The sequence below is a fragment of the Pinus tabuliformis genome, chromosome 8 (genome assembly GCF_031772625.1).
Source record: "Pinus tabuliformis cultivar Carrire ecotype Pingquan chromosome 8, CPIR1, whole genome shotgun sequence".
Classification (NCBI taxonomy): Eukaryota; Viridiplantae; Streptophyta; class Pinopsida; order Pinales; family Pinaceae; genus Pinus; species Pinus tabuliformis.
This window is the reverse complement of record NC_142294.1, coordinates 673,245,215-673,317,303: the sequence shown is the minus strand read 5'-3', so window position 1 is coordinate 673,317,303 and position 72,089 is coordinate 673,245,215. Positions and strand designations below refer to the sequence as shown.

Below are 72,089 nucleotides of genomic sequence, written 5' to 3'. Positions count from 1 at the left end.
TGCCACATCAAAGCTACCTACCCAGCCTACTACCCTAACATTTTTTCTTCTTTTTGTTTTGGGTGCACTTAGACTTGCAGACCCAGATTCACAATTTTTCTTTTGATTTTTCCTATCTAGATCTGCACTTATTTCTGCCAGGTCCCAAATTAAACAGTTGGGTCCCTTTGATTCTCTACCTATCTACAAATATGCCAAGATTAAACTGTTTGGACAGATGTCATTCTCTATATTCTAAAACAGAAAATTGAAACCTAGGGAGGCAAGGATTAGAATTTTTGGACCTCCCAAAATGAAGAACTCTTCAAAACTGGGACAACTCCTCAAAGATGGAATCACAACAGTGACATTTGAATTGGTACACTTTATTACTTCTTCTCTGGTTTTCTTCTCGGGAAATATGGAACCTTGCTGCAAGAAAGATGACATATTTGGCATGTAAAAATGTCAATCATTAAATATGAAACCTGTTGCAACAGGAGGCTAACACCTTGCTCTCAAAATTTTGTTCGTTTTTGACTTCCAAAAAAGATGACCTCCACACTCTCCTCCGTGGAAATCCTCCATGACTTTCTTTGCCTCCTCTTCCACCAAACAATTTAACAAAATGCCACCGGGATCTTTCCAATACAGTGCAGAATTCAAAATACAAAACTTGGCAGCCTTCAATTTGAGTGTTCTCGCTTTGTTTCTAGTCATGCCGGGTGGTGGTGATAGATTTTTCAGCACATATATTATATCTGAATACCATGGGGACAAAGCAAACATTTCGGATACCTGAATTGACGTTCCTTCCTCATTCTCCTCGGACATGGCAGCGATCAGATTTATGTCTAAGGCATGCAAGTTTGATTCGGCCATTAGCTTCGCCAGCCCCTGCCCTTTGATCAGCTTTGTAGGCTTTATCTCCACATCATATTCTAGCAAGGTTGCAATCCAGTTGCCTCTTCTCCCTTTCGGATCGGTCTGCACTAAAACATCTTTTACAGTAGTATTAGGAACATAGGCCAGAATGTGAGAATGTAGGATATACACCTAGAAATCCTTCAATGCCTTCACCAATGCCAGGGATTGCTTCTCAATGATGTTGTACTTTAAAGCTGCATCCCTTATAGCCCTGCTGAAGAATGCAATGGGTCTTTCATGATCATCTCTCTTCTGTAATAATACCGCTGCCATAGTGTGCTCAGAAGCAAATGAAAACAATATGAAATCCTGAGTGTAGTCCGGGCTGACTAGAACTGGAGCTGAAGAAAGGGCCAATTTGACCAAGTTGAAATATTTTACCGCCTTAGCCGTCCATTTCACCTGGTTGTCCTTCTTAAGCATGTTGGTCATTTCTCTTAAGTGTTCTGCAAGATTAGGCACAAAACGATGCAGAAAATTCATCTTACCATTGAATGATTGTATTTCCTTTTTGTTCCTAGGCAGATCGATTTGCTAAATTGCTTGCACATGTGCTAGGTCTATACGAATGCCATCCTTTGAAATGATGTGCCCAAGTAATTTGCCTTCCTCCATGGTGAGCAAGCTCTTCTTAGGATTCAGTGATAGACCATATTTCCTGCACTTTTGAAAGACAATTTTTAGGTGATGCATGTGCTCTTCATCGGATTTGGAAAATACCGTCAAATCATCCAAGTACACCACCAAAAACACATCTTTCTCATTTGCAAAAGCCAAGTCCATTGCCCGCTGAAATGTGGCACCTGCATTCTTTAAACCGAAGGGCATTTTAGCATAGTGAAAGGTTCCCCATGGAGTGGTGAATGCTGTCTTGTCTCTATCATCTTCATGGACGGAAATTTGGTTATATTCGAAATAACCATCAAGCAGTGACATACGAGATGCCCCCACTACTCACTGAAGTATATGGTCCATCTTGGGCAGTGGATAGTTGTCCTTCAATGAGACCTTCTTTAGATTTCTGAAATAAATGCATAGGCAGATCTCACCGGTCTTCTTGCATACAGACACTAAGTTAGATATCCAATCTGAAAATCTGATAGGCACAATGATACCTAACTTGTACAACCTATTTACCTCCTTTTTGATAGATGGCAGCAACTTTGGATTTATCCTTCTCAGCTTCTGTCTAAATGGTTTTTGGTTGGGCTTGATGGGTATTGTGTGCTGAATAATATTTGTATCATAGGTCTTTAAATCAGAATAATCCCAAGCAAATACATCTGCAAATGAAGCCATCAAATTGATGTATTTGTCCTTGATCTTTGGCAGTAATGCTTTGGACAATTTCACCAACTTTGGATTGGCTGTTGTACCGATGTTGACTTCTTCTACACCTTTCTCCATTGGCTGCAATGTTGGCTTGTGGGCTACATCATCCTGATCAAAAAGTTCCTCTATAGGTATCAAGCCTTTAGGAATGATGTTATTCTTCAGCTGTAATACGTCCATTTGATTGATCTTCACTTCATCTGTACCATTCCCTTTGCCCTCATCGTTTTCCACATCAATTGAGGTTTCTTTGAACTTTCCTTTGTTGAGCAGAAAATCCTTAATCTCCTCATCATCTTGAAACACTTACCAATATCACTGATTGTCTGGAATGGTTGGATGATGCTTGACATGGATTTCAAATTTATTGTTGGAGTTCATGGGGATCTTCAAGCTGCTCGCTGCCTTGGCAAGAGCATCAACAATAATATTTTGTATACGTGGCACACATGTCAAGGTGTATTATGGAAATAGCTTCAAGATGTCTAAAACTGCATTACGATAGGCCCGCATCCTAGGATGTTTTTCTTGATACTCACCTCTGACCTGTTTTATTACCAACTCGGAATCGCCATATACCGAAATCCTTTTTGAATTCAGCTTTCTAAGAATCTTCAGGGCAGCAATCAGAGCTTCATACTCAGATTCATTATTTGAACATTCAAAGGCCAGCTTGTAAGAGCAAACCCTCACGCTGCTAGGTACTTTGTTTGGGGCGGAGAAGGGACTGCGTACCCAAATTCCAATTCTAGCACCATCATTCCCCACTACTCCATCGAAATCCATGGTCCACAAGCCTTCTTCCTCCTCTTGTAAGTGCTGGAAATCTGTTTGTCGTGCCTTGTATGCTTGCTACCCATTATTTTCAGCTGATTTCCCAACATTTTCCTACTTTCCTTGTCATTCTTTTTCCAAAATTTCTTTGAAATTTTCTGCTATTTCCGATATGTCGTCTTCTTCTACTATCTGACTATCTATCTCATTTAAACTATCTGAAAACAAAACAAAAGATTCTAAATATGTATGTACATAGTTGATAGGCTGATTCATAGGTTTCTCCTTGCTTGTGATCATATATTTCATTTTTTGTTCCCGATATAACTTCCTCATTTGTCCAAACACCGAGATTGTTGCATAGGAGAAATCCAGCTGTAGTGTCCCTTTCAATTTCGCTACCCAAGACCTGGAAAGAAGCATGCAAAACCTTGGAGGAATATCTGCTATCACCACATCCATCAAAACATTTTTCATAGGAAGCTGATCCAAACTCACAACTAAGTCTTTGATGAGTCCTATACACCTTACTCTGCTGGAATCAAATGAATAGAGATCGTGATATTGCCGGGTGATGTCCAGAGCAAGCTTATCCATGATAGCCTTGGGCATGAGATTGTGAGAAGCTCCGAAATCGAACATGGCATTGTGTAGCACAAAACCATGCAATCGTAAACTGATATAGAAGGGTGGCACATCGCTATCGGGAGACTCACCATTCATTGCTGGTCCGAAAATCATTTCAGGCTGATCATCTTCTACATTTACCATGTCGGACATTGGGTCCAAACTCAACATTTTAGAAATCTGTCCTCTATAACTGCTGTTCTTCATTATTTCGGTCAAGGGGACGGATACCTTTAACTTATAAATCTCATTCTCTAGGCTAAAAGTGGGAGTTTTTTCTACCTCTTTGACTGGGATCTCTTTCCTTTCCTTCTCTTTTGATGTGGCTGGTTGCTGTGATTGTTCTGCTGATTTTGATTTGCTGCTCTCCGGACCAACCGCCTCCTTTCCTTTTCTTTGTGTAGCTGATGAATCATTTTTTGTTGTTTCACCCTCCTTCTTTTTCTGAATTGGTTTGGCCGACACATCTCTGTTTCTAAGAGAATATCGTTGCTGTTGTGCGGACAAAGCATTCATATACCCCCTTTAATATTCTTCTGATTCTTCTTCCAACACGGTGACACTAGCTAGAATAAAATCAGTGTCTTGGTGTTTAGCTGAATTCACTGCACATTCTTCCTCTTCGATAATGTAAGTAGGCAACTCATCTGGAGTAAAGAGATGGTTTTCTTTGCCTATTACTTTCTCGTCCTCATCTGACTCTAGTCCGTGCACAAAATTCTGCTGCAAAGGTGTTTGTACTGGCTGTTGTGTTGTCTGCTCTTGAGTTCGCTGATCTCTTTGTCTTATTCTATATTGTGGCTGCTGTTGGCCACGAAAGTTAGGATTCATAACTTGTGGCTCTGGCTTGTGAAGTTTTACCCTTTCAAGCATCTACTCTACCTTTTTGAGAAGCTGATCCATTGAAGAAGATTCTTCTTTCACAGTGGTTTTCTTCTCTACTTTCGCTCTAGCTCTTTTGGACAACAGATTTGCCTCAACGCTGACCGCAATTTTCTGCATGTCTTCCATTGTAGCTAGTTCTCTCTCTCTTAATTGGTACACCATGTCAGCATCAAAACCATTTGGAAACTTCATCATTGCTAGTCCCATAGGTGGCTTTCGATGTTCTGGAATTTCGTTGTAGACTGCATTAAATCTAACACAATAATCTTGGACCGACTCACTGACATTCCGTTTGATTTGTTCATATTCGGCCAGAATTTGAAGGGGATTCTTTTTCACTTTCCACCGGTTCAAAAAATGTCTTTGTATTTCAGCCAAGGTAGTGATACTTGCAGCCGCCAAACCTCTGAACCATTTCCTCACATCACCTGCAAATGTTTGTACAAAGAGCCTCATTGCCACGTTCTCTGCATCGATCTCATGAAGTTCATAGAAGTCTGCCATTTTGTCCACATGTTGCTGAGCAGTAATGTTGTTAGGAGTGCCATCAAAAAATGGGATTTTACTTTGATAATCATTTGGCATGTCATCTAGGACTTGGGGCAGAACAAGGGGTGCGAAACGGGCAGCCATCATTCTCGGTGGATTTGGCCTTGGAGGTGTTGGAGGAGTGTGCACAATTTGCAAGGGGCTTGCAATTGGAGTTTGGGGCTGTGTTGCAATGTAATTATCAATTAATCTATTGGCTCTTTCTGTTTCAAGGTCTACAAGAAATTGCAGATTGGGGACGGTATAATCAACAACCCTTTCGGATTTAGACTCAAACAAAGATATTTCAAATCGTTCATCAAACTCAAGCTCTTCAAGATACTCAAAAATGTCGGGACATGAATGGGATTTGAACACGGGAGTTATGGTGCTTTCTTGACGAAGGAGTCTTGGGATCAAATTGGGGTTTTCGTAAATATGAGGAGGGTCTGGGTCTGGATTTGCTCTGGTATATCATCTCGAAGCCAGCGTGCTATTGAGAGAAATTACAGGACACAACCAACTTACTCAGCCTTTCCAATCCTAAGCTCATCGTCCGGAAGCCTAGAATTTTTATGAAACAAGGGAATTTGATTTTCAACTTCTCCCCAGTATGGTCACCACTATGTTAGCACCTAAATTTGCCTTAGGCTGAAGGAAGGCAAAAATTAGGGTAACCACAAACCACGCTTAGTCTGGTAGCTAGCCGTACCAGAGCAGGAGAGGGCTCTCTCCAAGTCACGCTCAGTGAATGAATGATTGAAAATGGTCTGAGATGACTTACAATACAATGTTTACCTTAGGCTAGTAAGTGAATAGGGATTCTGGAAACAATTTTATGAAATGACCGAGCTTCTGGGATGTTATGGGACCGGCGCTCAGCAAAGAACAGAGAATTGAATATGAAGGCACAGATTATTCCGTGAGGCAAGGTAGGTGGAAAATGTAACAATTTAGTTTTAGGTATCATAGCATGAATAGATTGCTGAAGAAAGTGAAAAGGGCATAGTGACATGAATCCTTTTCAACAGAAGAAATAACACTGAAACATGAAATTTTCCCACAGGCAGAGCAATAAAAATTGGATTCTACCTAATCTCACTCAGAAAATTTCACTGGAAATGAGCGTGAAATGAATTATGAAACATAAATGAATACATATGAACACATAAGAAATACACTTGCTACACTCACAACCACAAGAATCTCATGAAAAAGAGCCGCTGCCTTTCATTAATTCTCTGTCAAAAATATACAGTGAAGAAACAGAGTTTCTTTCCCACAGTCTCCCAGAAGTTACAAGCTAGCCAACCCTTTGCAAATAACTTGCATACAATATATAGAATGTGTGAGGAAGAGATAGAATTCCCAAGGGTTGGGGAGTTATTCGAATCATTGCGAAATGGAGATGGAGAGCCAACCATCAGCTACAGGTGCAGCGTTGCAAACATGACATTTGGCTTTGAGTGACCGTTTGCCTTCCTTCGCCACTTGGATAGAAGCCCATCTGGAGAAAAAAATCTTTAAATGCCACCTTTGGTGCCAAAACACTGAAGTGTAGATGACCGGGCCCACTTGGGGAAGTCGCGACCCCGAAATTTCGCGAAACGGAAGCAAATTGGCAATTTTTTCCTCTGTGCGCCACGCCATTTTTTCTGTGCATCGCGCTACTTTGGGACCTTGTTTGGGGCACTTGCAGGTGTCCAAAATGTGCCCAAGTGGTCTTGCTGGAAAGCCTGTCATGTCTACTTCCTAACCCAACTAGAATTTTCAAATTTGGTGCTCATTTGCCCTTCCAAATCTCCATTCTCCCAAGACTGCTTTCTGTGTGTCAAAAAAGTGGCAAAGAGGCCATTTTTGGGTGTTTTTTGACCTTTAGGAGACCCAGATCTTGCCCAAATATTTTGCCTAGACACCAGTAGTCATAATTTTCAATGCTGAATCCAATTCTACAAGCTGTTTCTCAATTGGAGCCATAGAATTTTAGCATCGCGCTAGTGGCGCGACGCACAGGGAGGAAATCCCTGTTTTTTACCCAAAAAATTGCCAAGTGACCAAAATTTCCCCAATTTTTTTGAAATTTGGGCTGGATGTTCCCTATGAAGTGATATGCTATGACAAGGAAGCCTCATCCAAGATTCGAAGCCGATCTTGCTCCTTTGCCTCCTTTGCCTCCTTTGTTGCTTTGCTCAATTTTGACTTTAGGCTCCTGATTCTTGTTTGGAGCTCATGTTTCGGGCCATGTAGTGGTGAGTCATGTGCCTCAACATGTCTTTCTCCCTGTTAGCCTTATCCAACCACTGCTCCAAGTGAATGTTCACTTTCTCTAACACATACTCCCGGTCCTCATCTCTTTGCTCCATAGGTCTGCCTTGTGCTGCCATGATGTGTTGCCGGTTTTCCTTGATCATTTGCAACTCTATCTCAGCTAGTCGATCCTCAAGTTGCTTGTTCCTCTGCTCCAGATACTTCATGTTCCACTTGGCCCTCTCCAAGTCCAGGGATAAGTTCTCAATCACTAATTGCTGCTCCTGAATGATCTCTCCAAGCTCAGCATTTGTAGGTTCTGCATCTGTCTCATCATCCTGGAGGAGAACGAATTCTGTCTCTCGTTCACCTGATGGCTCACCTGAAGGCCCCTCATCATGCACTGGCCCCTTTCATCTTCCCTTCTCCTGTGATGCCGATGTCGGAAGCGAGGCCCCTTCCACCCCGGGTGGAGATAAAACTCGCTTTGTTGCTGCAAATAAGGGTCTACTACCTTTCTAATAGGTGATATATACTGGCATAGTGGCAGTCTCATGTCGCTCATACTGATGATATGGGCCCCCCACCTCATTCTCTACTTCTGAAACCACTTGTGTAGCGCTGAAGAAGTCACGGGAGATGAAGTCCTCGCAAGCAATACCCTACAATCCCAACTGATGGTCTACCAAAATCCGGATAAGGGCAAAGTGATACACACTGTTGAGCTGCTGTCGAGGGGTCTTGTGCTGCATGAAATTTCTCATCCTCTCTATGTTCTCGCAGATGAAAAATGGGAGGCTCATCATTCGTACCCTGGTAAAGTGCATGAGCAGGCTGATGTGATAGGCATAGAGGCGAGAAAACCTCCCCTCGCAATTGAAGTACTTCATGATTAATTTCATGAGCGGGGCATACTCATCTTTCATAAATCTGAACGGAAAAACTCTCGTGAGGTGGCTCAAACCGCTGTCTTTGATGTAAGGCTCATAATGCTGCCTCTCCACCTTTTTCTTTTTATGCAACTGCTCTCCAATGTTGGGTATGCCTGTCGCCACTGATATGGTCTCGGTTGTCAATGTGAAAGTGACCCCAGCCAAGATGGATTATCCTCCATGTTGGTGAAGTGCAAAAAGTCGAGCCAACTCATGATGAACTCTGACATTTTCCACCCTCTGACAAAATTCAAAACATGCTATGTGCTGGAAACAAGACATAGCAGGAGGGCATGCCTGCAACTCGGTGAGTTTGTTTGGCTCGTCTCTAAGATGTCTGCCACTTTGGTGATGTCTCCTTTGGGCCCTTTCTCCTGAAGTTGTGTCACTGTGAGTCTCCTCCTCATACTCTGATGAAACTTCTGATGCCATTACTGTTGTTTGTACCCTGAATTTTATGCTGCCCTTGAATTCCAATGAAGCTGGTAGTTGCCCTGAAAATCTACTACCAAGGGGACAATAAAACATGGAGTATTAGGAGGAGAATGATGAAATAGGGATAGGGGTTTAAAGGGAGAGATTTATCATGGATTTGGGAGTAGTTTGGGTATAGGGTTGATGGGGTAGGATTTGAAATATATTGGCAGCTTTGTCACTGTAGCATAAACCCTAGGGTCAATGATTTCTTTGTTTCCCTTTGTTTGCTTTACAATTTTTTTTTGCATTTGACTCCTACCCCTACAATCATGCTATCCCTTTCAATTTTGGTGCAAGGATGGATGTTGGTGGCCTACCCTTCAAAATTGGTGAGCATCCACAAGTTTTTAGGCAGATGTGATAGTTTCTGGGCCTTGTATTTCTGTGCGCCGCGTGCTCTTCCCAGTGCGCCGCGCCAGTGTTATGTTTACACAGTGGGCGGGCCCTGTGTGCTTTGCACACCATGAGTGCACCGCGCTCTTTGGTGTGTGTGCCGCGCACTATGAAAACACTCTAAGCCACTCCTAATAATTTGACTCTCCGACTCTTCAGCCACACACCCCTCTCCCACGGCTTTGCTTGCCCAATAAGCTGGTCCTATGGTGATTTTGCATTAACCAAATAGTGGAGGAATAGGGGGAGGGTATGGTAGTGACTTAGGGCAGGGGTTTAGGAAAATTGACAAGGGAGGATGGGAAAAATGATAGGTGAGGGGAATAAGTGATTGGAGTGAAACCTTGGCAACATCGACACAAATTTACAAACCCATCCTTCGTTTTCTTGTTTATTTTCTCATGGTTGACATTATATATTTTGGGTGACCTTCAAACCTCTTCAAAAACACCATATCCTTCACAAAACTTGATGAGCAGGCGATGTCATAAGTCTTACCTCTCAATTTGATAGCCTTCCCCAAAGTTTGAAGTGGTTTGGCACCGTTTCTTGGCTGCTGGACTGTGTGCGCCGCGCGCAATTCCCAGTGCACCGCGCGCCTTGTATGCGCTGCGCCCATGTAATCTTTCAATGGTGGGCTGGCTGCGTGTGCGTCGCGCCCGGCGAGTGTGCCGCACCCCTAGTTATATGCGTTGCGCGCTCCCAAAACCTACCTCCAATCACTCAAACTCTCCAATCTCACCTTCACACCTTTGAAATGCTTTCTCCAAGTCTTGCAAGAGCACAATTCTTTTGATTTGGGTCAAAACATGTATTTATAGCCTTGGAGGAGATGGGTTTGATTTTTGTCTCTTTGAAAATCCCCTTTTCTAATGTTGAGTTTTGCACTTTTTCATTGACCTTCAAACACACTGATTTTCACTTTCCCTTTGACATTTTGGCTCAAATGATGAAATTTTCGGCACCTCTTTGCAGGGACAGTATGACAGAGCATGTGGCCATGTAAATCATAACTGCATCTGAAAAGTCAACTGGTGATTTTTTGGAAAATTTTGTCATAATTGACCTTGTTTGACTTTTCTTCAAAATAGAGTTTTGAAGAAGAGTCGATGTCTCTCCAGGTGATGATGAAGCTTTCTGAACCATAGCTGTGTTAGGCCTCCCTCTAGCCTACATGGCTTGTTCTGGACATGTTTTCAAAGACCAAATTGATGAATTGCTAGAACCAAACATAAAAATGACTTTGTCCTGTAATAAGACCAGACCTTGACTGTCATGAACTTCAGTGATTATGGACAAAGACCTGAGCCAGCAAGGGCAAGACATGAGGGAAAATGACTAGCATGACTTTCTCCATCAGTTCATGGCATGTCCCTAGCGAAATGCAGCTGAGAGAATGGAGCGGGACACCTAAAATTGAAATGCACAAAGAGTTTTGATCTCTGACGGAGGGCTGACCAGACCGACTCTAACACTATGCATCTCAGTATCATTCCCAACTAGCTAGCCAGTTGTTTCAACCTTACGCTCTACCACAACCTTAGTGGAATACCCCACCCCAGGGGTAGAGGCGCCAATACAAAAATTCTCTAGCTCTATTGCTTCCACCACCTGCCCAACCATAGATCCTACACTCTGCTCCACCGAAGCAACCCCAGATGCCTGCCCAGCCAAATCCAAACCCGAACAATAGGCAAGGTGAGCAAGTATACAGTGGAGAGACATCATATCCAGCTTATGCTGTAGAAATGCAGGAGATTAACCTGATATCTGGGAGAGTTCTCCCACATAACCAACCTCCCCCTCCACCTAGGGAGGTTGAGGAAGAAAGAGAGGAAAGAAAACTTAAAGTAAATCCACCCTTTCCTGAGAGATTAGCCCAACCACTCCAGCTTACCCCAGAAGAGACTGAAATTCTGAAAGAATTGAAAAATCTATGTGTAAATATCCCCCTTCTATAGGAAATAAAATATGTTCCCATTTACAATAATTTGATTAAGGAGAAATGCTTCAAGCATCCAAGGAGGCGAAAAAGGGATGCCCCTACCATTAATGTCATTGGGCCGCTATCTGAATTAATGTTGGGGCACATAATCTGTTCAAAATATTTGGACTTTGGAAGCCTTGTAGTAGATGTGCATATCAATGGCACCATTGTCCGACACACTCTGATTGATCTTGGGCCTACCATTAATGTGATGACCAAGGACACCATGCTCAAGCTCAACCTTCAAGGGTCATTGAGGAAGACCACAACAGTTCTGCAACTTGCAGACCATTCCACAATAACCCCTGAGGGAATTGTGGAGGATGTGATGGTTTCCATTGACTTCTGGGAGTACCCTGCAAATTTCCTAGTTCTCCAGTTTAAGGCTAAGCATATTGGTTATCCTCTCATCCTTGGGAGGCCATGGTTTGGCACTGCTGATGCTTACATTAGCTGCAGAGCTGAGAATATGACCATCAAGAATGGGCATATGTCCAAGCAGTTAGTCCTATACCCTCCTGCTCAACCTTCTCTAGAGCATGATTTACCTTTATGGTTGGAGGAGAAGGAAGAAGATGAAGTTTATTCTGGCCAACTTTATGCTCTGGAAGAAACCATGGGAGGAGGACAACAAGATGAGGATGACTTGATTGAACACCTCCTCCAAAGTCCAACTCCTAGCTCATTACCTTTAGAAGAAGTAGTAAAGGAAACCGAAGAAGTAGTAAAGGAAACCCAGAACAACTATCCAATTGACTTATGCTTGGCTGATTCCAACCCACTCTGTGTGAAAACCATAGAATTCGGCCCAGAGAGAACCTTGAAAATCAATCCATCTCTTTCTGCTCTCGAAGAGGAGAAGCTATGCAACATGTTAAAGGAAAATCTAGAAGCCCTTGCTTGGAGTTATAAGGAAATGAAGGGAGTACACCCCTCACTGTGTACTCACCACATATGCATCAAAGAAGGTTGCAAGCCAGTTTGACAACCACAAAGGAGGATGAATCCAACTCTTAAAGATATAGTCAAAGAAGAACTACAAAAACTTCTAGATGCAGGATTCATTTATCCTATCTCCGACAGTGAGTGGGTCTCTCGTTTGGTGTTAGTTCGTAAGAAAAATGGTAAGTGCAGGATTTGTGTTGATTACAGGGAGTTGAACAAAGCCACAAAGAAGGATCATTTTCCTCTATCCTTCATTTACCAAGTGCTAGATGGCCTGGGAGGAAAAATGTTTTTCCCTTTCCTATATGGATTCATGGGTACAACCAAATCCAGATCTTCCCAGAAGACTAGGATAAGACCGCATTCACTTGTCCTTTAGGTACTTTTTCCTATAGGGTCCTTCATTTTGGCCTATGCAATGCTCCTGCCACTTTCTAGAGAGCAGTCTTGAGTATTTATGTCGAATTAGTCCATGATTCGGTAGAGATTTATATGGATGATTTTACACCTTATGGTTGTGATTTTCAAGAAGCAATGTCTAACCTAGGTAAAGTACTACACAAATGCATTGAAACAAACTTGCCTTTCAGTCCTGAAAAATGTGAATTCTTAATGACTGTAGGGACCATGGGAGGTCATTCAATATCTCAGCAAGCATTGCAGGTGGATCCAAACAGAATAGCTATCATCCAAATGGTCCCACCTCCTCAAAAGCAAAGAGATGTTAGAAGTTTCCTAAGGTTATATGGGTAGTACTGAAGGTTCATAAATGACTTCAACAAGTTGGCCTCTCCTTTATTTCATTTGTTGGCCAAAGATTATGAGTTTATATGGTCAAAACACTATCAAGAGGCCTTAGACATCCTAAAGGATAAGTTAACCACTGCACCAATTCTTCGAGACCCAAAATGGCCCCCCCCCTTTCATATTCATGCTGATGCCTCACACAAAGCCATAGGAGTAGCCCTAGGTCAGATAGATGAAAATTGCTTTATGCTATCTATTTTATTAGTAAGAGCTTATCAAAAGATGAACTACGTTATAGGGTGACCAAAAAGGAACTCCTAGTTATTTTGCATTCATTAAATAAATTCATGCATTATATTACATGCTATCAAACATTTCTTCATACTGACTGTTATAGACATTTTTGTGCCCTACAACTCCAAGAATGAAATGCACATAAACCAAGGGCTGCTAAGTCCCTAAAAGTGTTGTTCTAACCCCTAAAGGAATAAGGTCAACAGATTACAGCTTCTCCCAGAAGTTCTCCACCAGAAACTGCTCAGAATTGGTCAAAACAGGATCATTGCAGCTACTCCATTGGCTAAGTGCGTTGCATCTCACCTAAATACACTGTGAGGGTGCATTGAATTTCAAAATTCCCTTCTGTGGGGTGCGATGGGCGAGAAATGACAAATGGCAGTGTCATTCTGCGAGGTGGAGAGGCAATTGAAGCTTCCAAAATCTTCCCCTGTGACACTTGCCTCACTGAATTCGACCAAGGATGAGTAAGAGGCCCTCAGTCTCCAAGTGGAAGCAAGAGCTGACAGAGAGAAGACACTAATAAAATCACAAGCTGACTCATCCCCCTTACAGATATCTATATATGGATCCCTCATCCCAGAGATCTAGAGGCTGGAATTTTGCATATTGTAAGGAATTGTTGTTGGTTTCTAGAGACAAACATCAGATTGTTGGGTGATCTATGCTTTGTTTGAGGTGAAGAGGGGCTTCTTTGCTGGGAGGTTGATGCTGGGTCAGAACAACTGGTTGTAACTCCTCCTGGAGCTTTTCTTGTTTATCAATAAAAGCTATTTGAGTTTTCCTCCATGCTTTTGTATCATTGATGCTTGTTACATTTGTATGGTCAATTTAAATCTGATCCTAAGTTGTTTATGAATATAGATCCATGTCTTTGTATAGTGCTGTGCTTCTGTGATCTTACAGGTACTTTGTGAAGCTGGGTGTGCAAGGGAGTAGGTAGCTGAGGACTATCAAAGAAGAGAGCGATCGAATCGAAGGATTAGCGTAAGACAGAGGTTGGTCTTTCTGTTCCTCTCTATCTATAATTCATAAAGGAAAAACAAAAGTAGTTTTTCTCTGTTTGTTTCTAAGGCAGCTGTCACATCTTAGTGGGATAGAGCAGTTCTATATAGGGACTTTTCCCTGTAACAAAATGGTGACTCTGCTGGGGAACTAATTAGTTTGTTTGTTTATCATTTTTTGTTGTTTGTTTCATAAACTTACAAGTAGCATTCGAACTGCATTTGCCATAACAAATGCAAGTAGATAACTGCTGATTCAATCCATCCACTGGATCTGTTTATGATTTAAACAACTGATTCACAAACTATCTGATTGCCCTTGTGATAGCTCTTAAATCCTCTTTAGATCTACCCCTGATTGTTGCATTACTGATTGCTTTTTACTCGGCCAAAAACCAAGAACTGAACTGCAAACTGTGACCCGAAACCCGAACAGAGTCTCATTTCTGGCCCAGCGCAGGTAATGTTCAGAGATTCTGAATTTCAATGCACTTCCCGAGTGGACAACCTGCGCTGCATTTCATATTCTCTGTGTTACAGGTGCCCCGATCAGACTAGCTCTGTGCAGCTGTGGCTTCTGTGCTTCATTCTTTCCAGTTCTATTCTTGAATTTTGCTACCTATGATCAGTATATGTCTGTTTGAAACTCCTTTTCCTTGCTATTATTCCGCCTCCTTTGTACAAAAGAACTGTAGATGTTTTTGTGTGTTTTTTGAGTCATTTACAGTTCTCCTTTGCAAAAGTAGCATAGTCGTACTGTCGTCCTTTGATTTGAATTTGTCGTAAGTGTCGATTTCAATCGTAGGAAAGAGCTTGATTGCTGTTGATGGTCGATTATCCTGTTACTATTTCTTTTGGTCTGAATTTGTAATTTTCTAGTGTCAAGAACAAGTATTCATTTCAAAATCGTAAGGTGTTGTAATCGTCTCCATTTTTTGATTTCGAAAAGAAACTTATTTATGTTTGTCGCTTGAAAAGAAATTCAGATTTGTACATCAACTTTATTTTTAGCATCCATATACTAAGAAAGTCGAAAAACAAATACATGCATGTGCATTTTCATATAGACAGTCTGTTTGGCTTGATTTAGGAAAGTGCATTTACAGTGTGCTCTTTGCTCTTTGTGAAAAGATTCTGTCTTTCTTTTCCCTAGTAGCTAGGATTTTCATTGCATAAAAGAGATAAAAAGTTTGTTTATCATCTTTAGATTGAATTTTAGGAATTACATCTACATCTCGTGGTGAACCCGAAAGGAAAAATTCATAAGCAAGATCAACTTAAAATAAATTCAATGAATCTAACAACGCTTTGGAACTTAACACACAACATTTAGAGGTCTAGGCTAGAGACGTATTCCAGCGTCGTAAAGCCTAGTAACTGTTGTTCTCACTGATGGTTGGGTGATTCCTCCACTTTGAGACGATAAGTGCCAGTACGGACTTGTGTTCCCACGTACCGTCGAGTATATTTTGGGAGACCCCTATAGGCTTAAATCCTTTATCCATAGGAAGCCGTGTTTGCCGCGCTATTGATCGCAATGCACTGAACACAACATTCGGGAAGATTGACTGTCGTACCGTAAAAAGTATTCTGTAGTTTTGCGATTGGTTTGGTACTCCCTCTACCTAGATTTCCAGAGCAGTCCCTTTCGTTCCTTTTTAGACTCCTTAACGGAAAAGGTCCATCTGAGCACTTGTCACTTCAGGCTCATTAAAAATCAAAGGAGACTAGAGTCATCTTTTGTTTTTTCTCGACTCTTAAAAACTGAGAAAACAAGTTGTGTCAAAGCGTCTAAAATTTATTTTAAACAGAATATTCATTACCCCTTCCTTATGTTGATCTTGGGTTGAGAAAATGGAGTCCACCAACCAAGAAATTCCCCTTGGAGGAAATCCTAGTCCCTTCTCCTCTTGGGGAGATGTTGGTGCACCCCATATGGCCACATTGTCGCTTCTAGGACTGACAATTGGTTTGCCTGTATGGCTCTTCTCAACCTCTGTCGTTCAGAACACCACTATTCCTGAACAATCAAATCTGCAAATAGACGAGTCCAAAGTTACCCACCAACCTTCTACTTCCTCTAATTCTTCCTCTCCCCCTTCCTCTTCGCTTGATGGGGTTGGTAAAGCCAAAAGTCAAGTACCTAAGGAGAAGAAGAGAAAGAACAAGAAGGAGCCAAAAGCGAATGGGGGAAAATGAGTGTCGTCTAACGAAAATCCACACACTTCACCGACTAGGCCTAAATCGCCATGTGTCATTTGCAAGGGAGACCACTATCACAGAGATTATCCTTGCATCCCTCGGATCTTAAGGGACTGGTCTCCCCATTTGCACAACCCGGTGTCGTCAACCTCTGACGATCATGTTGAAAACACACCGTCAACTAGTGAAAGTGAAGCCCCAAGACAAAAAGGAAAATATAGATTTCCTTGTAAACTGTGCGAAGGCGATCACGCCATCCACCGTTGTCCCTTCTTAGATGAAGCTAAAAGAGTTTTGGATGATCGTCTGGTTTCACCGTTACGACTTCCTCTTGGATATAAAAAAACTCTTGCCGAGTCCGTCACCAGTTGAAAATCTGGCTGGCCTGCTCAGGTGATCGGTTGAAGCATCTATCATTGAAGATAAACCATCCGAATCCATACCAGACAAAAGTCAAAAGGTCAAGGCGGCAGTTGACCCGGTCTTGCCTTCATAGGTTCCATCTTCAGATGATACAGTCACTGAAGAGAACAAGGATGACACCGTCCAAATTCTCTTCATAATCACAGACTCCAACGAACATGGGGTCAATTTACCCGTTCCTTTACCACAGGAAGGAAGTTCGTCAGAGTCGTACCCGGTCGTCTATTCGGTCCCACCTCCATGCAACCTAGTTGTCTCCTTCGACTGGAATCAACTAGGCAGACCCCGTTTACCAGCTAGTATACCATTCCGAATTATTGTTCAAATATATAGAATGGTTATGGCTGGTACCATCATAGATGAAGGGTCTTCTCTGAGTATCCTTTCCTCAACTGCTTGGAAAGCGCTTGGTTCGCCATCGCTTTTGCCTGAAATGAGAAATCTGACAGGCTTTGATAAAGGAACCAGTCGACCGTTAGGGATCCTTCCCGATGTGCCCATAACATTGAGAAGGAAAACCGTTCACATGAACGTGATGGTAGTTCAAGGACCCCTAGATTACAATCTACTCCTTGGACGAGACTATATTTATTGCATGAGAGCCATTGTCTCATCACTCTTTAGAGTGATGTGTTTTCCGCACGAAGGAAGAGTGGTCAAGCTTGTGGACCAGCTTTCATTTCCCAGATCACGCATAGAAAATAGTCATATACCATCCCTAAATGGTATTTTCACGCAAGAAATGTCTCAACCTCCAGTCCGTCCACCCGATGAGCGCGAGTGATTCGGGGGGACATGACTGAATCCCAGGGGGCATGCACCCTGGTCTGCTTCGGCAGGAAAACTTCGGGTATAGGGTAGGTTTCCGTGAGAGAATATGACTAGTCTGTACTCCCGTCCGTGATTGGAAGAGGGGGTTATTCTAGAACAAGATCCTCTTGTCAAAGTTATGTGGGTTGGCAGGCATCGCCGCTCACCTTTGTTTATTTCGATAGACATCGCCGAAGAAGTGTTTTGTTTGCGTTGTGAATAGAACAATCTTTGGATAACCCGTAAGAGGTAGGCCTCTCTCGGTAAAACAAATGTTTTAACGGACTAAAGAAGGGGTAACCTTGAAATTCTGTTTTATACTTGGGAGCATGCAAACCTTTTGGAGTGCAAGCGAAGAGCGACTATTTATTTTTTTAAATTTGTAGGTCCTCTAACCCTTTAAACTCGTAGGATTGGTCGTTTCCTAACTTGCATAAAGAAAGGATGTGGGGAAAAAATATAAAAATTGTTGTTTTATATGAGACATTCTTATCACACGACTGGATTAATCGAGCAGTTTTAGCACATAGTTCAAGCTCGTTAAAAAATAAACATAAAAAATGAGCAAATGTTTCCACCCACGTTTAAGCTCGTTAAAAAATGAACTATTCCCCGGTAAATAACCATCCTGAATGTAGTACTTCAGCCATTAAAGCCTTGGTCGTGTTTGTACCGTCACCTCCACTTTTTCATTGGCCGATCATTCACCTCCATTTGATTGTTTACCCATTTTGAGGAACAGCTGCGAAGAGTGATTTCACTAGCCATCCTTGTGACATTGCCGTGATTGGAAAATTCCAAACCTTACCTGGAATCAGCTGCTACCCATTTTATCACTCGTTCCTCAAAAGACGAGTCTCATTTAAGCTCTTTTCAACTGACTTGTAAAATATGAAAATATTGCCGAGCCATTGGCCTCTCCAACGCGTTAAAGGGACAGGAAGTGCTATCCCTCCTCTAGATTTTAATCTTTTTGGACCTGAGGGATTATTACACAAAACGATCGAGCGCTTGTTTTGTTCGGCTCATTAAAAGTATCGAAAATTCATCCCTTCTGTATTCTTTTATACTTTTTCGGACTTAAGGGATTAGATGACGAAAAAGGAATTTTGGAGTTACCTTTACGTTCCTTTTCAGACTCTCTAAAATTGAAAAGGACCGAGTTATCTTTGTCGTTAAACTCATTAAAAAGATTAATAGCGAAAAACTTGTCTATAGACGAGAACGAGTTTCACTATCGCTAGGCTCGTTAAAACATAGCGATGGGTTTGCCCGAAGGGAAAATTATAGAACAAGCCTATGTTATCCTCCTCAAGCTTGACAAAAATAAAGAGGTAATGCTCAGCAATGACTGGGGAAAATTGGGAAGAAAACTCAAAGAAACTTTATTGGTAGCAAGTCGCTCTTGAACATGACACTTCCAATCCGTGTCCGAGTCGGGTTGGGTTGTTTCATTCACTGGTCACATCACCATGGTCACGCCATACCATCCAAATTTGGGGTTAATGCTACCAATCCATCACATCAGTGTCGCCGATATGTTCAAGAGAAGTCATTCAGAGAATTCACTTGTGTCTCACCCACTACCATACATTATACTCCATTCTTTCATGACCGACACCCTGAACCTTATATCACTAGATCCGTTTCACCTCCATTAAAATCATTTGCTCTGTTCCATGTCATTGATGTGGGATTCATTAAGGTCCTCCTGTGACGGATCAGTTCTTGTCAACATCAACTCATTATCCAAGAATTTGATCTAGGAACACCCCATTCAGTACTTTGAAGCTTGCATGCCTCAATGGCAAGTTTCTCACTTTCAGCGACAGGTTTACATCAATGGCCTTCGACCGAAAGATTTTGCGTGGTGTTTGACGCCAAGTGCTTTATTCAAAACACGTGAATTATACTGCAGTACCTTGAGGGTCATTATCATTATCGGTGATTCCTCTCGCGCTTGTTAACATTTTACATCATTGACTGGTAATCAAGCGATGTCTTTCCATGTTCGACTTCAGAACATTTCTCACATGGATCGACTTGTACTTCGAGTGAAGATCGGACGAGATTGAAGACCCCGGATCTAGTTTCATCCATCCGGGCTGCGATATATATATTCAGGGAAAATAAAGACATTAAATGTACATCATCGCTACACATATAATCATCCACTCAAAAGGATGATGGCTCTATCAGAATCATCAGTCTACACTTAGACGGTTGTCTGTCCTATGTACATGAAAATGAATTTATAAAGCTGAGCATGGGAATGCCCGCCTCAGCTAGATCATGAAAATAGTATGAAGATAATGTATTGTATTGTATCTTATTACAGGTCTCCTCCCAGCATTGAAAGAACTTCGGATCCTCATAATAAAGCATTTCACCCGACACAAAAAGGTTAACGGCCTCATACTTTAGGGGGCAACTGTTATAGAAATTTTTGTGCCCTACAACTCCAAGCATGAAATATCCATAAACCAAGGTCTCCTAAGTCCCTAAAAGTGTTGTTCTAACCCCTAAAGGAACAAGGTCAACAGATTACAGCTTCTCCCAGAAGTTCTCCACTAGAAACTGCTCAGAATTGGTCAAAACAGGATCATTGTAGCTGCTCCATTGGCTAAGTGCGTTGCATCTCACCTAAATACACTGTGAGGGTGCGTTGCATTTCAAAAGTCCCTTCTGTGGGGTGCGATGGGCGAGAAATGACAAATGGCAGTGTCATTCCGCAAGGTGGAGAGGCAATGGAAGCTTCTAGAATCTTCCCCTGTGACACTTGCCTCACTGAATTCGACCAAGGATGCGTAAGAGGCCCTCAGTCTCAAAGTGGAAGCAAGAACTGACAGAGAGAAGACACTAATCAAATCACAAGCTGACTTATCCCCCTTACAGATATCTATATATGGATCCCTCGTCCCAAAGATCCAGAGGTTGGAATTTTGCATATTGTAAGGAATTGCTGTTGGTTTCTAGAGACAAACATCAGATTGTTGGGTGATCTATGCTTTGTTTGAGGTGAAGAGGGGCTTATTTGCTGGGAGGTTGATGCTGGGTCAGAAAAACTGGTTGTAACTCCTCCTGGATCTTTTCTTGTTTATCAATAAAAGCTATTTGAGTTTTCCTCCATGCTTTTGTATCATTGATGCTTGTTACATTTGTATGGTCAATTTAAATTTGATCCTAAGTTGTTTATGAATATAGATCCATGTATTTTTATAGTGCTATGCTTCTGTGATCTTACAGGTACTTTGTGAAGCTGGGCGTGCAAGGGAGCAGGTAGCTGAGGACTATCAAAGAAGAGAGGGATCGAATCGAAGGATTAGTGCAAGACAGAGGTTGGTCTTTCTGTTCCTCTCTATCTATAATTCATAAAGGAAAAACAAAAGTATTTTTTCTCTGTTTGTTTCTAAGGCAGCTGTCACACCTTAGTGGGATAGAGCAGTTCTATATAGACACTTTTCCCTGTAACACTGACCAAGCTACAATCAAATATTTAATGAACAAACTAGATGTGAATGCTGGAATTATAAGATGGTTACTTTTATTATAGCAGTTTGATCTAACCATTGTTGATAATCCTAGTAAGGAAAATGTTGTTGCAGACTTTTCATCTAGGGTAAATTTGCCTATAGGTGAAGAAGGAATGGTGGATGACCAGTTAGCAGATGAGCACTTATTTTCTATTTCGGTTCTATATCCATGGTTTGCTGATATAGCAAACTATTTGGTATCAACACATTTCCCACCAAAGTTGTCCTCCAAAGAAAAGAGCAATATAGTTAGGAAAAGCACCCCCTTTACATGGATTAGGGTTAATATTTTCAAACTTGGCCCAGATCAAATCTTGAGAAGGTGTGTCAGGAAGAGAAAGTCTTTGACATCCTTTTGACCTTTCATGATGGTGTTATAGACATTTTTGGGCACTGCAACCCCAATCATAAATTCCCATAAACCAAGGGCTCCTAAGTCCCTAAAGGTGTTGTTCCAACCCCTAAAAGAACAAGGTCAACTGATTACAGCGTCTCCCAGAAGTTCTCCATGAAAAACCACTCAGAGCTGGTCAAAACTGGACCATTTCACCTGCTCCATAGGCAAAGTTTGTTGCATCCAACCTAAATACACACAATAGGTGCATTGCATTTCAAAAAGCCCTTCTATGGGGTGCAATGGGCGAGAAGGGAGAAATGGCAGGGTCAATCCGCAAGGTGGAGAAGCATGGAATCTTCCAGAAACTTCTCTTGTGACACTTGCCTATCTGAATTCGACCAGGGATGAGTAAGAGATCATCAATCTCCAAGTGGAATCAAGAACTATCAGAGGGAAGACACTAATAAAATCACAAGCTGACTCATCTCCCTTGGAGACATCTATATATGGATCTCTCATCCCAGAGATCCAGAGGCTGGAATTTTGCATCTTGTAAGGAATCGCTGTTGGTTTCTTGAGGAAACATCATAGTGTTGGGTGATATAAGCTTTTCATGAGGTGAAGAAGGGCTTACCTGCTGAGAGGATGATGCTGGGTCAGAATAATTGGTTGTAATTCTCTTGGCTCATTCTTGATTATCAATAAAACTATTCTAGTTTTCCTCCATACACTTATGTGATTGATGTTTTATGCATTTGTGTGGTTAATATACATCTGATCCTCTATTGCTTATGATAATAGATCCATGTTCTCATATAGTGTTATGCTGCTTTGATTCTACAGGTACTCTGTGAAGCTGGGTATACCAGAAAGCAAGTAGCAAAGGACTATCAGAAGAGAGAGGAATCGAGCAAGGAACCAAGCGCAAGACAGAGGTTGGTCTCCTTTATTCTTCTCTCATAAGGAAAACGACAATAGTTTTAGTTTGTTTGTTTCTAAGGTAGCTACCAGCCTTAGTGGGATTAGCAGTTCTGCATAAACACTATTCCCAGTAAAAAAATGGCGACTCCACTGGGGAGCAAGTAGATTGTTTGTTCATCTACATTTGTTTACTTTATAAACTTACAGACGAAGCCTGAAGTCAAGCCAGCTAGTGTCCAAACTGCATTTGCTATGCAAGTGCAAAGTAGATCAACGCTGCTTCAGTCAATCTCTGGGTTTTGTTTATGAATTAAACAATTGATTTACAAGCTTTCTAATTGCCCTCGTGGTGGCTCTAGTAACCTCCTTAGATCTACCCCTGTGATTGATTTACTGATTACCACTTGCTTGGCCTAAATCCTTGAACTAAACTGCAAACTGTGACCCGGAATCTAATCAAAGTCTCGTCCCTAGTCCAACGCACTGTCTGTTCTGTGAACTTCAAATGCAACGCACTTCTCGAGTGTAGTAGGTGTGTTGCATTTCAGTTTCACGGTGTTACAGGTGCGCTGATCAGACAAGGAATTGTTCCTAAATTTTGGTTTCTGTGTTCACTCTTTTCAGATCTATTCAGGAGTTTTGCTACTTGTAGTCAGTACACCTCTGTTTGAAACCCCTTTCCTTGCTGTTATTCCGCCTCCATTGTGCAAAGAACTGTAAATGTTTTTTATGTATTTTTTGAGTCATTTTCAGTTCTCCTTTACAAAGAAGTAACGTAATTGTACTGTCGTTTCTTGATTTGAAAGTGTCACAAGTGTCGTTTTTAGTCATAGAAGAGAGTTTGATTGCTCTTGATAGTCGATTACCCTGTTACTATTGTATTTGATCTGAATTAGTAGTTTTTCTAGTGTCGAAAGCAAGTTTTCAATTCCAAATCACAAAGTGTTGTCATTTTCCTCATTTTGTTTTGAAAAGAAACTTGTTAGTAATTGCCGCTTTGAAAAATAATTCAGATTTGCGTTAGCTTTCTTTTTACCATTTACACATTAAGAAAGCTGAAAATGAATACATGCATATGCATTTGCATTTAGACTGTTTGTTGGTTTGATTTAGGACAGTGCATATAGTGTGTGCTCTTTGCTCTTTGTTGAAAGAACGCCATCTCTCTTTCCTTAGTAGCTAGGATTTTCATTTGCAAAAAATAAGATTAAACGACTGTTTATCATCTTAGATTGCATTTTAGGAATTGTACATCTACATCACGCGGTGAACCTGAAAGGAAAATTTCTTAAGCAAGATCAACTATAAAATAAATTTAATGAATCTAACAACGCTTTGGAACCTAACACACAACATATAGAAGTCTAGGCTAGAGACGTATTCCGGCGTCGTAAAACCTGGTAACTGTTGTTTTCACTACTGGTTGGGTGATTCCTCCACTTTGAGACGATAAGTGCCAGTACGGACTTGTGCTCCCACGTACCGTCGACTATTTTTTGGGAGACCACAATAGGCTTTATCCTTTATCCATAGGAAGCCGTGTCTGCCGCCCTATCGATCGCAATGCACTGAACACAACATTCAGGATTGACTGCCATACCGTAAAAAGTATTCTGCAGTTTTGCGATTGGTTTGGTAATCCCTCTATCTAGATTTCCAGAGTAGTCCCTTTCGTTCCTTTTCAGACTCCTTAATGGAAAAGGTCCATCTGAGCACTTGTCACTTCAGTCTCATTAAAAATCGAAGGCGACTAGAGTCATCTTTTGTTTTTTCTCGACTCTTTAAAATTGAAAAACAAGTTGTGTCAAAGTGTCTAAAATTTATTTTAATCGGAATAACGTCACTGTTCCCTCGTTGGTCTTAGAAGTTAGTCTCCCTGCATCGCAAGTTCTTGTAGAATTGCTAGGAAATCTTTTGGATAGACTAGATATGTCTGAACAACCGTCGACATCCAGGACTGTGTCATCTGACGTAGCAGTGGCAGAGCCTCCTGTTGCTACTCCAACGATGTTCGACGGTATACCATCTGTCCTGGCAAGTTATCAACAACAAGTCGGAGTCCAATCAGGGACTGTTTCGACGACATGGTCAGTTCCTATTTCTTCATCTGGATTATCATCTGGTATTTCTTATGTTGAAACTCAACAAATTGATCCAATGTGTCTTCAAAGGCCAATCTACCCTTTAAGTACTGGATTGCCACCATATGGAGGGAAATATGCCTTTTCATTATTCCCTCCTGGAGAACAACCATATGGGAGTTTACAACAAAGTTCAGGTCAAATCGGAATTACATCCAGCGGTTGGGTACCAATACTGCCTCAGCAACCAAGGGTTGTATATTCAATGCAACCAGTCCACCCTGTGTCGAATATTCCCACTATACCTGCTATGGTGACTGCATCGCAAGTACAAGCGCTACTTGTTGTATGTCAACCCCAAGTTTCTCAGGTTGCAATACAATATCCTCTTGTCTCAACGACTCAATCACAACCCAGGTTAGTGCCTCCTTATCTGGAGTGACTCAAGCTCAAACAAGTACTATGACTCCTCATCTTGGTCAATCATCCAGTATTGGGCAACAACAAATGGTCCAACAACCATGGCTGATTCAATCTCAACAACCGCCATTCCAGCAATCATATCAAGGACCTGAGCAGCAAGTCTTTGTAAGTAATGGGCAACCGCATTTCCAAAGCGGTTATAAACAACCATATTATAATGGTTATGCCCATCAACCTTATCAAAGTTACCAGCATCAAATACATTATGCTGGTATGCAAAGACCCAATGCTCAGGCGATTCCACCTTATCCTGGGTATGCTTCGCCTAACCTGAATCAACAGTTGCCCTTTGTAGCAACTCTAGAATTACCAGATCTAAACCGGCTGATGAATGATCCAATTGCTTATGCCCCTTGGTGGCCAACGATTCCGCATAAACTTCCGTCAGATATTCCTAAATTTAATGGAAATCCGAGTGAAGACCCGTTGAATCATGTGATGACCTTTCATCTGTGGTGTTCATCTAACACTCTAAACGATGATTTGATTAGGATTCGCCTTTTTCAACAAACGTTAACTGGTCCAACAGCAAAATGGTATATCGAATTTCCTAGAGCTTCATTCGATAACTTCAATACCCTAGCCACAACCTTTTTAACCCATTTTCAGTTACCAATAAGGTACGAAACAGGAACAGAGCTTCTTACCAATTTCAAATAGACAACGACCACTCACATATCTGATCATATTCATGAGTGGCGACGTCGTCGCAAAATGGTAAAAACATATGTTCCTGATTAGCTACAAGATGAATGGTTTATTAAGTCATTATTACCTTCTATTACAGAAGATGTGGCAAAGGGAGGAGTCATCACCGAAGAGCAAGTTATTGCTCGTGCACAATATCTAGACTTGATCTATACTCAGTCTGGCACGCTCTACGATAAAATACCTGATGCTCCTAGACCGGAATTTTCCGTTCCTCCCCCTCCTAAATCAAACAAAGACTCTCATGCCGGTGATGGCGTGATAGGTACGACAAGCACGAAATCGACAAAGGCTACATCTAAGAAAGCCCGTAAGATTTCTGATCAAAATGCAAATGAAAAACTTCTCGCCTCGGAGGTAAATGCCATGTCGACCGACAAGGGAAACCAACTAAAGCAACCAGGGGGCAAGAAGAAAAAGAAAAGGAGGAAAAAGAAGTAGGATGAGTCATCTCCTGAAAAACCTTCTGTAAACCCTTCTGGGCAAAGGAAACCCCCTGTAGGGTGTCAGATATGCGATGAGGATCATCAGACGAGAGATCGTCCACATAAAGCTGAAGTTAAGAAACTCTTTAAGAGTTCAAAAACCTCAGTAGTATTGATTGATCCGTTTCCAAACCTAGCAACCAAACTGGTTGCTAATCAAAATGCTTCCCGATCCCAAGTGCTTATGTTGTCTATCTCAAAGCAGCAAAATGATGCTTTGACAAGGAATAAAGATTACGGGAATCCACAGTTGTCGAATGACAAGGCTAATGAACAACCTAGTAGTTCGACAACAACTTTGACCAAAGTTGTGCCACCCATCATTCCTGAACCAATGATAAAGCCGCCAAAGGGACTAGTACACAAATCGACATTTAATCCTCGTGCCAAAGTAGCACATAATTATAATATAGTAGAGGACCTGGCCCAATCACCATCCGCTATGTCGACACTTGAGGTACCACAAAATTGCCTCTCCCAAAAGCAGGATCTATTATCAGTAATAGGTTGCATTGACCCAACGGATTCCAATCTTGTATCCTTTAATCACAAAGGATATGACCCGCAGTTACCAGCTCAACTAGCTTTCCTTATTCAAGTGAAAGCCCTTAACAAAACTGTTCATCGAACAATTATTGATGAGGGGGCATCTACATGTATTATGTCAATGAGTTGCTGGAAAAATTTAGGCTCACCACCCTTGTCGAGATTGTCAATGACATTAAAAGCATTTGATGGACGATCATACACCCCATATGGGATTTTAAGTAACTTGCAAGTTGAACTAGGGGGAAAAACAGTAGAAATAGATGTTGAAGTAATCGACGGAAACCTCGATTACAACATCCTACTGGGAAGGCCCTGGATATATGCCATGGCCGCAGTTGTGTCAACCTACTTCAGGAAGATTGCATTTCCCTTCCAAGGAGGAATTACAATCGTTAACCAACAAACATTTCTCCCCAACAATTCACAAGTTACGGGAAGCATTCCAATGATCCATGGAAGCAATCATTCACTTCAAAATATTGGAGTAGGCCTCCTAAAATACCCTGCCTTAATGGGTACTTTCTCCCTACCGCCTCCGAGTAATTTGGTGGAAGTGGCCACAGTGGAAACCTGCAATATGAAATATTCTATATCTAATGGATTCAGAATATACCTAAACATTTTGTTAGCATGGATCATCGCCATTTTAGAAATAATGTAGCAATCAATTTTCTTGGCTTGGGGGAAAAACCCAAATCAACGCTCATCGAGTGTTTGGATAGATACGTCTAAGGAATATGGCACCTCTTCAGATCCTTGGTCACATGTACATTCTACAGACGAAGGAATCATTCAATCAATGATGATAGGAGAGGCACCATGGGAAGATTACCACCATCACTCCCATCTTCCGGATTACCATGAAGATTATTCCAGCAACCTTAATCATCCATCAGTTTTTGATTTTCTATCAAATACTGTAAATACGGTGGATTCCGAGGACGATTCTTATCTCCTGTCGACCTCGTTAAAAAATGAAACAAAGAATCATGAGGATAGTTATTTTACTATGTCAACCTCATTAAAAAATTAAACAAATCCCTTTCCAAATATCAAAGGTAAACCTTCATTCCAATCACTGAGTTGAATGCAATGAAGCTTGGGTGGCATGCACCTCGATTTGCGTTTTTATGCTGGGGGAATGCAAACTTATCCAGCAGTTTTATTGCAGAATTCAAGCTCGTTAAAAAATAAACATAAGCAATGAGCAAGTGTTTCCCCCTGCGTTTAAGGTCATTAAAAAATGAACTAATTTCCAGTAAATAACCATCATGAATGTAGTACTTCAGCCTTTAAACCTTGGTCGTGTTCTCATCATCACCTCCACTCTGTATTGGCCGATCATTCACCTCCACTTGATTGTTTACCCCTTTTGAGGAACAGCTGCGAAGAGTGATCTTGTGAGCCACCCTTGTGACACTGCCGTGATTGGAAAATTCCAAACCTTACCTGGAATCAACAGCTACCCGAATTTATCACTCATTCCTCAAAAACGAGTCTCCTTTAAGCTCTTTTCAACTAACTCGTAAAATATGAAAAGATTGCCAAGCCATTGCCCTCTCCAGCTCATTAAAGTGACCGGAAGTGCTATCCCTCCTTTATATTTTAATCTTTTTGGACCTGAGGGATTATTACACAAAAATATCGAGTGATTGTCTTGTTCGGCTCGTTAAAATTACTGAAAATTCATCCCTTTCGTATTATTTTATACTTTTTTCAGACTTAAGTGATTTAATGACGAAAAAGGATATTTGGACTTTCCTTTAAGTTCATTTTCAGACTCTCTAAAATTGAAAAGGACCGAGTTATCTTTGTCATTAAACTCGTTAAAACCTAATAGCGACAAACTTGTCCATAACAGACAAGAACGAGTTTCACTATCACTAGGATCGTTAAAACATAGCGATGGGTTTGCCTGAAGGGAAAATTATAGAACAAGCATATGTTATCCTCCTCAAGCTTGACAAAAATAAAGAGGTACGGTCAGCAATGAATGGGGAAAAATTGGGAAGAAAACTCGAAGAAACTTTGTTGGTAGCAAGTCGCTCTTGAACATGACACTTTCACTCCGCATCCTAGTCGGGTTGGGTTGTTCCATTCACCAGTCACATCACCATGGTTCCATCACACCATCCACATTTGGGGTTAATGCTACCAATCCATCATGTCAGTTTCGTCGATATGTTCAAGAGAAGTCACTCAGGGAGTTCACCTGTGTCTCACCCACTGCAATACATTTACGCTCCATTCTTTCATGACCGCCACCCTGAACCTTATATCACCAGATCGTTTTCACCTCCATTAAAATCATTTTCTCCGTTCCGTGTCATTGATGTGGGATTCATTTAGGCCCTCCTATGACGGATCGCTTCTTGTCGACATCAGCTCATTATCCAAGAAGTCGATCTAGGAATACCCCTTTCAGTACTTTGAAGCTTGCATGCCTCAATGGCAAGTTTCTCACTTCCGGCGACAGGTTTACATCAATGGCCTTCAACCGAAAGATTTCACGTGGTGTTTGATGCCAAGTCCCTTATTCACACCACATGAATTGTACTACAGTACCTTGAGGATCATTATCATTATCGGTGATTCCTCTCGCGCCTGTTAACAACTTACATCATTGGTTGGTAATCAGGCGATGTCTTTCTGTGTTCAACTCCATAACATCTCTCACATGGATCGGCTTGTACTTCGAGTGAAGATTGAATGAGGATGAAGACCCCGGATCTAGTTTCATCCATCCGGGCTGCGATATATATTCAGGAAAATAAAGACATCAAATGTACATCATTTCTACACAGATAATCATCCAATCTAAGGGATGATGGCTCTACTAGAATCATCAGTCTACACTTAGATGATTGTCTGTCTCATGTACATGAAAAATGAATTTATAAAGCTGAGCATGGGAATGCCTGCCTCAGCTAGATCATGAAAAAATTATGAAGATAATGTATTGTATTGTATCTTATTACAGGTCTCCTTCAAGCTTGAAAGAACTTCGGATCCTCATTATAAAGCATTTCATCCGACATCAAAAGATTAATGACCTCATGCTTTAGGGGGCAACTGTTATAGACATTTTTGGGCACTGCAACCCCAAGCATAAATGTCCATAAACCAAGGGCTCCTAAGTCCCTAAAGGTGTTGTTCCAACCCCTAAAAGAACAAGGTGAACTGATTATAGCATCTCCCAGAAGTTCTCCATGAAAAACCACTCAGAACTGGTCAAAACTGGACCATTTCACCTGCTCCATAGGCAAAGTGCGTTGCATCCCACCTAAATACACACAATAGGTGCGTTGCATTTCAAAAAGCCCTTCTATGGGGTGCGATGGGCGAGAAGGGACAAATGGCAGGGTCAATCCGCAAGGTGGAGAAGCATGGAATCTTCCAGAAACTTCTCCTGTGACACTTGCCTATCTGAATTCGACTAGGGATGAGTAAGAGATCATCAATCTCCAAGTGGAATCAAGAACTATCAGAGGGAAGACACTAATCAAATCACAAGCTGACTCATCTCCCTTGCAGACATCTATATATGGATCCCTCATCCCAGAGATCCAGAGGCTGGAATTTTGCATCTTGTAAGGAATTGTTGTTGGTTTCTTGAGGCAACATCATAATGTTGGGTGATCTAAGCTTTTCATGAGGTGAAGAAGGGCTTACTTTCTGATAGGATGATGCTGGGTCAGAACAATTGGTTGTAATTCTCTTGGCTCTTTCTTGATTATCAATAAAACTATTCTAGTTTTCCTCCATACACTTGTGTGATTGATGTTTTATGCATTTGTGTGGTTAATATACATCTGATCCTATATTGCTTATGATAATAGATCCATGTTCTTGTATAGTGTTATGTTGCTTTGATTCTACAGGTACTCTGTGAAGCTGGGTATACCAGAAAGAAAGTAGCATAGAACTATCAGAAGAGAGAGGAATCGAGCAAGGAACCAAGCGCAAGACAGAGGTTGGTCTCCTTTATTCTTCTCTCATCTATCTTTCATAAAGGAAAATGATAATAGTTTTAGTTTGTTTGTTTCTAAGGTAGCTACCAGCCTTAGTGGGATTAGCAGTTCTGCATAGACACCATTCCCGGTAACAGATGGGCCTTGTGGAGGTCACTTTGTAATAAACAGGACATCATTCAAATTGTTACAAGTAGGCTATTATTGGCCCACTCCTCATCAAGATGTGAAAAAATACACTAGTCAGTGTGATCGATGCCAGAGGATGCAAATGCCTACTCCAAGAAATGAAATGCCCCTGCAGCCTCAAGTGACTTTCGAGCCATTTGACAAGTGGGGCATGGACTTCATTGGGCCTATTTACCCTCCTTCAAAGAAAAAAAAGTACATTATTGTGTGCACTAATTATTTCACTAAGTGGGCTGAAACGAGGGCAATTAAGGCAACAATAGAAGAGAAGGTGGTTGAGTTCCTAAAGGAGAATGTATTCTACAAATTTGGGTACCCTAGAGAGATGGTCACAAACCAAGGCAACCAGTTTACCTCCAACATGATTGAAGACTTGCTTAGCCATCACAAGATCAAGCATAGGACCTCCACTTCCTATCATCCACAAGCTAATGGGAAAGTGGAGGTGACCAACAGACCATTGGAGAACATCTTAACCAAGGTGGTGAGCAAAAATAGAAAGGATTGGGTAGAAAGGCTAGTTGAGGCCACCTAGGCCTATAATACCACATGGAAGACCACCATTGGATTCACACCCTATGAGCTGGTCTACGATAAAAATGCCTTGCTGTCCATTGAATTTGAATATAACACATTAAAGATGACAGTCCAACTAAATTTGGATCTCAACAGTGCATAGAAAGAGAGATTGTTCCTATTGAATGCTTTGGATGAATTCAGAATGCAGGCCCTCCTACATATAGAGGTAGTTCAAATTCAGAGGAAGATCTTGCATGATAAAAATATTAAGGAGAAGTAATTTCAGGAAGGTGATTCAGCATTGTTATATGATTCTAGGTATAAATACTTCAAGGGCAAGTTAAGGACAAGATGGCTCGGACCTTATGTTGTGGAAAGATGCCATGATAATGGTTCAGTGAAAATCAAAACCATAGATGAAGAATCCATTCTTTTTCTTGTTAATGGACACCAATTGAAAATGTACAAGAGACCTTTATCAAAACAATAGTTCATTGATGATATCAATAAAATAGTGATGATAGTGGAGCAAGTTCCAGCTCCTCCCTCACCAAATCACTGAGAAAAAAATAAAAAAGAATAAGCACTCAGGTGAAAACCTCGATAAGGTTCCTGAGTCCCATATTTGGGTTGAAAACCTCTTGAGGTGACCCATTGATGAAAAAAAGAGAGAAAAAAAAAACAAAAAGAAAAAGAGAATACAAAGATCCTTGGGTGAAAACCTTTCTTGAGGCACCCAGGGAAAACAACTAGGGTGAAAACCTCTCTGAGGCAGCCTAGTTGTTCAAAAAAAAAAATTATTTTTTTATCATGAAATTTCCATTTGTAGGTGGGCGAGAAGGAAAGTTAAGGACAAACAGAGGATCCCAAGGAGACCCTTGCCACTCACATATTCATTTTTTCACTCCTTACCACGCATCCCTCCATAATTTTTGTCATTTTTCCACTCCATTGCTTCAATTTATACAAATACTGTGTTTTCTATAGAATCCCTTGTATTCCTACAGGATCCCTTGAAAACCTATAGGATGATCTTGTAGGAATTACAGTGACCCAGAAATCTTATAGGAAGCAATTCAAAGGAAAATGATGGACTTGTTAGGTCCCTAAAGCTCACCCTCTTCATGACCTAGCACCTCACCTTGTCCACCATCATCATCCTTGCACTCACCATTCAAAAAAGATCAGTTTCAATAGTTTTTTCCAGTCTTCAAAGAAAAAAAAAGAAACAGAGAGGAGTAAAGAGCATCACCTGAGTATCCTTTGCTCACCACACTCCCACTCCTTCTTTCCATCTATGTCACTATCCTCACAACCCGAGAAAGAAAAATGATTAAAGAATACTAAGGGAGAAGCAGCTACAAGACATCCTATAGGAAATCCTATAGCAGCCTATCCCATAGAATACCAATCACACCAAGAACAATTCTTCACCATGATGATACAGAAACTCCAAAGCAACAACATCAGATTTTCAACCATAGATACTTGCAAAAAGAGAGAAGCCATTAGCAGACAACAAGAGGAGGAAGAAGAATGGCATGAAACAAATATACAAAGTAGCACCTCTGGTCTACGACAACTGCAACATAGCATTGAAACCACCAGTAAGTGTCCTGCTTGCTCTTTCATATGCATCATGTACTCAAAAATTGTAAGTGTTATGAGGTAGTTGGTTTATAAGTGAAAAGGTGGCCAACTAACTTGGCCACCTTTGTTCAGTCAGCACATGCACAACCGGGTGTCCTCTCACACGTGGCTGCAGTTAACTCAAAAACAGAGAAAGAGTAGGACAAAAAGCAGTTAAACTACGGATCTACAAGGTGGGAGATGATTATGAGGAGTGGGAAATGATGAGGTGGTAGTGGGGACCAATGGTCTAAAAATGGAAATGTACTTTTGCTGCCAGCACACCACCTCACCCCGAATAACCATAAGAGGAAATAAAACATCGTTCCCATGCATTCATGCATTTCACCTCCTCAAAACTCCCTCCCTCAAGTCGCTCTCATAACCCAAGCAACCCATCGAAAGTAAAGATCCATCGTTCACTGAATAGGAATTCCTACAAGAGCATGCACAGGAATTCCTACATGATATAGAAACTGTCTACAAGATACATAGAGATTGTCTACAGGATTGGCAGAGAAGAGTTCAGAAGGGATATCATAGGAATTGGCCACTGCAACCAGTCTAAAGAGGTAGGCTCTAAAATTACATTCCCTGTTGCAAGTAAATGAACCGAGGATACTCTAAATTTGAGTGAATTTAGCAACTGTGTGAAGGGAATTAGATACACAGTCATCTCTGTTTTGCTTCTGCATTTTAAAAATTGTTTCAACCCTCTCATTTTCTCCTCAAGCTTCACCAACAAGATGATAGGAGGGTTTAATAGGAGAGAGCCCACAAACACTGTGAGAATCCAACAACACCTCCAAGTGCTTGAAATCTTCACAAGACATAATTGGATGGGGGGTTTTTCAAAAAATTCAGAGGGCATGATGATGAGGTGGCTCAAGAATTTTCTCTCTCCCTCAATCCACACACCATAATCCATGCCACTATTGTAATAAGGGGCCTGACTATAGATCTCACCCCTGATCTCATCAGCAGGGTCACCACACTACTCCTAGAAATCCCATGGAGAAAAGAAGACAAAGAAGATAACCAGGTTGCAAAAAGAAAATTCTTTTTAGAAGGTGAGGAACTCACTGAGGACAAAAATGGAGTAGGGAGGGAAAGTATGCCATATCCATGGAGTGAGGTAGGCTACCAACTAGTCAAATACATCTCATGTGAGGGTAGATATTGTGTTTTCTATGGCTATAATTTCAGGATCCTTGAAGAATTAAGATTTCGAGTAGAAACACCCCCTCACCAAAGGTTCAACATACCATATTTCTGGCTACAATCACTCATAGACTCAAGCATCAAAGTGAAGGAGGGGAATTCCCAACAATTAGCTCACCATGGGTTGATTAGGATCCTCATTGAAGATTCCCTCCAAAACCTCAGAACCCCTATAACATGGTCAGTTTTCAGAGACATGCCAGTAGAGGATGACATCAAAGCTCTCACTTATGATGTTAGTCCTACTGTCAGTGAAGAGGAAGTAAAACAGGAAGAGGAAGATACAAAAGGAGATGAGGATGAGATGAATGAAGGAGGAACTAACACAGAGGAACATGATGAAGATGAAGATGAAGAAGAAGAGGGAGAAGATAAGGAGGATGATGAAGAAACAGAGGAGGAAATTAAGGAGGAAACTGATAGAGATGATGAAGATCTACAAGAAGAAGAAGACAGGAAAGATAGAGAGGAAGAAGGCAATAGAACAGAGGGGATAGAACACAAGGAGGAGTCGCATATGGTGTCTCTAGAGGCCACTAAGAGAAAGGCAACAACTTCACTCATTTCTCTCAGCACCCCAATCAAGCAAAATGGAAAAAGGCAGAGGCAAAACCCACTATATTTCAGAACAAGAAAGAGCACAAGCATAAGACAGGGAAAGCCACAAACATCAGCCAAAATTCCTATTGATATTGAATATTATCCTACACAAAAATACAAAATTCCTTCCCCTAAGTCCCCTATAACCTATGTAAGGAGGCCTACTACTATATCAACTTCCTCAAACGGTAAGGCAATCCTACACGATCCACAACAAAATATACAAGGAGCAAAAACAGTCCTACAGTATACTCTTATGAATCTACAAGTGACACATAAATTGGAAAGAAAGGTATGGGAGCAACAAGAAGCTAAAGAGGAGGACCCAGAGACAAAAGAACCTAGCCCCCAACCTAACCTGGACTCCTATTACCAGTTTATTGAAGGAGGAAGGGTCATACCTCAAAAAATTTCCATCCCATTGTTCTTCGAGCTTGAGAAGGATAGGGCGAGAACTCACTGATGGATGCAGATCGCCAAATCAAAGGGGGTGGAATACATTGGGCACATGGAGGAGAAACTCAAAGAAATGGGCAAAGAGCTAAGTGGCTTAAGGGATAGAGAAGTTATAATGAGAAATCAACTAGAGACAAAAAATGCATGGCTGAGGGGACAACTGTAGGAAAGAGAGAACCAATTAGCATGTATGGTCAGCGTCTCCTTGGAGGGAATCCAGTGTAGGATGCCAGTTAAATCCTATGCTCTCTACCCCAAAGAAAAATGGTTACAGTTTCAGATTAAGACACTAGCATAGAGGGGAACCATGCCATTTCAAGACTATAGGTAGTTTATTGATCTTTGTGATCAAAGTACACTAGAAGATAGGGCCAAAATCGTTGAGTTTTATTTTCACAACATGGCCCTCACAGACATGAATGTATGGGACCCTAATTCCAAGCTAGGAGATCTACAATTAATGGCTTTGGCATCATGGATGAACCATGGGGAATCAAGGGCTACAGAGATGAAAAGGATATTGGCAAGAGAGCAAACTGAACCACTTTTGATCAGAGCTGAACAATCAAATCCCATGGCCCTCATCAGTACCCATAACTTGATTACAAATGATCATCAATTGACACCTAGATATCTTGTTGCCCAAGAGCAAGCAATTTCACATTTTGAGGACATGTTTAGGCTGCTAGGAGATGATAGTATACATGATTGCTGAAGAAGATGGAACACACTGTCATACAACTTAAAGATAAGAGAATATCACTCCCCTCAAAGGTTGAGAGAGGTGCTCAATATGACACCTATGTATAAGCAATCTATGCAAAGGTTGAAGGTCGATTGGATAGGTCTAAAACTTAGTCCACCGCTACTCTAAGGGATGCTAGAAGGGATAAAGGAAGAAGAAGAAAAGAGGGAGTGGGAAGAGGTAGAAAAGAAAGTAGGCTTATATGAACAAGAAGAGGAGACCACAGTAGAGGCATGGGATGTCAGAGAGGCTACCAAAGCCATGAAGGATATGGATATTGACTAAGTTTCTCAGAGGATGAGCAACACTTTCAGTAGGGGGTTGATGATGAGCCTCATCATTGGGTAATTATATGGGCCTTAATTCACCTCCTAGCTTAGTCAAACCAACTATTCTCATAACTTATTGCATACTTTTGATTATATTTTGTTTATGAGATGAGTTAGAGTTGGATATTTTGCTTTATGGTCTAATGTGCATTTAATGCAGTATTAAAGGAGAAAAGAAAGGAATTTTGGTAAAGACCAAGGTCAAAACTCAAATGTGACAAGGGAGAGGGATTAGAGGAGGTAAATCCTCCTCATTTACTACCCCTCCATCCGAATATTCCTCCATCAATTCGGAGTGCAAACAGCCAAATCATGAGGACTAGAAGGCAACCGAGTAAGTGAAAGAAAAAGCACCAGTTTATCTCGAGTTTTGGAGTCAAGCCTCCCTAATTTTAAAGAAGTCATTGGAGACTTCAGATGTATAATTAGAGAGGCCTAGGACCTCAGTAGGATTCAGATTTTCATTGTAAAACTCTACTCTATTTTCGAGTTGCAAGACTTGTGACAGTTCTTTTGATGTAATCCGTTGTTTTGGTAATAAGAATGAGTTTTGTTTTGAGACATCACTGAGTTAACTCAGAGGGCTAAAGCTCTTGGGTTAGGGCCCAACCCTAGCAGCTAAGGCTCCTCTTTATTGTACATGTATTCTTAGTGTAGATTCATAGCTTAATTGTTAATTTGCTTAGTAGATGCATTTCCATTACAAGAAGTGTATATTAGATTGGTTGTGTGATAATTTTGTTCCAATTGTGCCTTCTTTCAAGGAGTAGGTTAGGAAGGAGAAAAATGATCACCACAAGGTTGTTAGCAGGTGTCTTGGCCTCACTTCCTCCCTTTGGGACCATGACTTAAGGAAGGGACCCTTCAACAGCCCAAAAAACATAGATTTCTAGTTCTTTTATGAGCTTTGGAGTTTGTTCTATTTAATTCAGTAGTTGGTTAATGTTGCAAGGAAGATTTCATTGTCATCTTTCTCCATCTCCATTTCTGAAATAATATCTCACTCATGCTTTAATTCCGTTCAACAACTTTCTTCATGCAAAATATAGGCAGTTGATTCATGCTTTTCTAGTTTATGAAAATGTATCTTGTTGCATAATTCTTTTTGGAAGACACACATGTTTTATGCAAAGCAAGTACTTCAGGAGGAGATCAAGACTCCATAACCAACAGTCACCTTCCACTTCATCCACCTTAGCCATCCCTTGTTTCACCATCACCCTCACTATTTTTTCATCATTTTTTATTGAAATTATCCTAAACACATTGAGTGAATCTAGCGATCTCTTATCTTCGATATTGACTCCAGAGTGCTCCTAGACCTTCTAACACTCCATTCCACCCATCACACACCTTTCCTAAGCTTTCCAACATCTCCAACACCTCACAATTAGCTCTCAACTATATACTATAGGTTTCCTGTTGTGGAGCGATAAAAAGGTGTCTTGTGAACTCCTAATTACCTCACATTAATTATCAACCCAGGGACGACTTTTTATTTCAAGAGTGTACTCTGTCTGAGGCGGCTATTTACTTAAGAGCAATGTTGTGCAATATAGTGCTTAAAACCCAAAAATAGATGAACGCTTGAAAAATAAATCTAATTGGAACAACAAGAAACTAAATCATTCATTCAAACAACCATCAATCGAGGATATGGTAGCAATGACTCAATCCTCTAGAAATTGATGAAGGAAAAGGAATTAGAGTATGGATCATGGATCTGGGAGCATAATAGCGTCTGATGTGTCTCACAACAGCCTTGATCCTCCTCTCACACCAAAGCAATACATGCAAGTAAATAAATCAGCAGAAAGTAAAATGGGACAGCGAAATGGAAATGAGACAGCAATAAATGAAACAACAATCAAAAGAACTAAATCTCGCGAGTCAAAAGTAAACTTGAACCAAACTCACATTTTGCAATGAAATAACAATCTTCAAAAGCAATTTACTTTATGAGGTGATATTCACAAATGAATTATAGAACAACAGTTATCATATATACAAAGCACACTAATAGAACAACAATCATATATACATTCAACACACTAAGATAGTAATCTGAGATGAGAACTACGTTTCCAAATACAACATTACTTCCGGATTCCAATAATCATAACTTCAAATAAATCTTGTGATGGTAACATTTAATACAAAAGCTCAGTAATAGAAATACCCGATTTAGATTGATACCATGCAATCAATTCTGGAAAAGACTTAATAATATAATGCAGAATCGCCACTAGGAATTCGGAAAGAAACATTAATGAATTAATGATCACATAGCATTCGTGCATCAGATTACTGAACAATAAAGATAGCAAACCACGCAAATCACCGTATGATACAATACAACGGCAAGTGTCCGTTGGAGCCGGGCCCGTAGCTTCCAATGGCACCGCCGTAACTTACTTCAGATGCAGGGACGAATTGAACACCAAATCCTTTATATTGATTGCATTACAGAAGTATACAAAATCAGATCTCAGCTAGACTCCATGATCACCATTGGTTCTGAAACTTAGAATTATAAAAACAGTCGTTCTCCCCCCCCGTCTCTGATCTTGGGTTTCATTTAAATAAAGAAGATCAGAGCATAGATAATTACAATCATGATTTCTCTTACAAATTTAGGTTGATTCTAACCCATTGATCAACAAGAACAAGGCGGATTTAGGTTTGCAGCTAAGATTTGGAGGGCGGCCGCAACAACAAATCTCAGAAAATCGTGCTCAAAGAACCCTGCGTTTCTCCCTGTACAAGCCGAATTTGGGCAAACTGTTCTTCATGAAGATAATTGGGCCCGTTTTGGACAAAACCCATGTTCCGGATTTTCCAAATTCGTCTTCATTTGCTCAAAATATTAACCGCAAAACTGTCACTCCTTAAACCAGCGAATTTCTGAGTTGGCTGATTTAAAAATCAAATCTTCAATCTGGAAGTTACTTTGGAGGCTAAAAATGGTAGATAAGGTTACAACCAACTTATTAGAACTATCATTGATAAATTAATGCATAATAATCAATTTATTAAAAATAAAAGAGAATAAATAATATTCATCCATGAGAGCATAAATTATTTATAAAATGGATTTAAATGATAAATTATAATAAATGTCATGATGAAGAATGGTGGAAATGGGTGGAATAAACGTTCACAAGTGACAATAATCGTGGCATATTAACGACCCTACACACCCCCACACTCAATATGTTGCATGTCCTCATGCAACGAAAACTGAATATATTGCATGTTCTCATGCAACCCAAAGACAAAAACCATGTGTTAACCAAGCAATAAAAATTTGAGAATAACTGAATGCTTCCTTAATTAATAAATATTCAATTTTAGCAATCTCGATGAAGGCATAACAATTTTTACATTGACATTCAATTATATGAAGTTGCAGCAAAATATGATATAGATAACAACAAACTTCATTAAGCATTTTCTCAAAACTACAAACCAGATTTTGTTGAAATGTTGCAAGTAAATTTTCAATACATGAATGTCTCTATGATCCAAAAATCAAATCGTTTTGATGCACGGATCATGAGATATAAACAAAATGGCTGTAGGTGAGAGTGCATGATTTCCGAAATTTTATGAACCAATATTTCTTGAATTTATCTAGGTATGTGTATTTCAATAGTATGTCTGTGTTTCCTAGAGATCACAAGAATTGAGTTCATAGTTTTTTAAAATATTAGGGAAATCAATTTCTATACTGAAATTGTATGCCTTAAAAGAAAATAGAAAATATCCATCAAGCGTAGCAATTCCTCCCCCTCTCTGAAAAATTAGCATGTCCTCATGCGATGCTAGAAAACAAAGAGAGGTGGTTGCTACCAGCTGTTGAATTGTACGCTTGGTGTAAAACAACATGAAATAAGGGAGGTGTTGAGAATGAATAAGAAGAGCAATGGATGATAAAGAATATGAATGACATGGTCATAAGAAAAAAATGAAGGAACACTCCCCCATACTCGGAAATGATATGCTGCTGAAAAATGGGAAGTGGTAGAAATGAAGGATGGTAAATAATGCTCAAAATGGATTTTCATTAGATTCTCCTAAATTTATAATAAATTAGAAAACTATGCAATTTTACCTCAAGTTTTACCTCCAAAAATGTGGAATGACAGATAAATACTGGCAGTTGTTGAAGCTGATGTAGGCAGAGTTGGTGCTGAAAGTGATGCAAAAGGTAGAATCCAGGGAAGCACATCATGTCTGAAGAATTGTTCATGTTCGCAAGTTGCTCGAGCTGCGTCTATTAGTTGCAATAGTGCGGTCATGCTGTGAATAGAATTTTGCCCATACTTGTTGTTCTCCTGTAAACAAAGTATTGTTTTGCGTACAATGTGCTTGAATCCATAGTGTTAGCTTTGAATAGCAACAGAGAAAATGCATGCAAAATTGCAATTAGAAAAACTTATGTATACATGCAATACTACTATGTTGTCAAATCAACAAGATATGGCAAAGTGTAGTAATCATATCGCATGCAATCCCATAATGCATACATTCCCCCCTCCAATTGGAAAATGGGTTCCATAACCATAAAGCATATGAAAGGGGTGGTGCTGACGGCAAGGCAATGGAATGAACAATATATCAGTAAGGGAGGCAGAGTACACTTATCAATGATAGGACGGTGAAAGTTATGGTTATTTTGAGAGAAAAGTGTATAAAGATAGTTATGAATTAGAGATAGGACGCTTTGGAGTGATGATAGTTTATGCAAAACGGAAAAGGACAACAATATGCTAAAAAGATGCTCTGCCGACGGTATTCTAGCTGAAAATGATGTGATTGATCATAAAACAATTAAACAGGGAAAAATTTAAGGAAATAACTTCTCTGATAAAAAGAAAATAAGAAAAGGGTATTATAATAATAATTGACGAAAAGATATAACTTCAATACCATAAGCAGAGCCGCTGTTGCCAGCAGACGTCCATAGCCTCGGCAGGGTTGCTTTTTAACCCATATGAGCCAGGATCCTCCATTTATAAATGGAGAGTTTTAGTGTTGTTCTACAGAAGAGATCAGTGTGCTGGCGTGGTAACCAGATAACCACACTGCCATTCACTAGGAGGTAGCAAAAGTGATCAGGCCGGCTCATGATGAGACCTCCAGTTCCAAGGATAATTTGGCTATCCAATGGATCATAACCCTGGTGTGGTGGCCATAATGGGAATTTCACTTTGTTACAGCCTTATGAACATGGTAGGCTGGCTCGTAATGAGACCCCCTATCCTCCATCTGCGAACAAAATTTTGTTATTATTACACATTTTTATGATAAAAAGAGGGAGGCTCAGTACTCCTTAAGAGCAGGGATGGCGGAAGAAGTTGAAGATGTCAATAGAAAAAAATATACCCATAATCTCATTTATTACAGACAAAGAAGATTATAACCAGGGATGATGGAACCAACATGGTATTAAGATGATCAATCAATATCATGTTCAACAGAAAACAATGCAGTAAAGTAGTATATAAATAATTGTGTCTCTTTTGAAAAAAAAATCTATCATCAAGGAGTTGTCCTGTTAAAGATCATAACGTAAATGATAATACTTGCTTCAAAAGAATCCATAATTCTTGTCCTCATAAAAATAGTGTACTTCATGCCATGAAAGAGAATCAGGAGAATGTGGTTGAGCTGACTATGAATAATCCCACAAGAGAAAGGAAAGGGTTGCCCTCAAAAATATTCCCAAAGTGTTGCTCTTTTGAATGAACAGCAAAAACACTCAAAAAGTGGTGTTCCGTGTAGGGAACATTAAAGAAAATGCACACCAAAAAACAAAAATACACACAGAAAACGCGAAAATGCAAATGTCGTTCCTTTTGAAAGAGAAGAATCCATGCAAGCAAAAACTCGAACTGTTGTTCCTTTTGAAAAAGGAACAGCAAAAACTCAAACTGCTGTTCCTTTTGAAAAAGGAACAGAAAAAACACGAACTGCTGTTCCTTTTGAAAAAGGAACAACAAAAACTCAAACTGCTGTTCCTTTTGAAAAAGGAACAGCAAAAAACTCAAACTGCTGTTCCTTTTGAAAAAGGAACAGCAAAAACTCAAACTGCTGTTCCTTTTGAAAAAAGGAACAACAAAAACTCAAACTGCTGTTCCTTTTTTAAAAAGGAACAGTAAAAAACTCAAACTGCTGTTCCTTTTGAAAAAGGAACAACAAAAAACTCAAACTGCTGTTCCTTTTGAAAAAGGAACAGCAAAAAAACTCAAACTGTTGTTCCTTTTGAAAAAGGAACAACAAAAACACACCAAATGTTGTTCATTTTGAAAAAGGAACAGCAAAAACACACCCAACGTGAAAGTGCAAAAAGGTGCTGTTCCATTTCGAAAAGGAACAGCAAAACGTGAAAGTGCAAAAAGGTGTTGTTCCACAGCAAAATGTAAAAGTGCAAAAAGTGTTGTTCTATTTCGAAAAGGAACAGCAAAATGTAAAAGTGCAAAAAGTGTTGTTCCATTTCGAAAAGGAACAATAAAATGTAAAAGTGCAAAAAGTGTTGTTCCATTTCGAAAAGGAACAACAAAATGTGAAAGTGCAGAAAGGTGCTGTTCCATTTCGAAAAGGAACAACAAAACGTGAAAGTGCGAAAAGTGTTGTTCCATTTCGAAAAGGAACAACAAAACGTGAAAATGCAAAAGTGTTGTTCCATTTTGAAAAGGAACAGCAAAATGAATTGTGAAAAAAGAACAACAAAATGTACTGTGAAAAAGGAATAGCAAAATGAATGGCTGAACCAAAAAGTGCTATTCCTTTAGAAAATAAATAGCAACACGACAATGATGTCCTTTTGAAAAAGGAACAGCAGGAACGACAAAAAATGCACACAAATGCTGTTCCTTCAGAAAAAGAACAGCGAAATATACAACCATAAAATACAAGCACGCAAAGAATGAATTAGTTGTTCACTGTATTGAAGCTGAGGATGAGTTGCACTTCGAATGAAGCAACACCTGAAACACAAAATATAAGAGAAATTAGAAAAGAAACAACAAAAAGCAGTATGTAAATAAATAAATTGAGTTGCAACAGCTATGATGTTATGTCAAAAAAATGATCTATTTGAAAAATGTTTTGGCAGCAGTGACAAGACATGAATCTTGAAATTGAAATCAATTCTTCATTTGTTCTATTATGAATCCGTTGGGTAATGATTTGGATAAAATTCCTTTGTTCTATAAAAATTTCTTTGAAAAATCATTCGTCCATAAGTTGACCTTCTTTATTTTCCCAGGACCTGCAAAAAAACGAGTGTCTACCTGCAATAAAACATTCAATCGTGGAGAAAGAGAGGTGCGCGGGCTCCCCTAATCCAAGAATTATGCAAAAAACAACAAGTAGTTACTCTGTATAACAAATCCATAGAGAAAATAACAAAGTAAAATTTATTTGTTACCTGCGGGAGAGCAGTGGTCGACCATACTAACCAGCAGCGCTTTAATCACAACTTCTTTGTTTTTCGTCCAAATTGAGTGATTCCAAAGCCAAATGAGAGCTAATTCAAAGGTGTATCTCCAATAGAAACAGGTTTAAAAAACTCAATGATATGATATGTCAAATTTGTTTAGAACCACCTGCATAATAGAGTCATTTTCGATTACCCGGCTTAGACCAACAGTTGATATTTCAAGCATAACTTTTTCGTCTGATGTCGGATTCGAGTGATTCAAATTGGAAATGAAAATAGATTCATTTATTGATCTCCAATAGAAACAAGTTTTGAATACAAGAAGAATTGATAGGTCAAATATTGTAAGGAACAGCCGGAAAGATATAGTTTTAAGGGTGCTGATTTACGATAAACAGTCAGTATTTTGATCATAACTTCCCCATACGATATCGAAAATGAGTGATTCCAATTGCATTGTAAACTATATTCATAGGTGAATCTACCATAGAAACAGGTTTTAAAAATTCATTCATTTAGGCCTCCAAAAACTGACTGTCCCAACTCTGTTCCTGAGCTGCCCGCTAGACATCCGGTCAATGTTTTGGCTCTAACTTTTTCGTTTCAAATCCAAATTGAGTGATTCAAATTGGATTGGAAAGTAGACATCAAGGGCTACCTAGGGTAGAAACAGGTTTTAAAAATATGGTCATTTAGGCCTCCAAAAATTGACTGTCCCAACTCTGTTCCTGAGCTGCCCGCTAGATAACCGGTCAATGTTTTGTTTCTAACTTTTTCGTTTCAAATCCAAATTGGGTAATTCAAATTGGGTTAGAAAGTAGACATCAAGGGATACCTAGGATAGAAACAGGTTTTAAAAATATTCATTTTTGGTCCCTCAAAACATGACTGTCCCGACTATTTTTTCAGAAATCTCATCAAGCCCGCAAGCCAAAAAAATGAAATTCAAGCATTTTTTCAAATTGGTGATAAAAATGAAAATGAGTGTTTGTAGCACTTATTATTTCCATTATGATTCATCTACATACACAAATTATAAAAAGAATTATCACCGATGTTAATTTGCATAGCATGTTGCAACAAAAACCCTAGTTTTACAAAAGAGCAAAATGCACTTATTTATGTCTTTATTTTGTTTTATTTTATTTTCTACACTAACCTATTTTGATTTGAAAAATGAATATGACTACGTGTATGAATACTTCCAGTGAAGCCATTTTCGAAATACGGCTTCACGTATGCACATACCCAAATTTGAAAAATGCATGTTAATGGATATTAGGGTATGAGAAGCCAACTTCCCTTCAAAAAATGGTATCAAAAATTGTTGAAGCATGGAGTGATGTTGCAAATAAATGATGGAGTGAAACCAATCTTCAATGTATGCGTTACTTTGTTGATTTCTCATATCCATCAGATCATGAAGTCCTTGGTCTTTTAAAATAACTTGTTGATGCATCCTACAAGAAACCCTAGCTTCTACAATTTTTGCATTTGAAACATTCTGAATCTCATTGTAGGTTTTCTCTAATGACACATGTGAGATAGAATGGGTGGGAAGGGTGGGTAAATTTTCCAGCTCAACATTGTAAGCATGTTGTACTGGTTTATTATGGTGGGGGTGTGAAATTAGTTGAGCAGGAGCATTTTGATGATGTGGCTGATTGGGTTGTGTGAATGGGCAAGCAAGGTGTTGTGAAAGAGCTGGTGGAGAATATGGAGAATGTGCTTGTGCTACAAGATGAGGGAGAGTAGTCATGCCATCATAAGATGAACCATGCCCAACTTGTAAACAAGATAGGTGGTTATATTGAAATTGACATGGCTGCCCTAACACATTAGCATTCCATAATGGATTATGCAAGTATGACAATGAAGAAAGAGTGTTTTGAACCATACCTATAGGCCTTGTTGCAGCTTTCTTACCTCTTTGATATGCTACTTCCATCCTAGGTAAGGAAGAGTGAATATCTATAAGATGCTCCTTTCGGTCATGAGAACAAAACATTTCATCACATTCTTCATTTTTATGAACCTGCAAAACATCCAATTTTTCATTTAGAGAGCTAATAAAATCAACTTTAAAATGTTCAAACAACACATTGATTTCAGCTCTTATGTCTCCTGTTCTTGTAGCAGATTTGGAAAACAAAGAAAAAACATCTCTAGGATTCTTACCAGCCTTGGAGATTCCTCTTGAATACCTTATGCACAACTCACAAACATCATCATATGATAACTGAAAAACATCACCTTTTCCTATCAGATTTAAAAGTTCTAAAAATTCATCTTTGATTCCTTTAAGAAGGCGTGTTTTCAAGATCTCTTTTTCCAAATGCTTATATTTTGATTTTTGAAGGTTATAATGAAATCGATCTACATAATCCTCCAAACTTTCATCTTCCCCTTGTATCATATCGAAAATATCTTCATTGGCTTTGCAATAGTCTTGGTACTTTTTCAAGAATATGTTCTTCATGTCCTCCCATGATTGGATGCAATTCCCACCTAGGCTCATGAACCATCGGAGAGCTGCTCCTTTTAGAGTAAGAGGAAACACTTTCAATCTTTGATCATTAGTACAATAATCATATCCTCTACAAAGTATTTCAAACTCAAACAAAAATGTATGTGGATCTTCATTTGCTAAACCATGAAAATTTGGTAAAGATAGGGGAATTATGTGCATTTGTGTCACTCCTAGATCTTTGATAGGAAATTCAAAAGTAGAAACGTGAGCCATTTCTTACCATAATAGAAGACGTTCTTAATGTGTTTCTTCGAGGCTCCTTCTTCAAATGTTCCTGTCAATCGGTTAGTGAAATGGGTGGTGCTTACATCACCACTTGTGTGAGATCATGTGATTCATTTTTTTTTTAAATTCCTATCTTTTTTCCTAATCATTCACAAAAATTCAAACATCTATTTCTACCCTAGGTTCTTTAAGAGTCCTGCTGGAAAGCGGACGGTGGAGCAGGGCTTTTACATGCTCCGTACGCAGGTTCTTACCTTCCGTTTTTAAGATCCAACTCTTCCCTAGCAGGCACTCATCAGATTCACACTACTCTTTAGAAATGGCTACACTCTCCCCGGCAACGGCGCCAAAATGTGGAGCGATAAAAAGGTGTCTTGTGAACTCCTAATTACCTCACATTAATTATCAACCCAGGGACGACTTTTTATTTCAAGAGTGTACTCTGTCTGAGGCGGCTATTTACTTAAGAGCAATGTTGTGCAATATAGTGCTTAAAACCCAAAAATAGATGAACGCTTGAAAAATAAATCTAATTGGAACAGCAAGAAACTAAATCATTCATTCAAACAACCATCAATCGAGGATATGGTAGCAATGACTCAATCCTCTAGAAATTGATGAAGGAAAAGGAATTAGAGTATGGATCATGGATCTGGGAGCATAATAGCGTCTGCTGTGTCTCACGACAACCTTGATCCTCCTCTCACACCAAAGCAATACATGCAAGTAAATAAATCAGCAGAAAGTAAAACAGGACAGTGAAATGGAAATGGGACAGCAATAAATGAAACAGCAATCAAAATAACTAAATCTCGCGAGTCAAAAGTAAACTTGAACCAAACTCACATTTTGCAATGAAATAACAATCTTCAAAAGTAATTTACTTTATGAGGCAATATTCACAAATGAATTATAGAACAGCAGTTATCATATATACAAAGCACACTAATAGAACAACAATCATATATACATTCAACACACTAAGATAGTAATCTGAGATGAGAACTACGTTTCCAAATACAACATTACTTCCGGATTCCAATAATCATAACTTCAAATAAATCTTGTGATGGTAACGTTTAATACAAAAGCTCAGTAATAGAAATACCCGATTCAGATTGATACCATGCAATCAATTCTGGAAAAGACTTAATAATATAATGCAGAATCGCCACTAGGAATTCGGAAAGAAACATTAATGAATTAATGATCACATAGCATTCGTGCATCAGATTACTAAACAGTAAAGATAGCAAACCACGCAAATCACCGTATGATACAATACAACGGCAAGTGTCCGTTGGAGTCGGGCCCGTAGCTTCCAATGGCACCGCCGTAACTTACTTCAGATGCAAGGACGAATTGAACACCAAATCCTTTATATTGATTGCATTACAGAAGTATACAAAATCAGATCTCAGCTAGACTCCATGATCACCATTGGTTCTGAAACTTAGAATTATAAAAACAGTCGTTCTCCCCCCCCGTCTCTGATCTTGGGTTTCATTTAAATAAAGAAGATCAGAGCATAGATAATTACAATCATGATTTCTCTTACAAATTTAGGTTGATTCTAACCCATTGATCAACAAGAACAAGGCGGATTTAGGTTTGCAGCTAAGATTTGGAGGGCGGCCGCAACAGCAAATCTCAGAAAATCATGCTCAAAGAACCCTGCGTTTCTCCCTGTACAAGCCGAATTTGGGCAAACTGTTCATTTTGAAGATAATTGGGCCCGTTTTGGACAAAACCCATGTTCCAGATTTTCCAAATTCGTCTTCATTTGCTCAGAATCTTAACCGCAAAACTGTCACTCCTTAAACCAGCGAATTTCTGAGTTGGCTGATTTAAAAATCAAATCTTCAATCTGGAAGTTACTTTGGAGGCTAAAAATGGTAGATAAGGTTACAACCAACTTATTAGAACTATCATTGATAAATTAATGCATAATAATCAATTTATTAAAAATAAAAGAGAATAAATAATATTCATCCATGAGAGCATAAATTATTTATAAAATGGATTTAAATGATAAATTATAATAAATGTCGTGTTGAAGAATGGTGGAAATGGGTGGAATAAACGTTCACAAGTGACAATAATCATGGCATATTAACGACCCTACACCTGTAATTCCTACATGATCATCGCGTAGGTTTCTAGTACATCATGTAGGTCTTCCTGAAACGACCTATTTTGAGGCTGAGTTGATGGGAAACCTCTAAGAAGTAAAAAAAAATCCTCCTAAGACCCCTCCACAACATCCAACCACTTCATAAACCTTCTATCCATCCTCATACACCTTCCATCCACCTGTCACATCCATAAGAACAATTAGTTTGCATACTTGATTTTGCTTAAAAAACCAAAAAAGTGAAAACAGATTTAGTTTAGTTTCTTTGCTTGCACATTAGTATGGTTTAATGCTTTTTACTTATAAAACTTAGATAGTAGCATTTGTTTATTGTTGATTTAGAAATTCTGCTTAGCATAGCTTCTTAAATGGTTAATTAGGGTATGGTGTGGTTTAGCATTACATGTTGGATTTTTCCATTACTGCAGTAGAGTAACTCTCTTAGAGTAGATTTTCCCTTCTTCCATCAAAGAATCAAGCTTCTTCTGACTCTATAGAAGTATGGCTTGGAACCCCAGTGGTCTCTCGCCAGCTGAATAGTGACAACAGGCAGAACCATCACTTTTACTTGTGCATACAACATTATCACCTCCAAGTTTGTATGAACCCCAGGTTGATAAATAAAGCTGGTAGCCCAGGAGTTGCAACATCCTTGCTGTAATACTAGCACTCATCACTGCTCTACCTCTTCCCCTGGACCAATTGGTACTAAATACGTGAGAGAAGGGTACAATTGATCATAATTCCAACAATGGAGGCTCAGTTTTCTTCTTCCAGGGGTCTGAGACACCATGAAGATATCACCAAAAACTTCCCGCCCCCAATAACACACAAGAATAGTGGCACAAAACCAAATCCTACAAACCCTACCAACAACTGACTTAGCCTAGAAAGACTACCCTCTCACTTGAAGAATAGCCCAAACAGAAACAACATGAAAGAACTCAAATATAACCAATAAACACCAACCTGAAGGAAAAAGTGTTACCCAAATGTGCTCGATGAAAGATTGCCACTAACACAGAAGGAAAGATGTCAATGGGTGAAGAAGCCATAACCTAGAGAGGAACTAGACACTCACCAATGCAAATCCCCCTGAGCTCATCACACCTGAATCCCAGACAAAGTCTTGAGAAAAAAACCACTCGCAGGGGTCAATTTCTGCAAATAACTCCTTACCACCCTGTTCTTTTGACTTTCTATGCATGCTTGAATAGTAAGCACAACCATCACCGCCTTTCTTGATGTTCTTTCTGATTTCCCGCCACAAAATAACTATAACCTTCATCCACTTGAGCATAAAATATACCCTTTCCTTCTCCAGAGACTTCCTATGTTAGGTAGAGTTTCCCCCACCTACTCTCTTTAACTCCCGCATGGATCAAAACTGGATGGGGGTGGAGATCCCATGGCCCCCTCGATTGTAGGTTTGTCATCCCCATTTGGGAAAGATAAGTCTTGTTCAATTTTTTTTTTTTTTAACTGAAACGGTTATGAATTTTATTTACGTGGAAAAGAAGAAAGGGGACTTTGCCATCGCAGCCCCGAGTACGAAGTGAGCATCCTTCTGCTTCAGGTTTTGGATTACATTGATTTCATGGTATATGGAAAGAGATGTTACCATTTACAATCAGCTGCCCTTTCGGGAGAGAGCATCCTTTATTCTCCATTTGATCAGCTTCACCATTCAAGATTCTGAGGATATGGTAGAACTTACAGGTGTTGAAATCTTGCAGCACTCTTTTTAATCTGCTCAGGATTTTGTTTAACGCAGCATTGCTAAAAATATCTTATGTATTTAATTTCTTTATTAATATCTCGGAATCTCCAAAAACTTGCAGCTCTTTTACACCCTGATCTCTTGCTATTTGGCAGGCTTTGAGAAGGCCGTATATTTCAGCTTGGTTGTTGGATTTCTGGCCTAAACTCCAACAAAAACAATCTTTTAGAGTCCCATCTGTGGAGTATATGATCCCTCCTGCACCAGCAGTTCCGGGATTTCCTTTTGAGGCCCCGTCGAAGAAGACTGTGGTTATCTTTTTGGATCTCCACCAGATTGAGAAGGTGTCCTCGGGATCTCTTCTGCGCCATTCCGGATTTGCTGTTTGGGGAGTGAGAGAAAATTTTCGAGGAGCAGGCTCCAGGGGACATAGCCATCTCCTTTCTTCAGGGAGGAGAAGAGGATCCTCTTTATGAAACTGTTGTTGGGCTGCTTCCATTAGGAGGGCTTTGGCTTTAGCTGCAACCTGAAGAGGAGAGAGTTGTTGTCCATTAAAGATCTGTTCATTACGGGCCAACCAAATCTGCCAACAGACAAATTTTGGAATGGCTGTCCATACTTTGTTCCAGAAGGATTTAATAGGAATGCTTTGCGGGTATTGCTTGTTCCAATTGGCAAAGAGGTCGGCTACAGAACACTGGGGAAAGGGAGGAATCTGTAGTCCGGATAGGATGAGGCCCCATGTTTCCTTCGCATAGTGACAGTCCAAGAATAAGTGTTGAGTTGTTTCTATATTGCTTCTACATAACGCGCACCTGTGAGGCCCAACTATATTCCTCTTCTCCAGATTGTCACCTGTTAAAATTTTGTTATGCATCAATGTCCAAAAGAAAAAATTTACTTTTGGGAGGGCCAGATTGTCCCATACTCGCTTCCAGAATGTTGTGTTGTGGTTGCTGTTCCTTATTTCCTGAAGGGCTTTGTAGCCAGCTGCAGTAGTGTAAACGCCTGTCTGCCCCCATGCCTAGCTATCTTTTATTTGCCGATTTTCAGGCGTCGCTTCCTCCAGGAGCTCGATTAATGAATTTCTCTGTGCAGATAGCCAGCCGGGAACGTCATGGAGGTCCCACCCGGCCCACTCTCCTCGTTGATCCCATACTGAGAGGTCGCGAAGCCTGTTGATGCCTGCGCCCTTCATCCAGTCTCTGAGCTCTGAAATTTCATCAATCTGCTCCAGTGGGTCACGTCCCATGATTCGGTCCTTCCACAGGTCGATACGCTTGCCGTTGCCTGGAATTTTATAGAGCGATTTTTTAAAGAAAGCGCTGCTTTTGCAACATAGAGCCCATACCTGCGAACTGTTGGCAGAAGGCTCGAATTGCAGGTTGCTGAGAGATGAGTTCTAAGCGTATTTCGACAGCAGGGTTGCACTGGTCGGATGCTTGGGTTCGTTAACCAGTTTCCACAAGAGTTTGCCTCCAAGCGCAAGGTTGACTAAGGATGGGTCGCGGATCTGGAGGCCTCCTTCTGTTGTTGGCCTTTTAACCATGTCCCAATTAACTAGATGCATCTTCCTTTCGTTGCCTTTCCCACCTTGCCATAAGAAGTCTCTCAAGAGCTTAGAGATCTGTTCCATAACATTTCTGGGGGCCAAAAGGAATGCTCCCTGATAGACTGGAAGCGCAGATAAAAGAGACTTAATTAAAATAACTTTACCTCCTTTAGAAAGCCAGAAGCCGCCCCATGCTGCTATTTTTGATTTAATTTTGCAAATGATGTCTGACCAGAGTGACCTTCTATTGGGCCCATTTGTGATGGGAAGACCTAGATATTTGAATCGGTCCCATCGATTGTGGCCTCTGAACCCCAGGGCATTCGAAATTCCTGTTAGCTCTTGATTGTCAATATTCTAGGTGTAGATTTCGCTCTTGTTTTTGTTGACCTGCGCTCCTGAGACTCTGCAATAACTTTTGAGAACTGAGTCGAAGCCTTTGGCAATTCTGAGTGAGGCGCCTCCAAGAAGAAGAGAATCGTCTGCGAAGAGTGCATGGTTCAAGGGATCAACACCAGGGGAGGGTTTAAGTCCAGGAAGGGTACCAGCAGATCTTTCAGCTGTAAGCTTCCTACTAAGAGAGTCAGCCATTAATATGTACAGGAAGGGGGAAAGAGGGCACCCCTGCCTGATGCCTCTCTGTGCTTGAAAGAAATTGGAAGGGCGACCATTGACTAAAGGGGCAATCCAGGGATTTTCAATACAGGCTTTTATGAGCTGGACAAAGTGAGGCGAGAAGCCAAAAGTAAGAAGAACTTTAAGGAGAAAGGAGCGGTTAACTCTGTCGAACGCATTTGCCATATCTAACTTTATCACCATACCTTTCTCCTTTCTCTGCTTGCTGAAGTGGATTGTCTCTTGTACCTGAATAACATTATCAAGGATGTGCCTTCCTTCCACAAATCCTCCCTGAGGACTGGAGATCAATCTTTTTAGCAGGGGCTTGATCCTATTTGCAAGGAGTTTAGCCATAATCTTATATGATGCATTGCATAGCGATATAGGTCTGAATCTTGTGAAATTTTCCGGGTTAGACTCTTTGGGGATTAAGGCTAAATAAGTGGAGTTGGTGCCCCCACCAATCTTTGCTTTTCTCATGAAGCCTTTAATCATTTTTTGAAGATCTGCTTTGATGATGTTCCAACATACTTTATAGAAGTGAATTGTGAAGCCGTCTGGACCAGGGGCTTTATCAGGTTCCATGGACCAGATGACTTTGATTATTTCTTCCTCCGTGACCTCACTGATGAGGTCGGCATTATCTTCAGGTCTGATCAGTTGGGGAATGTTAGAGAGGAAACCTGTTGTCTCCTCCTCGCAGTCCTGAGGTTCCTCGCTGTATAAATTCCTGAAATGGCTGTCTGCGGCCTCTTTAACTTGGGTGAAACCCTGTCTAACTTGGCCGTCTGCTGTTTTTATTTCTGAGATGTGGTTCCTGGACAATCGAGCTCTATATTGTCTGTGGAAGAAGGAGGTGTTCCGATCCCCTGCTTTTAACCACAAGCTTCTGGATTTGATTCTCCAGTATTCTTCTTCTTTTCTTAAGGCTCGGTATGTTGAGCATTGGGCCTTTGTTTCTTGCTCCAGCAGCTCTGTTGTGATCTCTTTACTTTCCATATTATCTTGCAGATTCTCCAAAGTGTGCACTGCTTCTTTTCTTGTATTGGTTGGATTGGGAGCTGGTTTTCTTATCCAGTCCTTCAACACATACTTTGTAGCCTTGAGTTTTTGCTCCCAGACGTAGCTTGCAGATCCTGAGATAGGTTTGGTCCAAGCTGCTTTCACAATGTCGATGAATCCTTCTCTATCGATCCATTGAGGATTAAAGCGAAAAGGGAGGGGCCCCAGATTTTCTTCATCTTCTAGGAGGAGCTGAATCGACTTGTGATCTGAGGTGAGCTTGGGCAGAATTTTAGTCTTGATAATTTTTTTATTCATCATGATCGAACTTTGAACCAAAAATCGGTCCAGGCGAGCAGCTATGTGATCCGACCCAGTTCTATTGTTAGACCAAGTGAAAAGGCCGCGCACTGGGGTAAAGTCTATTAAATCCCATTGCTGTGAGAGCTCTTCGACAAAAGCCAGCATTGGATCTCTGCTGCTGGATCCACCCCTTTTCTCCTTTGTTTTCAGAACTATGTTGAGGTCGCCTGCTATGATAATGTTAACTGGATTATGCTGTTCAAGAAAAGCTGAAAGGGAGTTCCAGCAATCTCGTTTTTCGGAGTATGTGACAGGAACATATAGATTAAACAAGGAGATGGACAACTTACTTGTGCAGTGTAACAGCTCCGTGAAGATCCAGTGCTGGGTTTCATGGGACTTTTTTAGCTGAAATAAGTCTTCGGTCCAGAGAGTTGCTAGCCCTCCAAAGGTTCCTCTTGAACTAACTGCTTTGCCTGCGCTTTTCTTCCATTTTGTTTTGCTGATATCTAGAAGAGCACCCCCTTCTATCTTCGTCTCTTGGAGCATGAGGATATCTGAGGGTTCTATTTTCAGAAGGTCCATGACTGCTTCGGATTTGGATGCGTTCCCCAGCCCTCTGCAATTCCAAGAGGCGAGCTTCATCATTTACTTGAGGAAGGGAATGTGGCCTCCCTTGGAAGGCCTGGGTCTAGTGTTTCTTCCCATTGTCATTTCTATGGTGGCCTGACTACCTTGGACTTTGAGTCGCTTAGCCTCCTCTTCCCTTAACTCTTTGCGTGATTTCCTGCCTGCTCTTTTAGAAGGTCGCTCAAAGGTTTCGTCCTCTGAGGAACCTGAGCTTTCTTCTGGCTTTTTTCTTGTTACGTCAGCATATGAGGGGCTGGGTGGGCTTCGTTGCTCGGGTTCAACCTGTGGAACTTCTTCGCCCTCTTTGATGGGGGATGGGTTTGCTGTGTGCTCCATATTTTCCTGAGTCGAAGTAGAAGGGTCACTCTGTGTATTTCCTGCGCCTATTTGGGTTACTTCCTTTTCTTGAATGGGCTTGAAACCGCTTGGGGCTCCGGTCGAGCTACCTTTTCCATTTCCTTTTCTTTGTCGGGTGGTTTTTTGGACTACAGTCCACTGGTCTTCATTTATTTTGTCTGCCTGCTCCTCGATCTTTTTCTTGCAGTTCTTTGCAAAATGACCGTGTTCATGGCAGTATCTGCACTTAAATGGGAGCTGTTCGTAATCCAGCTCCTGAACATGGGTCCACCCGGCCACCGAGAGCTTTATTGCTTCAGGCAAACCCTCCTCTAGATCAACTTCGACGCAGATTCGGGCGCATGAGTACTGATCTTTCCTTACTGCTTGATCTATGTACTTCCCTAACGCATTGCCTATGATCTGAAGAGTTTTTTGGTTCCAATAGTGTAGAGGCAGATGGGGGAGTCGCACCCATACTGGAACTGCTGAGGGGATGTCCTGTGAGGGGTCGAAATCCGGGGACCATTTGTTTAGATACAACCCCTGCTGTCCCATAAAATAGGGGCCATTTCTAAAGATTAGGCTTCTGTCTTCTAAGCTCTCGAAGACGAACACATAGAATCCTTTGCCTACGAAGTAGCTTTTGACCCCTTCTTTGATCAAGGGAGCCCAGTTTCTTTGTGTCCAGTCCTCCACCGACTTGGGGGATGGCCAGAGCCCCGTGAACTGGCCTATCAACCCTTTCTCAGCTAGATTCATGGTAGCTTTGCAGATTTCTTCTTCGGGTAGAGCAACCATTGGGATGGAGTCAAGCTTCTTGACGAATTTCTGTTGGCTTGCTGTGGGAGGGCGTTTCGCGCTGGCAGCTACCATGGCTTTGAACACCGCAATCTCCGGAGGTAGGGAATGGGGGGGGGGGGGGGGGGGGCAGAGCCCCCGCTGGGCTCCATGAAGGGCACTGCAGGGCCTTGCGAAAGATCCGCAGCCGCAGGCCTGGCAGGCAAACGCTCAAGAGGTGAAGGATCAGCTGCAATCCGTGAGGCGCACAAGAGGCTGAATGCTCCACCAGGAGAAAATACAAAGCGAGTGCTCTACCATGTGAGCTGGTAAGTCTTGTTCAATTAGCCAAGTGATAATATCTATGTTTGTAGAGACCATATTTCTACACTCTTGAGCTGCCATCCAACTGAGGGAAAAATTGTAGTGGTCCTCCTTAGCGCCTCAATTAGCTAACAAGTTGGCCACTGTGTTTCCTGCACTCAAGGTATGCTGGGTGAAGGCATAAGGGAAGCTATCTAGAAACATTTTAATCCTTAGAGTGAGTGGCAGCTACCATGGCTTTGAACACCGCAATCTCCGGAGGTAGGGAATGGGGCGGGGCAGAGCCCCCGCTGGGCTCCATGAAGGGCACTGCAGGGCCTTGCGAAAGATCCGCAGCCGCAGGCCTGGCAGGCAAACGCTCAAGAGGTGAAGGATCAGCTGCAATCCATCAGGTGCACAAGAAGCTGAATGCTCCAGCAGGAGAAAATACAAAGCGAGCGCTCTACCATGTGAGCTGGTAAGTCTTGTTCAATTAGCCAAGTGATAATATCTATGTTTGTAGAGACCATATTTCTACACTCTTGAGCTGCCATCCAACTGAGGGAAAAATTGTAGTGGTCCTCCTTAGCGCCTCAATTAGCTAACCAGTTGGCCACTGTGTTTCCTGCCCTCAAGGTATGCTGGGTGAAGGCATAAGGGAAGCTATCTAGAAACATTTTAATCCTTAGAGTGAGTGACTCCAATCACCAACTATGGACTAGTTTAGAGGTGGGAACTCCATCGATAATCTTCTGGGATATTCTAATTACCAATTTTGAATCCCCATAAATTTGTACCTTAGAGACCCCGAGGTTTCCCACTAGGAGGAGACCTTTTCAAGGGCCATAATTTCTGCCACATTGTTTGAGGTGAATCCATAGTATCCGATGAAAATATCGAATGGCCTTACTTCAGATTTTTGCAAAATGCCTCCAAAACCTGTTGGGCCTAGGTTCCCTTTAGAAGCCCCATGAAAACTTATTTTCACAAAGCCTTGCGGAGGTTTGAGAAATGAAGTAGGTGAATGGGCTTGTAGCTCATTCACTCCTAAATAGAGGTGCATCATCTCAGCAGAGATATTTAGGGTGTTTAGGATTTTGGTTTTTGAATAGTCTGCTTTCGAGTCGTCTTTGCTCCATTTTTATGTCAGGGTAGTCTCTCTTATGTTTTCAATCATAGTCCTCCAGATGGTGGCAGTTGATGATTCCTAATCCCGAAAGATTTCCCTATTCTTGGCTTTCCAGATGTTCTAGAGAATGAAACTCATGAATAAGATACACACTTTGGGTTTTTGAAATGAGATGACCTCCAATTTGTGATTATGTTGGTTAAACAAGTTAAGTCATCATTAATAGATCCAAGTAGCGGCAGTGTTGTAGACCATATCTATCCAGTAGCTGGACACACGTATAACAAGTGATCCATTGTCTCCCCACTCTACCTACACATTGAACATTGTGATGGACCTATGAATCCATTTTTAAGTAGAGGGTCCCAGGTCAGGATACATTTGTGGCCCACCAACCATAACAAGTGAGAGAAATTTAGCCATAGGTTTTATTTCCAAATCTTCTCCCATAGGATGTTACAATTTTGACATTGAACATCTTTCTTGATGAGGTAAGCCTCCTTGATAGAGTATGTACCCATAGCATGGTGACCCCATCGGAGTTTATCTAAGGAGTGCATGATTAGTATCCTCCTCTCCTTCAATTGTTGCATGAAGACTTTCTAATTTTTCAGGATCCCTTTGAGTTGCCAATCTCATGTTGATTTCCACTCTTTCCATTCTCCATTTTGTGAGTCATTCTTCCAGAAATCTGCCACTACCTTAGCACCCCTTTGGTCCACGATGGATTTTATCCCTTGGAGGTCATTGAGATGGTCTAATCGAGGAAATTGATGTGAAGAATTCTCCCAGAAGAGATTTTCAGAGTCATTATGCACCTCAACAAAGTTACTGATCAAATGAGAACTCTACCCAAAAAAAACCCCAAAAAACATGAAAAAACAACCAGAATATGAAAATTGTTTATTCTGCATCACCACTTTTTTTCAGGATAAATTTTCAATATTTTTTAAAAATGACAGTAAAGCCCAATAAAGCCCAATTTTTTTGGTGCAAAAAACACCTTGAAAATGAAAAGTGTTGATGTTGGAGTAACGCCTTTCTTAAGGGTAAGATTTCAACATTTTTTAGGAATGGTGTTAAAGATAAAATATGAAGACTCCAAAAAACCTTAAAGTTCCAATAATTATCAAGCATGGCATTAAAGATAAAATATCATATATCGAAAAGCACTTAAAATTCCAACAATTTTTAGTCATGACGTTAAATATAAAATATTTATAATTACTTTCAACCATAGCATTAAAGGTAAAATATCCTGACTCAGGAAAACCTTATAATTTTGACAATTTTTCAACCATGGAATTAAAACCAAATATCACAACTACAAAAACCTTAAGTTTTCATTATATTTCAACCATGGCATTATAGAAAAATTATGACTAAGAAAATATTTAAAACTGAACACCTGAATGAAAAAGTCATTATACTAAGAGTAATTTCTTTCTAAAAGTATTGCTAGTTTAAAATCTTAGCCTAAGACAGCTTGACACATTGCAAAAAAAAATTAAAAATCGACCATCAAATTAACATGCAGTGTAGGCGATCTCGACCTATTGCAATGAAATCTTAAAAATCAACCATGAAATTAACTGTGGGGGTAGACTTGATCCATTATAATGAAAATTTTAAAATCAACTATTAATTGACACAAATGGGTTTGGGTTGCTATTCGAGGATCGATACAGACCCTGCAAAAAAATAAAATAAAATAAAATAAAATAATAAATAAATAGATAAATAAATAAAAATGAAAAACAAAAAGCAATAAAAAATTAAAAGATTGAAAAGAATTAAAAGTTAAAAAAAAAATTAAAAAAAAAAACTAATAAATAAAAAGATATATTAAAACATAAAAAAATAAATAAAAGGATAAAATGATTTAAAAAAATCAAACATCAAAAATATATGCAAAATATCTTATGGAGAAATTACAAAGTAGTTTTCAAGGTCGACGTGTTTCAAACCATTTGCTATGGTTCATGATACAAGATTGAGATAAAACACACACACACATACACACACATATCTATAACACAAAAAAATCAAGCATAAAAATTGTTAAGAGAAAAAAAAAATTAACTTGTGCCATGATCTGCATCTTCATCTGGTCCTGATGATGAATCACACCAGCTGGTTCGAAACACGTCAGCTAAATTTTCTCCTATGTGATTTCTACCGAAAATACTCTTCTTAATAAAACAAAATTAACTCCAAAAGAAAAAATAAATGAAAAAACAAAAATATATTTAAAAAAAGCATAGTTTAAAGAAAAATAAAAAAATCTAACGCTAAAAATAAAGAATACAACTAAAAACAAAAAACAAACAAACTTCTTAAAAAAATAAACTAAAGGGAAGAAAAATAAAAAATATAAAAAAAAGCATTAAAAAAATTAAATAACATTAAAAAAACATTTAACTAAAAAAAGTTAATAAAAAAATATTATAAAAATTTAGAATTTAAAAATTATTATATAAAATTAATTAAATTAAAAAAAATTTGCGGCAGAGGGGCCCAAGCTAGGTAGGGGTCGAGGGTAGCCAATTTTTTTTAATTTTAATTATTATTATCTTTTAATTGTTATTTTATAAATTATTTTTAAGAGTTAATTTTTTATAATATTTTTTTATTTTTTATTTGTTTTAGTTTTAGTTTTATTTTTTTTAATGTTATTTATTTATTTTACTTTTGATTTTTTAATCGTTTTTAATGTGGTTTTTAAATATTTTTTTAGTTAATTTTTTAATTTTTGTAAGAATATTTTTTAATTTCTTTTATATTTTAAAGTTTTTTTTAATAAACTCTTTCTTGATGTTTCTTTATCTTTAATGTTTTTTTTTGGTAAGTCGAAGAGTTTCTATTAATCAAAAACCATATACAGAGATGACAAAATGTATGTGGTCTCACCGCGACCAGGTTTTTTGACCAATGCGATAACCATACAACATAGAAAAAATAAAATGCCTAGCTAAGATGTCGATAGCCTTAGAGGCCTAACATACTAGAAAACTAGAAGAACAAGAAAGACATCAATGATCATAATCAGTTGTTTGGGCTAATTGAAGCAAGATTATTTAACCCTGTACCTCGAGAAGGAGGAGGGTAATATAAAGGATAAGGATAATGGTATGATAGAATTCTCATGATGTTCAAAGTGCACAAGCCAAGGTTCCAACTTTTCAACTTTCTTTGCCAACAAATTTTTCTCACGCCGGACAACCACAAATCTTTCACAAACATGGCACTGAAAGTATTGGAGATGTTCAAGTTTGGCCATGACAACCTCATGCTCCTCCCTTTGGGCTCTATCGAGAGGTTCTAATTGTTGGGTTGTGTTATATTCTTTCCACAACTAGCCTACGTAGTTTACCGGGGGGTTAGAGGGGGGCGCCCCCCCCCCCCCCCTCGTTGCGTCGATTGCATAGCGGGGAGCGGGGGGGGAGGTCACATGGGTTTTGAGGGGTACCTGTAACCCCACTTTATGGGGTTCGGGGCAACACCCCGGGAAATTTTGGTTTTGGACCCTATGTTAGGTTGGGCAGACCCACCTATGGTTTTGTGCATGATTTTCGCACATGTTTTTTGGATGCGATGGTTTTTTGGTCCATGGTTTTGGACGCAATGGTTTTCGGTCCATGGTATTGGATGCTTCGGCATGTATAAATATGTATTGTAACATTGAAAGGAACATAATGAAAAATCAAGCTGGTAGTCTCGATTTTGGGATCTAGGGGAAAATCTATGTGTATATGTGTTTTATGTGTTATGCTCTCACATTGTTTATTTTCTGTGTTTTAGAATTTGTATGCAGGTAATTTCTGTACGGGGTTAAAACCTACACTAAACGTGAAATGACAGGTTGAACTAGCTCCTGGATCACCATGGAAGTCCCGGAACACTAGGAAGGAGCATGACCTACTGACCTTGGATGACCTTCACTGTTGCGCTAATCCCGAGAGGCCATAGGATGACCGCGAACCTATCCTCTGAAATGACCATGACCCTATCCACGACCACTCTAAAATAACATACTATTTCTTTTACCCGTCATGAAGATGACCGAAGACCTTCTCGCCCCCACGGGTTCTGCGACATCCATGTCCAACACCACTCATTTTACTCGTGCCCAGCTTGGAGATTGCACCTCCCACATATGATGTGCCACCCTGAGAACCTACAGGAGTAGATGAGCCTTCCACCTTTGCTTGGTTCAGGGCACGTGAGGAGAAATGACTAAGCTTCATGATGTAGTCCAGAACGAAGTCAAGGCCCCATAGGAAATATCCAAATTGAACTAAAGGCCACTGGAGTGAACCCAACACTACATAGACAAGAATTTGGAGCCCCAATGAACAACCACCTCCCACCAGAGGCCAAGTTCATCCCATTGCACACTTAGAGGGGAAGAGAATCCAACAAAACAATTTCCCCCATGGGAGATTCACCACAAGACAAGAACAAAGCTAGAATAGAACAAGCGAATGAATCAATGAGAAAAAACGATAGAAGGTGAATAGCAAGAAGCACATGAGAGTAAATGGAAAACGGGCTCCAAAATTTAGATTGATGACAAAGTCACAAGGACACACTAAAAGGAGGTATGAAACTGGTAACCTAGAAAGGGAAGAACCACAGGATAATAGTGCTCAAAGACAAACACCACCCTTGAGCCAATTCTATGACCCAAAAGGAAACAACACCACCATAAGACCCAATGCCAATTAAAGAAGTGGGGGACACCAAACACAGATGAACCGAGAGGCACCAACCGAAAGACCAAAGCGGGAATCCAAAAGAACACAGAGAGACTAAACATGTAACTAACCAAAATTGTAGACGACACACTATCCAACTTAGGAAGGAGAGGGAATGTTTCACAATTTGCAGGAGGGAAAGATAGATTGTTGTATTAGGCCCGCAGGAAGAGAAAAAGGCAGATAACCACCACCCTAGATGAATGACCAAAAGAGATAGGGGCACAAAGGAGTGTGCATCCCTCAGTAAAGCAGAGAATAGCCAAAGAATTTCATGAACCATGTAATTTAACTGAGGGTGTGACAATGCCATTGAAACTCGAATTAGAATAAATCTGTTGCACGCTGATGAGGGAGAGATTTTCACAGAAATGAGCCCAGAGGCATTAAGTACCATGTGGTGGAAGGTTTGATATCTTGCCCTCCCTGCTTTAACCAAGAACCAACTGCCATCTGTCACATGACAAGTGGCTTCCACAGCCTGACACCCCCATCGAGGATGTATTCTTTATTTTTTAATATTCTATGTTTTTAATTTTTATTCTTAAGGTTTTTTTTAATTGTATGGTTTATTTGATTTTAAACAATTTTTTTTGTTATTTTTACTTAAAATTTTATCTAAATCAATTTTTTTCGAAAATAAAAATAAAATGTCATTGTTTTTTGGATATAAAATTCATGAAATTTGCTATTTTTCCAACATTTTTCATTCAAATTTTCCATAAAAATATTTTATTTAACATGTCATTTTTAGGAAAATGGTCTTGAAAAACTTATTTTTTTAATTATATCTATATGAAAAATGTGTGTTTAAAATTATTAATTTTTAGTGACAATTATTTTATGTGTATTGAAGAATTAATTAACAATATATAAATTTCTAAAAATCCTAACCTCAAAATATTAATGTTATTATTTTTTTTAACTTTGCAAAACAAATTAAAAATTTCATTATAAAAAAACATTGCATAGGAAAACAAAAAACACATGTTTGGAAAACCCTTAAATAACAAACATCGTAGGACAAAAACCAAGAAGAGTAATAAGACAACTTGAAAAGTGATTCAATAATCAACATTTTTTTTTTGTGTGTGTACTCATGACATCAGAAAATTGAAGTGTCAAAAATAAACCTTCTAAAAAAAGGGGTTGATGATGCATCAATACTTTTAAAAGCCAACATGAAAATCACTAACGTTTAAAAAAAATGTTCATACTTGATACATAAGAAAATTTAAAGTGTCAAAAATATTCTCCAAAAAGAAAAAAGGTGTATTTTGAATAAACACTTTTTTAAATCAGATGGTTATTTTTCGACCTCAAAAAAATGGGTAATCAGTAAATTTCTTGTTTGATCGGTAACTATGTTCCTCCAATAATATATGATCTTGAATGAGGTGAAAATTCCCATGGGCCAAGTTCCATAAGGAGGATCCTGAACACCGTGAGTGCTTGTGAAGGAGCTCTGTCTAGGATCTATCCTTGCCATACTTATCGTTCTAGATCTTCTTCCATTGCTCATTCCCCCCTTGAATCCAACATCACCATAATTTAGCACCCATGACCTCATTTAGCATTTTTGGATCTTGCTGTCCCAATCCAGCATAATCTTTGGGGAGACAGAGTTCCTCCCTGGCCATAAGTGGCCATTTCTTAGCAGAGTTGGCCCCTTGCTAAAGAAATATACGGAATAGTGATACCATGTCTCGGTAGATACATTTGGGGGTTGAGAGGGTCGAGAACTAGTATAAAGGGATTAATTGGAGTACAGATTTGAGGAGAGTGGCACAACTAGAAAGGTTGAGGACCCAGAAAGTCCAACTGGAGAGTTTTGCTACAAGTTTTCTATAAATATCTTTCCAACAATATATTCGCAAGGGGTTAGCCACCAATGGGACCCAAAGGTATTTAGAGTGGAGACGATCTATAGAAAATCCCAAAAGGCGATATAAATTATGTTGCATCGGTTTACGTGTGTTAAAGAAGTAAATATTAGACTAATCTTCATTAATAAGCATACATAAGGCTTCCTGAAAGTCCTCCAAAATGCTTTCCAAATATACAGCTTCCTGAGCTGATGGTTCTCAATATAGAATATTTCCATCTACAAACTTTTGATGGTTCATTGAGAGCTATTTACCCAAGATTCAAAGGCCTTTTATCTGGGACGAAGATGTCGCCTCTTAGAGCAAGCGATCCAATCCTTCGACTTTGATGATGAATAAGAAGGGGAAGATGGAATCCCCTTTCCTTAATCTTCGAGAGGATCTGGATGTAGTATCGGAGAACCATTGAGAATGATGGAAGAAAAAGGGGTGGTCATCATAGATTTAATCTAGCATATCCAATCTTTGCCAAACGCACTAAGGATTTATTTGTAATTGGAAAATGAAGATGATATACACATTGCAAGTGAAACTTTATATGTGTTTTGGGTAGTGGATAAAGTTACTAAACAAATTAAGAAGTTATTTTTATACACAATTAGCAACCAAATAGAGACAATAAACCATATTAGAAACACATAAACAACAAACATTATAAAGGAGTTCACCTCTCTCCTAGGCTAGATCTCTTGGTCCAAATTGCAATGCAGGGCCTCTCTCATTAAGTGCTAAAAAGTGTGTTTTCATGGCTATATAATGCTCAAAATGAAAAAATATTGTATCCAATGTTTCCAGTGTTGGGTTGTGTTATATTCTTTCCACGTAGTTAACAAGGGGTTTGAAGGGCACCCGTAACCCCACTTTATGGGGTTCGGGGCAGCGCCTCGAAAAATTTTGGTTTTGGACCCTATGTTAGGTTGGGCAGACCCACCTATGGTTTTGTGCATGATTTTCACACATGTTTTTTGGATGCGATGGTTTTCGGTCCATGGTATTGGACGCGATGGTTTTCGGTCCATGGTATTGGACATGATGGTTTTCGGTCCATGGTATTGGATGCTTCGACATGTATAAATATGTATTGTAGCATTGAAAGGAACATAATGAAAAATCAAGCTGGTAGTTTTGGTTTTGGGATCCAGGGGAAATCTCTATGTATATGTGTTTTATGTGTTATGATCTCGCATTGTTTATTTTCTTTGTTTTAGAATTCGTATGTAGGTAATTTCTGTACAGGGTTAAAATCTACATCCAGAATAGTCAGAAACACCTAGTTGGGTTATTGTTGCACTCAAAAAGGTCAAAAAATGACTGAATTATGCTCTAAAACAAATTTCCAGTTAACTGTGCTACAATTCGCACCCACCTGCAAAGTATCCTACAATTTCTGCCTTTTTAGGCCACATGGGCTCACAAATTTGCCTCGCGCCAGTTCGGGCGCAAATTGTTGATAGCTTTAATTGCCCAATGACCCCCTTATTCCGAAAATCATGTTTGCATGGGGGCCATGTACCCAGGGGTCAGGACTAACCACTCACCCCCATCGGCCGGGCCCCCAATGGAAGAAAACATGGTTACATCCACCCATAGAACCGGGCCTTATCACTAATTTCCCGCGCTGACTGATATGCGCTCAAATTGTTTGGCGAGGTCATGTGACAGGGCATAGGACCTAGGGTTAGTCCTCACTGCAAGCACCTTCTCATTAGCACTTAGAAACCCAACGAACTTGGTCATGTGACGATGCATGTGACTATGGTCTTTCCCCCTTATCAGAGTTCTTGAACTTGGTCCCTCCGCTATGTCCCTCCTGCGATTTTGTTGAGGTCCATATTATTCAGGGCTGGTTCCCTAAGGGCCAGACCCCTCTCAACCTCTGCTCACAGTTCTTGGAATATGGTTATGTGGTGTTCAGACTATGATCATGGGGCTAGGGTTAATCCCTGGCCCTTGCTCCCACCCCTTACTTTTGAGGGTGAGGGGACTAGGACTGGGGCTTAGCCCTGACCCCAATCACCAATATGAATTGCACCAAACATTAAATCAATGCTGAAATATTATATAGTTAATGAAAATGATGTGGGGTAGTCGTAAAGGCCTTGTGTTTCGTGGTAGAGGTCTCGAGTTTGACTCCTATGGGCAGCTTGGCCTAGTTAATAATTTTTTACCAATCCCTGAAGACCACGTGGCCCTCCAATTGGCCCCCGTGGCTCTTTCACATTGGTCCTTCAAATAGATAATCAACTCAATATTAATAAAAAAAAAAATTGATCCAATCATAAGGAGACACTTTTCAAAAAACAATTGGCTGAACTGTACACAATCAACTACTCGGTCACTTGCCTAGTCAGCATACGAACTATTGACTGGGCATACTTGCAACCCAACTTTTAAAATTTTAGTTGTTTGGCAATTCGATGAGAACACGATATTATGAGCTTATGATATCGGTTTTGAGTGAAATGAGTTGTGTTGGATTCATATCGTTGAGATCTATACATTCGTTTAGGTTTTGATCTCTGTCACACACTTTGAATTTTGTGCACTAAATTGATCCCTTGGATCACTCCTACCCATTGGAAACTTTTGGACCTCCAAAAGGTCATTTTCAATTAACAAATAGATGAGGGTACAATTACCTCACCCTTCCAAACTCAACCCGTTTGGTTTTTTTTGTTTTTGTCGCTTTGAGCTTCTCATGAAGGTACTTCACTTTTGAAGTCTTTTTCTTTCTATCTAAGATAGAACTTTGCTGCAATTCTTCAATATGTTTAGATGAGAAAACTTATTTGAAAGAAATCTTAACATTCTCTCCTATACCTTCAATTAAAGAAGACTTATTCAATTTCAAATTCAATTCACCTTGAACACTGTAGTCATGACAATGCTTAGCATGTCTAACCTTGTTTTTGGCTAGACTCTTCACCAAATGTGAATGCCATCGCCATGCACCATTATTACTCAAATCCAAAACATTATGAAACCCATAATAAGATATTTTAGAATCAATTTCCTCTTTTTCAAATAGATTTTTCTTCTGCTTTTTGACCCTTGCATTCTTTAATAATATCATCTTGTTCATGCCAATGTTCAACAATGATGCATCTTGCTGCAAATGCACTGCACATTGTTTTCTTCTTTTAGGAGGCAACGTGTTAAACTCCTAAAACATATTATCATAGGGAATAACAACCTCAATGAAATTAGATTTAAAACTTGATTCATATCCTTGAAAGACTTTAGATTCATCAACATCTTTATGGTTAACCATCAACAATGGAAAATTTTGACTAGCATTTACAAATCTCTTGATTTGTCCAACATTAACTTCTTAATATGTTCTATAACAATGTAATCAATCCCATATTTAAACAAGTGATACTTTTTATCATGATGATGAAAGATGGCTTTCCTGTCATATAATTATGGACATCCCAAAACAATCCCACAAATGCCAAGTGGTACCACATCCAGTTCTACCTCATCAAACAATTTTGCAGTGATGGAAAATCTAATTATGCATTTTTTTGTCACTTTCTAATTGGAATTGTTACATACCCAACCCAAAGGATAAGGTTTAGGGTGAGGAACAGTTTCCTAATTTAATTTATTGAAGATGTCTTTTGAAATGAGTTTTTCTTGTGAACCACTATCAAACAAAGTATCTACCTTGTTATGTTTTTTGATGATTCGAATATGGAGCACATCTATTATTTGTCTTTGATTTTGAGTTTCAATGGGTTTTCTAGAAGAATTAGTGCTTGAAATTGAATCCTTACCTTTCAATCTCATGGCTAGGATTTTTTTTCATCTACGGAATGAGATCCTAGATGTTGTTGTGTAGTTGCAACAATATTTTCTTTCTCCTTGTTATTAAACTTTTTGGGTCTCATCTTAGGATGAAGTTTCCAATAGTGGTCTTCATCATGGCCCTTTTTAGAATAATGTTTACATGTGAGATTTTCTCCTTCTTTCTTGACTGCAACATTCTTCTTATATTTACCTTTAAACTTCCCTTTTCCTTTTTCTCTAGACTTGAATTACTTCTCACTAGTTTCTTTAGAAACATTTTTTCCTCTTGCCTCTAAATGGCATGTCTCAAGTAACTATGTAATCCTCCAATCTATTTTAAAAAAGTATCTCGAGAGAAAAAATATATACCAAAAATCAAAGCTCTTTTCCTAAACTTTTGAGTATAAGATTACACATTTTTCCCCTTAGCTTGCCTAAAGTTTTGCCAATCCATAATAGCTTTTTTCATGTATGCTAATGGATAAAATTGCCTTCTTATTGAAAAGACAAAATCATTCCAAGAGGATAAAACCTTACCATGTTTCTTCATATCCTCTTTAGTTTTGGCTTCCCACAAAATAAGTGATGCACCTTCCAATCTAAGAGAAGCAAGCTAAATTTTGGTCTCATCATCCTTGATTATTTGTTTCGTGCAATACAAATTCAATATGCCAAATCCAATTATCTATTTTCTTAGCATCTACCTCCCCATTGTACATAGGAAATTCAAACCTAATATTAAGCTTAAGAATAGGAATTTTACCATGTCCTTTCGGATAATTTGGAGGTGTTTGTGAAAGGGTAGAAGAAGTAGAAGATGAGGATGAGGATGATGGAGGTGAAGGTGGTGGCTTATCACCGTTCCCTCCATCCCCTTTTGGAGGCTTGTCTCCTTTTCCTCCATCTCCTTTTGTAGGGTTTGAGCTCTCTCCATACAACCTTTCATTTCTCTCTTCATAAAGAATATTTATCATTTCAAACATCTCAAAGAATGCTTTCCTAAAATTTATTTCATCTTCAAACATCCCTTCAGGACCTTCTTCACGTGCCATGACTATTGAAGCTTAAGGTGTGTTTGTTCTCCTTGAAACAAATTGAGATGTTGGATCCATAAGTTCTCCTTCTCCTCTTTTAAGCTTCAACCTTGTAAGCATCATAAAAACACTTGCAAGAAAAATCAAAACTTCACAATAACCTCACGATCAGATACAAAAATGATCTGTAATTGAAACTTGAAGGTGATATACAAATTGCAAGTGAAATTTTATATGTGTTTTGGGTAATGGATCAAGTTACTAAACACATTAACACGTGATTTTGAAACACAATTAACAGCTACGCAGAGACAATAAACCATATCAGAAACACATAAACAATAAACATGAAAAAGGCGTTCACCTCTCTCCCGAGCTACATCTCTTGGTCCAATTTCCAATGCAGGGCCTCTTTCATTAAGTACTCAAAAGTGTGTTTTCATGGCTTTACAATGCTCAAAATGCAAAAGTATTATCCCCAATGGCTCAAGAACAGTAAAAAATCCCTAGCTGGGCTCTCGTTGCACTCAAAAATGTAAAAAAATGTCTATGTTATGCTCTAGAAACAATTTCTTACTAATTGTGCTACAATTCACACCCACTTGCAAAGTATCCTACAATTTCCACCCTTTTCGGCCATGTGGGGCAGTAAATTTTCCTTGCACTGGTGAGATTCATGCCAGTTCGGGTGCAAATTATCGCTAGCTTTAATTGTCCAATGACCCCCCCATTCCAAATATTGTGGTTGCATGGGGGCCATGTTCCCAGGGGCCAGGGCTAAACTCTCACCCCCGCCGACCAGGCCCCTAACGAAAAAACACATGGTTAAATGTGCCAATAGAAATGGGCCTTATCACTAATTTCCCGCCCTGAGTGACACACACTCTAATTGTTTGACGAGGTCATGTGATGGGCCATAGGCCCTAGGGCTGGTCCCCACTACAAGCACCTTCTCCTCAGTGCTCAGAACTTTGACGGACTTGGTCATGTGAGGATGCATGAGACTGTGGGCTGGCCCCCTTTTTGGGGTGCTTAAACTTGGACCCTTTGCTACATCCTGCCTATGGTTCTGTTGAGGACCTTATGACTCAGGGATTATTCCCTAAGGGTTAGCCACCTGTCGACCTCCACCTAGAGTTCTTGTAATATGGTTATGTGGTGCTAGGAATGTGACCATGGGGTTGGGGCTAGGTCTTGGTCCTTGGTCCCGCCCCTTGGTTCCGAGGGCATGGGGACTAGGTTTTGGGCTTATCCCCAACCCCACTACCAATATGAATTGCACCAAACATTAAATAAATGTCGAAATATTATATAGTTAAGAAACACGACGTGGCATACTAGTAAAGGCCTTGTGTTTCTTGCTAGAGGTCTCAAGTTCAACTCTGTTGGAAGCTTCGCTTGATACATAAGAAATTTTTTCGCTAATCCCTAGAGGTCATGTGGCAACCTTCAATTGGCCCACGTGGCTCTTCCACATTGGTCCTTAAAATACGCAATCAACCCAATATTAATAAAAAAAAATAATTTCTGGGCCAATCATAAGGAGACAATTATGAAAAAACCATTGGCCAAACTGTACACAGTGAACCTCCCAATCACTTGCCTAGTTAGTGTACAAACTGCTAACCAAGCATACCTGTAACCCAACTTTTAAGATTTTAGTTGTTTGAAAATTCGATTAGAACATGATATCAGGAGCATACGATATCAGTTTTGAGTGAAACTAGGTGTGTTGGATTCAGATCACTGAGATCTATCCATTTTTTTTGGTTTCTAGCTCTATTAGACACTTTGAATTTTGATTAGTAAATTGATTTGCTAGATCAAGAATGACACAAAGGAACTGCCAACTTAAATGATTGTATGCTTTAGAAAGGTCTAAATTCACCAACATACTTGGCTATTTTCTACTTTTAAGGGAGTGGATATCCTCATCGGTGGATCCAATTCCATACAGGATCTGGTGGCCTTCCACAAAGGCCAATTTCTCTGGGTTCATAATACAGTGTAGAATTGGTTCAAGTCTTCGTACTAGGATCGAGGATAATATTTTATAGGTCACATTGCACAATGCAATAAGGTAAAAATTGTTGGGGTTTTTGGCTACATGCTTCTTGGGGATTAAGGTTACGAATGTGGCATTCAACCCTGACAAGGTCATCTTCTTGCATCGAGATTCTTCCACCATATCTATGATTTCATTACCTAGAAAGTGCTAACAAGCCTTAAAAAATTTGTTGTAAACCTACCTAGACTAGGGGATTTGTTCAAAGGAAAAAATTTCACCGCTGCCTCAACCTCTTCATACAAGATTCATGACATCAATTTGGTCCATAGTGGCTAGACGAGGAATGCACCTAGTTATTCTTTCAATTTCCTACGATTGATCTTGATCCTCCTCTAAAGAAAGATTAGAAAAGTGGGAAATTAGGTATATTTCCATACCTTGGTGATCTTCTAGCCTTACTCCTTCAGAAGAAATAAGGGAGGTGATTCAGTTGTCATTCCAATGACTGATCATAGATCTATGAAAAAAATTTGAATTTATCTCCTCTTCCTTTAGCCACTAAACCCATGATATCTGCCGCCATAACATCTCCTCCTGCTATTGGTGATTCTCAAGCCATGTTACAATTCTTCCTTCTTCTTCGAAAAGGGTCTTTAAAATTCCTTCTAGGATGATTTGTAGTTTTATTTGATCCATTCTCTCCTCTAACTTGTTTTTCTCCATGAAGATGTTCCCAAACTCCTCTTTATTCCAGATTTTGATTTTGGTCTTGAGAGCCTTCAACTTCCTTTGGAAGAGTTGCATCCCGGATCTTTCTTGCACCTCCAATTCCTTCCACCATTCTTGGAGTTTCTCCATAAAGCCTAGATGTTGTAGCCAAAAAATTTCAAATTGGAATCACCTATTCTTAGGGGGCATCTTCAGATCGATGTCCATGAACATCGACTAGTGGTCTGACCCCATTAAGGGAAAAATGCTAGCCTATAGGAACAGGTCTTATGGCATGAGAGGATCCGAAATGAGGAATATATCTAGAAGGTATGCCACTTGATGTCTTCCCCCTTTTTGATTGTTCCACGTATGAATTCCATTCTTCATCTCTACATCAATCAATTCCAGTTTGTTGATAATTTCATTAAAGGAATCAACGCTGGGATCCAACCTTCAGACCCCACCCTATTTTTCCTTTAGATTGTGGATCAAGTTGAAGTCTCCCCCTACTATCCAAGGCTCATCAGTCAAAGGGGCTTTCAGAGAGAGTAACTCTTGAAAAAAGTGCTTCTTTTTCTTACGGGATCACCAGACCATACATATTTTTCAAGGTATACCATGTTGTCAAACCAAGGAGGTGGAACCTACCAGAAAGGGTATGTGGGGTGTCTATCAGTTCATAAAAAATAAGATACTTTGGGTCCCATATGAAAAAAACTCCACCTACAAAACCTTTTGATTCTAAGGCCATGACCATGCTTCCTTTCCAACAAAACTAAATCGCTTCTTGGAGCTTGTCTTCCACCATCTTAGTTTCCTAGAGTAACAGAATATCACGTTTCACTTTGTTAATTTTATATTTCAAGGACCAAATCTTACCTTTACTATTCAAGCCCCATATGTTCCAGGAGATCAACTTC

The 72,089-nt window shown here is 39.8% G+C and overlaps 1 protein-coding gene across 1 annotated transcript; it reads right to left on the bottom strand.

Annotated features, from left to right (window-relative positions):
- Window positions 1–50,398: 50,398 nt before the first annotated feature.
- On the bottom strand, window positions 50,399–51,350 carry LOC149237370 (uncharacterized). Its single transcript, XM_089369251.1, has 2 exons — window positions 51,230–51,350; window positions 50,399–51,183 (listed from the first exon to the last, which is right to left on the bottom strand). Exons 1-2 carry the CDS (start codon window positions 51,348–51,350, stop codon window positions 50,399–50,401), a joined length of 906 nt encoding a protein of 301 aa, XP_089225377.1.
- Window positions 51,351–72,089: the final 20,739 nt, after the last annotated feature.

Coding starts and splice junctions, on each gene's coding strand:
- LOC149237370 (XM_089369251.1), bottom strand. CDS start 51,350: ATGGGGGCAGACAGGCGTTTACACTACTGCAGCTGGCTACAAAGCCCT. Junction 51,184..51,229: donor ACAATCTGGCCCTCCCAAAA/GTAAATTTTTTC, acceptor AAATTTTAACAG/GTGACAATCTGGAGAAGAGG.